Consider the following 72,089-nt stretch of genomic DNA (forward strand, 5'->3'; position numbering starts at 1 on the left):
TTACACGGCAGTTTTGAAAAACGGCCGTGTAAAAAACGCCCTGTCGGAACAGAACGCCGTATTTCCCGTAAAAAAAATAATTGTCAGATGTTTGTAGGCGTTCTGCTTCCGTTTTTTCAGGCGTAAACGCTCTGAAATACGCCTCTGAGAGCGTACCCTTAAGGGTATGTTCACACGGCCTATTTACGGACGTAATTCGGGCGTTTTTGCCCCGAATTACGTCTGAAAATAGCGCCTCAATAGCGCTGACAAACATCTGCCCATTGAAAGCAATGGGCAGACGTTTGTCTGTTCACACGAGGCGTAAATTTACGCGCCGCTGTCAAATGACGGCGCGTAAATAGACGCCCGCGTCAAAGAAGTGACCGGTCACTTCTTTGGCCGTAATTGGAGCCGTTATTCATTGACTCCAATGAATAGCAGCGATAATTACAGCCGTAATTGACGCGGCGTTCAAGCGCCTGCACATGCCGGTACGGCTGAAATTACGGGGATGTTTTCAGGCTGAAACATCCCCGTAATTTCAGCCGTAACGGACGCCCTCGTGTGAACATACCCTTACACATACAGAAATATTGTAGCCTAGGTGGGAATACTTTTGCTCACCATAAACAGATAATAAACTTATTTCTGTCTCATAATAAGAGCATTAGATGTAAACATCCATGTATAGACTGCCATCTAGTGGTCATACTGCTATATTCATAAAGAACTACACAGCCATTCTTAGGTACATAGTTGATATATTTCTTTTCCCACAAGAGGCCAGTGATTAGAGCCAGATATGAAGTTCTCTGATGATCGCTGGAGATAAGGAACAAAACCCGGCTGTCACAAGATCCCTGGCTGTATTGCCAGTCTGTGATGCTCTAGCATAGGCTTTTGTTTGTTACCTCACTACGGACACTAGCTCTTATTAACATTCACTACAAGATCTGATCCTGGTGCAGTATTAGTAGCGGAGATCACATCCTATTTGATCCCAGTTTTCTTTTGTACCAGATGGCTATTTTACCATTACAGATCAAATGGTAAAACACTGAATAACCTGGCATGGAAACAATGGATAGCAAGCTGAATATAGCAAGGATTTAAGGGAAGACCAGCTCGGTATTACAGTATGTGATGGGGCATGCCATCATTCATATGGAATCTGACAGAAAAAAACACCATATGAAATCTTCATTAGTGCCCCATAGATGTTTAAAGGCCCTTTTACACAGGCCGATAAGCAAGATCGTTGATCGGCGATCGCTTGCTCCGGTCACACGGCGCTATGGATGGGGACGAGCGGTCATTACTCTGATCGCTCTACCCCATCCATTATTAACATGTCAGCAGCGCGTCTCCCTGTTTACACATAGAGCCGCGCTGCGGACAACGATAATCTTTTACTTCTTCTAAAACGATACGACCGGCAGACGATCGAGCATTTGCTCGTTCACCTGCTGATTGTTCCCGTTTACACAGGGCAATTATCATTATATTAACGCTCGTCTGCCCGATAATCGTCCTGTGTAAAAACCCCTTAAGGGTGCGGTATTAGAGCTCCCTACAACTCTGAGGGAGCCATAACACGCTCATGTGCATGAGCCCAAATACTTAGATCACCGACCTATAATCAGCCCCAGTGTATCTCAATCTAGTCCTGAAGGAACCCCAATAGGTATTGACCATGTTCTCCTACCTGATCGGACATTGGGCACGGAGAGATGCAGGTCGCACGCTGGGCAGTACAGATGCTAAAGCAATAGCACAACACCTAAAGGATACATGCCCACATGGCAGAGTTTGATGTGGAAAATCTGCATCAAAACTGCAAGTGGTTCCGCAGGTAAAATTCACACTTATTAAAAAAAATTCTAAATGCAAATTTACATTTTCATGTGTTTTCACAAATACAATTCTGAAAAGGAATTTCAAAACAAATTGACATGTTGTGGAATTGAATATCCGGCACCGCAGATCAATTTAGGTGAGTAAAAATGTCATGTGTAGAGGAGATTTCTTGGAATCTCATTTGCTCTGCTGGTGATGTATTGTGCCGTGGCTTTGACGCAAGAAAATCTGAATGTAATACGCACAGTTTGCACGTGGCCTTAGAGTCTCGTGCACAGGTCCAGACTCAAATAATTTCCAAAACGTAGAAGAGAAATATTCCAGGCAAATATCGCACTTTCCTCCTGTACGGCCACTCATCGGAGCCTTATTCACAGCTCCAGGCAGCCCCATTGATAGCAGAAGGTCCTTTTTATGTATTTGACTAGACCTCTTTATACCGAACAGGATTTTTTTTTTTTCATGCTCCGGACCCCTCCCCCTCCCCTGCAAGTTTTGCAGCAAAAAGGAGGAGGAGCATGACACAATCACTGTCTACCAGCCCCACATAAGGACATTTTTGGATATTTTGTTACATAGTTTGGACTCCATGGAAACTTTATTATAAAATGTTTTTTTTTTTTTTTTAACCCCTTAATGACCGGGCCTGTTTGGGCCTTAACGACCAAGCCAGATTTGTTAAATCTGGTATGTGTGACTTTATCAGAGAATAACTCAGCGAAAGTTTTGAATATCCAGGTAATTCTGACATTGTTTTTTCGTCACATGTTGTACTTTATTTTAGTGGTAAAAGTAGACTGATATGATTTGCGGAAATTAATAAAAAAATTGAAAAAATGAAGAAATTTTGTAAAAATTATCATTTCTCCCTATTTTTAACGGCAATATGTCACATATGTACATATATACTGTACAATTTTTTTTATTAAATATATATATTTCCATCTCTTTACTCTATTTTGGCAGCACTTTTGAAAAAAAAAATTATTTTTTTGAGCAATTTAGAAGACTTACAAGTTTAGTAATAATTTTATACATTTTGAAGTACATTTTGTTTTCCTGCACCAAGCCAGGTTTTCAGAGGCTCATAGGTGTCAGAATGGTGGAAACCCCCACAAGTGACACCATTTTGCAAACTACACCCCTTAAGGTATTTATTAAGGGGTGTTGCAAGTATTTTGACCCCACAGTTTTTTTGTAAGAATTCATGCAAAGCAGGCGTAAAAAAATATAATCTCACTTTTTTCATAAAAGTATCACTTTGAAGACCGATTTCTTTGTAAAGCGACCATGAGAATGAAGAAACACACCCCAAAATCTATCACCCTGTTTCTCCTGTTTTCAAAAATGCCCCCATTGTGACCCTAATGCATTGCCTGGACACACGGCAGGGCCCGAAAGGAAGGGAACACCCGGAAACTTTCAGGTCTCATATTTTGCTTGAAAATGTTTTAGGCCCCACTGTACATTTGGAGAGGTTTTGAACTACCAGAACGATAGAAACTCCCCATAAACGACCCCATTTAGAAAACTAGACCCCTTAAGGTATTTATCTAGGGGTGTAGTGAGTATTTTGACCCCACAGTTTTTTGCTAAATTTAATGCATAGCAGGTGAAATAAAATAAAAAATCACTTTTTCCATAAAAATATCACTTTGAAGACCGATTTCTGTGTAAAGCGACCATAAGAATGGAGAAACACACCCCAAAATCTATCACCCTGTTTCTCCTGTTTTCAAAAATGCCCCCATTGTGACTCTAATGCATTGCCTGGACACACAGCAGGGCTTGAAAGGGAGGGAGCACCCAGAGGCTTTCAGGACTCATATTTTGCTTGAAAATGTTTTAGGCCCCACTGTACATTTGGAGAGGTTTTGAACTACCAGAACGATAGAAACTCCCCATAAACGACCCCATTTAGAAAACTAGACCCCTTAAGGTATTTATGTAGGGGTGTAGTGAGTATTTTGACCCCACAGTTTTTTGCTAAATTTAATGCATAGCAGGTGGAAAAAAAAACAAAACACTTTTTTCATAAAAGTATCACTTTGAAGACCGATTTCTGTGTAAAGCGACCATAAGAATGAAGAAACACACCCCAAAATCTATCACCCGGTTTCTCCTGTTTTCAAAAATACTCTCATTGTTGCCCCAATCTGCTTATTAGACGTGTGGCTGGGCCAAAAAGAGAGGGAGCACCCTTTGGCTTTCAGGGCACAATTGAATAAATTCTAGGCCCCATATCATGCATTTAGAGGCATTGAGCTGCCTGAACAAAAAAAAACCACGCAGAAATGACCCCATTTTAAAAACTAAACCCCTAAAGGTATTCATTTAGTGGTGTAGTGGCCATGCGGACCAAAAATTTTTTAAAGGAGGAAATAATGGGTATCATTTCAGACACTATGGGTATATAATGTTTTCTTCAAACTCTTATTACGTTTCCACATGAAATAGAAGAGACGTGGTAGAAGGTTATTTTGTTAGAAATATGCCACATTAATAAATTTGTGCGGCACAGAATAGAAGTGAAGCCGTGTATTCATAACGGATACATGTCGCTATAGACGTATTTGCCTGTACTTATGACTATGTCTTGCTGAAGAAGCAGTTGGTGCCATTATGATGTCATTGTGGACAGAATTCTGTCCTAATATAAAATCAGTCAGAGAGGAAAAAATAAACTGTACTGGAGTGACGGGCAATATCTTCAAACAAATGGAGGAAAATGTATCCAACTATGTTGCAAACTCGAGTCTGTTCACTAGATAGAAGAACACCTGCAGGGCTGTCATGACAAGGATTTTTTTTTCAGTGACTGGTTATACAACGTCTCTTTAGCTCCATCAATCCTTATGAGGGACGAATGTGCCAAGTGACGCGGTACACCATAACAGGCCCCTGCCCGGCAAGGTAGGAACCGCTATGTGCACAAAACAACCAATCACCTACAGAATATATAGAGGGGCAATGTCCAAGACCATCTATAGGAACAGTAAAGGATGACTAATCTCCAAAATTATGTCAGTATTTCCAGAAGAACCGTAACAAAGCCCATGGTGTATTGATAAGGAACAGCTCGATTATTAGAGATCCTCCAAAAAAAAATATCATGCCCGTATCACGGTACAGAATTAGGAATGTAACAGCCGTATGTGGCAGGACATAGTCATAAGAAAAAGGAAATACGTCCTCAATTTATTCTTGTAACCATTGCTAAAATGCACGACTTCCACTAATTCAGGGGCGGCACGGGCCGCAGGTGTTGGATTTATCTACTAATAAATGCAATGCCCACATTTATTTTTTATTTCAAGAACGCTTGTGGGGTCCATGTTCTGAATAGACAGATGTGGGCTCCTGCACAATAAACTGTATTCATTTGTGAGTGATCAAGCCCTGGATTTAATTGTCCAAGAATTGTATAAAAAAAATCATCAAGGAGAAATTTGGTTTTACAGTCTGAAATAAATAAACCTCCCCATGAGAATCCCTCCCTCCCTTGGAAAGCCCAGAAACTAAACAAAAAAATATGCATAAATGAAATGGACTCCCTAAAAAGAATCCCCCCCCCCACCCCACCCTTTTTGGTTTACCCTAAATTATAGATAAAATTAATAATTAGAAACGGTGTGGTAGGTCTCAAAACAGGGGTAGTTGCACAGGCCTGGATTTGAAGGGCACATGGGGCAGTAAAACCGGGAATCGCTCCTCCTTCCGTGTTTACTGCACACCCGGCATCTCTTTTGGGGGTATCTTTGGTTCACAGAGGCAGGGACGGGGTGAAGGAAGTGGCGCTCAGTGAGCCTTTTGACATCCTCTGACTGGAAGGAGTCTCTAGGTGCGGGGGAGTCAAACAGGAGGTGCTCTATAATTTTCTCCTGATACTGGAGGAAACTGAGCGTTCCCTGGGTCTTGTACAGCACATAGCTGTTGTAAGTGGCCATCTGGATAAGGTAGATCGCTACCTTTTTATACCAGGCCCTAGTTTTGCGCTTGACCAGGTACGGTTGTAGGACCTGGTCAGATAGATCGACTCCCCCCATGAACTTGTTATAGTCCACCACGCAGACCGGTTTCCTCTTATCAGAGGTAGCGCCCCTCTCTCTTACTGCCACTGTGGTGTCCTCGTGCACGGTGAGAGCATGTACACGTCCTTTTTGTCACTCCATTTGACAGCGAGCAACTGGTCACTTGCAAATGAGAGTGACGCACCCCTTACTAGTCGCCTGGACACCAGTCGTTGAGGGAAGCCGACTCTATTTTTTCGTACCGTCCCACAGGCCCCTGTATTCGCAGCATGGAGGGACTTATACAGGGGGACACTGGTGTAGTAATTGTCGGTGTACACATGGTACCCTTTCTGTAGGAATGGCACCATGAGTTCCCAGACAATTTTCCCACTAATGCCAATATCCTCTGGGCATCCTGGGGGATTAAGGTGGCGGTCCCTGCCCTCATAAATGAAAAAGCCACAGGTGTAGCCCGTTGTGCTCTCGCACACCTTATAGAGTTTCACTCCGTATCGGGCTCTTTTGGAGGGGATGTATTGTCGAAACGATAGACGGCCCTTGAAGGACATAAGGGACTCATCTACCGCTAGTTTTTGGCCTGGGGTGTATAAATTGAAAAATGAGTCACTTAGGAGGGAGATTAGGGGTCTCAGTTTGTTGAGGCGATCATAGGCTGGGTCACTTCTTGGGGGGATTTGTGTATTGTCAGAAAAATGCATGAAACGCATTGGAGTCTCATAGCGCGTTCGGGCCATAACGGCTGCAAATACAGGCGTGCTATGGATAGCGCTGGTAGCCCAATAGGAGCGGATAGAGGGTTTTTTTACTATCCCCATGTTTAGGGTAATTCCCCAAAAAAAATTTATTTCAGAAACTGTTGTGGGGATCCATCCTCTGGCATAGCAAGACCTGGGATTTTGGGTGCCAAATTGCCTGGCGTATAAATTCGTCTGCTGGACGATTAGTTCCAGGACCTGATCGCCTATAAACAAATGAAAAAAATTATAGGGACTAAAATGTGAGACACTGCGTTGATGCCTGGAGTCGCTGTAAATGGCAAAACTTGGGGGGAGAAAGTAATTGCAGGATCACAAATTGCGGAAGGGACTGCAGTACTAGGCCCGTTTCCTTACGCTTGCGTCCACCACCATAGGGCTGGGGGGTCCAGTGGCAGAAGCAGAACTTGTGTCGCTTTCTGAGCCAAGTTCTGCTTCTGACGCAATGTCCGTATCACTGCCGGAACCGCTAGAGCATAGCATGGCGTATGCCTGCTCTGCAGAGAACATTCTGCGGCTTCTGCGGTTCATGTTCACCACACTAATAATTGTTTTTTTTTTTTTTTTAGAAGACAAACAAAAAAACGGGGGTGATTACGGGTAATCTGGGGTGATTACGGGTAATCTGGGGTGATTACGGGTAATCTGGGGTGATTACGGGTAATTACGGGTAATCTGGGGTAAATTACGGGTAATCTGGGGTAAATTACGGGTAAATTACGGGTAATCTGGGGTAAATTACGGGTAATCTGGGGTAAATTACGGGTAATCTGGGGTAAATTACGGGTAATCTGGGGTAAATTACGGGTAATCTGGGGTAAATTACGGGTAATCTGGGGTAAATTACGGGTAATCTGGGGTAAATTACGGACAATATTCGGATAATATCGGAAAACACTGGCGAGTAAGTATGTGGTGTATTTTACAGTATAATACAGCACAAGATTTGTATAGTATTTCTCTCTCTCCTCTCACAGATCAACTACAGTGAGAGGAGGGAGGGAAAGAGCACAAATCTTGTGCTGTATTTTGAAAATATGGGACTATGGTCACTGTGATAGGTATATCACAGTGACCATCTGATCAGGGACCAATTATAACGGTCCCTGATCAGTTTCCATTTACAGGCAGAATAGCTGCCTTTCACTGACAGCGCATGCGTGCGCCATTTTTTATTTTTTTTCCGGCGGTTGGGGGGAGGGGGGGCACGATCGGAGGCCTAACAAATAGTTTTTTATCTCCTCTCACCAAGCATTCATGGTGCATTAATTGTAACGGCGATCGCCGGTATTCGTTGAATACCGGCGATCGCCGGTTTGGGGACTGCAAACAACGGTCCCCAGACTGTGCTCCAAGCCCTCAGCTACCTCTGGTAGCTGAGGGCAGGGAGCTATCCCTCTGCACGGCGCCGCAATCTTAATTAGATTGTGTGCGCATGCGCGGGCGCCATTTTTTTTCTCTTCCCGGCAGCTGCGGGAGGAGAAGAGAAGGGGGACACGATCGCGGGCATCGGAGGCCCTTCAGGTTAGTTTTTTATCTCCTCTCACCAAACATTCATGGTGAGAGGAGATAAAAATGTCCATTTTCCACCGCTGCACTAGTTGTAACGGCGGTCGCCGGTATTCGTTGAATACCGGCGATCGCCGGTTTGGGGACCGCAAACAACGGTCCCCAGAGTGTGCTCCAAGCCCTCAGCTACCTCCGGTAGCTGAGAGCAGGGAGCCATCTCCTTTCACGGCGCCGCAATTTTATTCTGATGCAGCGCCGTGAAAAGGCGTATGTATCAGAATAAAGCCCGTTAGTGGCCGCCGTTAAAAGGCGTATTGGCGGTCACTAACGAGTTAAACCTCACGAAAATAACAATTTGCTATGTTGGTTTTTTTTTATAATAGGAATGGCAATTTATTAAATGATTAGCAAGTTTTCCCCACAGTATAGGGTGTCCAAAACTTCAGAAAAAGCATTTCTACAAGTAACTTGTACACCATATTGGAGAGTTTTATTTGGAAACAGTGTCTGGACTGCTGACGGAATTGTATTTCTTCCAAATGAACATCCTAAGGCTACGTTCACACTTGCGTTATATAATCCGTTACTCTGATCTGTTTTTAGATCAAAATAAGGATAAAACCGATCTGTTGAAATCAAAATGGGAGTTTTCTTGTTATGTTAGTCATCCATTTTTTTGACGGAGATAGAAGTGCAGAGTACGGGACTTTTTTTCTCCGTTCAAAAAAAAACAAAAAAAACAAACAAACTGATATCTAAGGGATGGGTTATTTTTATCATTGGTGTCAATGTAAAACGGATGCGAACGGATTGTAATCCATTTGCATCCATTATTTTGATTACAACGGGATTTTAAAGGCTATGTTCACTCAGAGTTTTTTTGCAGGCGGAAATTCTGCCTCAAAATTCCATTTGGAAGTTTGAGGCAGATTTTCCTCTCCCCGCACGCCGATTTTCGCCCGCAGCCATTGAGCGCCTTGGGCATAAAATGCTGCGAATTACACTTTCCCTGCTTCCCATTGATGTCAATGGGAAGTCAGGAGAGTAAACGCCCGAAGCGAGGGCATGTCCCTTCTTTCTCCCGCGAGACAGTTTTACCGCTCGCGAGAGAAAAAAAAAAAAAAAAAAAAAAAAAAAAAAAAGACGCCTCCGCCTCCCATTGAAATCAACGGGAGGCATTTGAGCCGTTTTGCGTCGCGGTTTCCGCGTCAAAAAAAGCTGTGTGACCATAGCCTTACAGATCCGTTGTTATCCTTATTCTGCTCTAAAAAAGGATTAGAGTAACAGGTTATAAAACGCAAGTGTGAACTATCCCAATTAAAAAAAACAAAAAAGCAATAGACATTCATCACATTTATTCAGTTAACAGGCTCAGCCATTATTAAACAAAAAGGAAAAGCAAAAAAAAAACAAAAAAAAAAAAACACAAGACAAACATAATGTTGCATTGCTTTGAACAGATACATGTAACGGTCCCTTCCCTGCATCTGGGAAGACCAAGGCCTGCTCAAAATAAAAAAATAAAAACTGTGGATTTCATTGGTATTTACACAGGCGCTTCCACCTACCGGGCAAACACATTTCCGAATAAATGGTTCATTGCCAAGTGTCGATTTTTTTGTTTTTTGTAAATAAAACACTTCTTTCCTTTGGTAGGAAAATGAGGCAGGGCATTTTCAAGATGTACAGGAACATATGGATGTATATAAAAAAAATTTAATGTAGGAAAGATTGCAATAACTTAATAGCTCATTGGGGTTTTGTAGGTTTCAGGGAATGGAATAGAAATGTGCCCTGATCCTGTGACCAGGGGCAGGATGCCAGCATTTGGGACCACATTCCAGGAGAGCGTGAGCGTGATATTCCTGTTTCCCCTGGAAATAAAAAAAAGACAACATAAAATCATAAAGAGCAAAAATATCACATTACTTATACGCAGGTATTGAAAGACTACGTTATTACAGTATACAGTCTAAAAACCAGACGTCTTCCAGCCTCCTACCGGACTACATGGCTAGTATAATCTAATCTGCCTTTGAAATTGGCCAATCCATGAACAATAATTGAAATTATGTAAATGTCCGTGTTAAATAAAAATTGCACAAAACCAGCTTTAAAAAAAAAAATGAATAAAAATAAATAAATCCATAGGATATGTCATAAATGTCTGATACATTCGGGACCCAGCAGAACTGTACACATGCACAGGGAGATCCGGAGTTAAAAAGTCGCCAACTCGATGTAGAACAGTAAGGTAGTCAGTGTTAGGCTATGTTCACACGGTTAACAAAATACGGCTGAAAATACGGAGATGTTTTCAAGGGAAAACCGCTCCTGATTTTCAGCCGTTTTTTAATCAAACTAGCGTTTTTCACTGCCGTTTTGGAGCAGTTTTTCTATTGGGTCAATGAAAACCGGCTCAAGAAGTGACATCACTATTTACGGGGCGTCTTTTAACGCACCGGTTTTTTGAAAATGAGGCGTAAAAAAAACGCTCCATCGGAACAGAATGCCGTATTTCCCATTGAACTTAATCAGCAGATGTTTGCGGGCGTTCTGCTTCCGATTTTTCAGCCGTTTTTAGGGGCGTTTACGGCCCGAAAAACAACTGAAAATAGCCCGTGTGAACATACCCATACGGCCTCCTGATCGGGGCATCATAAGGTATTACATGAAAGGAGCTATGGAACCGGTTAAGGAATTTCTCCCAGATAAACAGCTATGGCCCTATTCACGTGTTTGTTTATGTCTAGCACATACGTCGGGGAAGCTCGCGAAGTGCACACTAAACTTATTAACATGACTCCATTGACAGACAGAGGCCAAAAGAGTGTTGGTCAGGCCGGTATACAGCAGTATACTGACAAATAATGTAAATACATATATAGAATAGAAAGTCCAGTAAACACACTTTTTTTTTTTTTAACATGGTAACCTATGGGTAATGGATGCCACTGAAAAGCTCATGGATAAGTCATAAACTTTTCATGATATATCTGTTAAACGGACACCATTATAGCCCATGGGTGGCGGCATTAATGAAGATGTTGGGACCTTTTCCAAGAATATACGGAAAACGCAGGCCAAAAAATGTGATGTGAACAGCCCCTAACAGGGATGCACTTCATTTCCCCAAAAAGTTCAGAAGGGCCTTTCAGCGAGTGCAGCCGGGTTCCAGGACCCATTAACAGCTCTTTGACCGGTGAAGAACAGGGGACATTCATCTAAAATAGTACAAGGTAAAAAGGGGGATTTTCCCATAGTAACCAGATTTCAACTTTTTGTTGTCCGTTGCCCTGGATTGGTAGCTATGAGCAACTTCTCCCCCTGTCTCTGCACTAGCTTTTTTTATTTTTCACTTTCCCCATGCCCTCTAAATTCACCTTGTTCATGGTTTCACCATAACTATTACTACAGTGCTCTGCCATACTGTACTGAATGCGGACTTGTTTTGTAGGGAAAATCTACACGGATATTTGGAGGTCAGGATCTATGGCCCAAGATACTCTTTCATACACAGCACCACTTTTATTCATGGGCTGCAACTGGTATTGTAGTTCAGTCCAATTCAATAGAAAGGGCTGCAATACCATACACAGCCCGTCAACAAGGGTGGCACTGTTTATGAAAAAACAAAAAACTGACTTTCTGCCACTAGCACTCCTGTAATGAGAGGAATTTCCTAACTGACCATTTCCACTCACTCTTCTGAAATTCTATTATATTGAAGGTCTGTGCCGGAGAGAAGGGCTGGATTAAAGGCTTTTTTTTTTTATTTCTTCAGTACTACGATTTCATTTCCTACAGAATAAAAAGGGAAGTACTTCATCTTCTAATCAAACCCCCATGATTCTGAAAACCAGGGACAATCTCATACATCTTTATTCCCTATAATGCGGTTCAGATTTCTGCAATATTATGGTGCTGGTCAGATCAATAAACCGCATTACAAGTCATATCAGACAATGATAATTAAAGAGCTCCGCTTTGAAGTACTACTGACATCTTGATCCTCTACAGATCCCTCCCTTCTGTCACCACAAATCAATCAGAAACCATTCTGGCGCCAAAGAGTAAACAGACATCAGCTTGGTCTGTCAGCTTTCACCTTATAAATTCTCTCTTGCGCGCACTTTTTAATAAAAACAATATATTTTTTCCAGATGCTTACTTCAGGCCGTTTCCATCGTCAAAGAAGAAATACTTTGATTTCATCTCCTTTAAAGACAATTTTGGGTTATCTCCCCGGAGGATGATCTTGTCCCATAGCACAACCTGATTCAAAGCCTAAAGTGAAATCAAAGATATTCATGGGTAATATTTCATAGATTTTACCACAAACCAAGCACAATATACACATAGGGAAGGTTTCCAAGCTCTGAAGGAAATATTATAGAGCCATAAATGGACCTGTGCAGCGCTAAAGGGGTGGGAACCCCTTATACAAGTGCTGTTCAATACTGCTCTTATCCCCTTAACCCGTTAGTGCCCGACCCATCGTGTATCTACGTCGGTCACTAACGGGCCTTATTCCGATGCCATAGACTTTTTACGTCGCAGCATCGGAATAAGTTTACAGAGCAGGGAGCTGTCAGATCTCCCTGCTCTCAGCTGCTAGAGGCAGCTGAGGGCTGGGAGCGTCCCTGCTCTGCCGTGTGAGATCGATATTAGTATCGATCTCACACGTTTAACCCCTCAGATGCGGTGCTCAATAGCGAGCACCGCATCTGAGTGGTTTTGGAGAGAGGGAGGGAGCTCCTTCTCTCCCCCACCGACACCCGGCGATACGATCGCCGAGTGTCTGTGTCTCTAATGGCAGCCGGGGGTCTAATAAAGGCCCCCAGGCTGCCTGGAGTGAATGCCTGCTAGATCATGCCGCAGGCATGACCTAGCAGATGCCTGTCCGTTTTAAACGGACAGGCAGTAATACACTGCAATACAAAAGTATTGCAGTGTATTATAAATGCGATCGGAGAATCGCATATTATAGTCCCCTAATGGGACTAATAAAAAAGTGAAAAAAAAGTTTAATAAAGTTAATTTAAAAAAAAGTGAAAAAAAAGGAAAAACCCAGCTTTTCCCCTTACAAAATGCTTTACTATTAAAAAAACAAAATAAAGTTAAAAAGTTACACATATTTGGTATCGCCGCGTCCGTAACGACCCCGACTATAAATCTATTACATTATTTAACCCGCACGGTGAACGCCGTAAAAAAAATAAAAAACTATGGAAAAATTGCTGTTTTCTGTGAATCCTGACTTTAAAAAAATGTAATAAAAAGTGATCAAAAAGTCGCATCTACTCCAAAATGGTACCAATAATAACTACAAGTCGTCCCGCAAAAAAAAAGCCCTCATACGACCGCATCGGCGAAAAAATAAAAACGTTACGGCTCTTCAAATATGGAGACAAAAACAAATCATTTAGAAAAAAAAAGCGTTTTTACTGTGTAAAAGTAGTAAAACATACAAAAACTATACAAATTTGGTATCGTTGCAATCGTAACAACCCGCTGAATAAAGTTAGTGTTATTTATACCACACGGTAAACGGCGTAGATTTAGGACGCAAAAAAGAGTGGCGAAATTTCAGATTTTTTTCTATTCCCCCCCAAAAAAAAGTTAATAAAAGTTAATCAATAAATAATATGTACCTCAAAATGGTGCTATTAAAAAATACAACTTGTCCCGCAAAAAACAAGACCTTATACAGCTATGTCGACGCAAAAATAAGAAGGTTATAGCTCTTGGAATGCGACGATTGAAAAACGTAAAAAATGGCTTGGTCATTAAGGTCCAAAACAGGCTGGTCATTAAGGGGTTAAAGGCCGTGCATTGTTTGTTTTCACACCTTAGCATTCCAGCAATCCGAAGTTTATTTTTACATCAATACAGTGGAACAAGACCATAGGATGAGTCGCAGAAGGTTCCCTTTTGGAATGCATTAGCATTTCATTTCTAATATGTTGACTATTTTTCTTTTTTTCCCCCATAGTTCACTACATTAGTTGTACGAGATGTTACAGTTATGGAGCTACCAAAAATTTAAATTATTTGCTTTCATGCAACCCAATTATATATTACATGATTTTGGACTCATTTCTTTATTGTGATTTCATTATTTTAGTCCCATTAAGGGCTTTTTATGTTATCTTTATTAGCATAGGACATACCGAAATCCAACCCTAATCGGCAGCATCACAGAAGGTCATTGGGTCTAACAAGGACTAAAAGGAGCCTATAAAACAGACGAAAGTCAGTCTAACCCACCGACCAATGTGTATGGGGGTGTCCCGACGGGACGAGGGAAACACGGATTGGGCATGTCTGATGTTAAAATGCCAGATTCATTGTTCTGACAGTGGCTTATCTCCTTTGAGGAGCCTGGCAGTAGTTTATACCCCTCTGCCCATTGAAAACACATGTCCACTTGAATGAGTAACGTGTGCATGTATAAGGGGAGTCGGGAGGAGTAGTAGTCTGCGGAACAACGGCTATCTAAAGTGTACGGGCAGTTCACTAGATTACTCTTTAGAAAATTAAAGGGGGACACAGCAATCAGCATTGAAAGTTTAATGACAGATTTCTCTGCCACAGTTGCATGTCATTGTGTTACTGCAGGTGAAGGATTTTATATGAGGATCTGCTTTATGGGGTTTTAACCCCTTAATGACCAGCCTATTTTAAACCTTAATGACCAAGCCATTTTTTACGTTTTTCCATCGTTGCATTCCAAGAGCTATAACCTTTTTATTTTTGCGTCGACATAGCTGTATAATGTCTTGTTTTTTGCGGGACAAGTTGTATTTTTTAATAGCACCATTTTGGGGGACATATTATTTATTGATTACGTTTTATTCACTTTTATTTGGGGGGGAATAGAAAAAAACCTGAAATTTCGCCACTTTTTCGCGTCTTAAATCTACGCCGTTTACCGTGTCATATAAATAACACAATAACTTTATTCAGCGGGTTGTTCCGATTGCAACGATACCAAATTTGTATAGTTTTTGTATGTTTTACTACTTTTACACAGTAAAAACGCATTTTTTCAAAATTATTTGTTTTTGTGTCTCCATATTTGAAGAGCCATAACGTTTTAATTTTTTCGCCGATGCGGTTGTATGAGGGCTTTTTTTTTTGCGGGAAGACTTGTTTTTTTATTGGTACCACTTTGGCGTAGATGCGGCTTTTTGATCACTTTTTATCACATTTTTTTTAAGTCAGGATTCACAGAAAACAGCAATTTTTCCATAGTTTTTTATTACATTTGTTACTGCGTTCACCGTGCGGGTTAAATAATGTAATAGATTTATAGTCGGGGTCGTTACGGACGCGGCGATACCAAATATGTGTAACTTTTTAACTTTATTTAGTTTTTTTAATAGTAAAGCATTTTGTAAGGGGAAAAGCTGGGTTTTTCATTTTTTTTCAAATTTTTTTAAAATTAACTTTAAACTTTTACTTTTTTACTAGTCCCACTAGGGGACTATAATATGTGATTCTGTGATCGCTATTATAATACACTGCAATACTTTTGTATTGCAGTGTATTACTGCCTGTCCGTTTAAAACGGACAGGCATCTGCTAGGTCATGCCAGAGGCATGATCTAGCAGGCATTCATGACAGGCAGACCTGGGGGCCTTTATTAGGCCCCCGGCTGCCATCGGAGACAGACACTCGGCGATCGTATCGCCGGGTGTCGGTGGGAGAGGGAGCTCCCTCCCTCTCTCCAAAACCACTCAGATGCAGTGCTCGCTATTGTGCACCGCATCGGAGGGGTTAAACGGGTGAGATCGATACTAATATCGATCTCACATGGCAGAGCAGGGATGCCCCCAGCTGCCTCTGGCAGCTGAGAGCAGGGAGATTTGACAGCTCCCTGCTGTTTACTTATTCCGATGCCGCGACGTAAAAAGTCTGGCATCGGAATAAGGCCCGTTAGTGACCGACGTAAAAAGACTATGGGCCGGTCACTAACGGGTTAAAAGAACAAAAAGAACAAAAAACTTGAATCTGTCTAATATTTCAAATTTAGGCTTCATGCACACGATTGTAAAAATCATCCGTAATTGCGGATCGTAGTTAGGGTCCCATTCACTTCTATTGACCACGGACACCTTCCCGTATATGGGTGTTCGGGTCGTAGAAATGTTCCGTCAGAACATGACCGGTCCTTTTGCTTTTTACAGTCCATGCTTTGTATGGGAGCACAACCCAAAAATGCAGGTGGCTGTCCGCGGCCGGCCCTGCCCGTAATCGTGGACCATGATTGCAGTGTGCACGAGGCCTTACAGGAGACTCACTTGGCAAAAACACATGATACTTACATTACTCTTCGTTGCGTACTCCGCTGATAAGTATATGAACAACTGCTTGACGTTCCAATCGAATATCGGCTGCAAATGTAAATTCATTAAGAAAAAAGTTGCATTATCTTTTGATAACATGGCCATTAATGACAGGAGACTTGTCTGCACGGGTTATTCACCCATGTCAACTGATCAATGTAGTAGGAACCTCAAAATAGCAAATTGTGAACTAAAATACATATTATATATACACACACATACATTCACACCGACCAGCCATAATATTAAAGCCACTGACAGGTAAAGTGAGTAACATGGAATATTTTGTTACAATGGCACCTGTTAAGTTAAGGTCCCCCGCAAAACCGCGCTGACCTGCTGTTTGGTCCGGTTGTCAATTTGCTCTTTAATGGCCGCTCGGTTCTGTGGAAAACTGCTGGTTATCTGCAATATTGTGCGCCCATTAATGATTAGACCCTTATGGCCACACGATTTTGAAGGTTTCCAGCAGTTTTCCCTGCAGCACCGTGCGGCCATTAACAAGCAATTTGACAGCCGCCCTTTGTCCGCATCAAAGACGCCCAGTGTGGCCTTACCATTAAAGGTGAGATATATTAGGCAGCAAGAGATGGGCGCCGAAGGTGTAGCGAGAGAAGTCTGGCCCATCTCATCCAATTCTAGACAACAAAAAAAAAAAGGGCTTCACCTCTAGCTGATTAACCCTTTACAAGCAGTTGGCTCCTCCTTAAAGAGGCTCTGCCACCACATTATAAGTGGCCTATATTGTACATGATGTGATCGGCGCTATAATGTAGATTACAGCAGTGTTTTTTTATTTAGAAAAACGATAACTTGACGGAGTTATGACCTATTTTAGCTTTATGCTAATGAGTTTCTCAATGGACAACTGGGTGTGTTTTACTATATGACCAAGCGCCGATCACATCATGTACAAGATAGGCCACTTATAATGGGGTGACAGCGCCTCTTTAAGCCTGGCTGTATAACACTGGGAAATCTAATCACATGGCTGATAAAATAACGATGTTCTATATGAAGTTCAGATTTCGGACTGGAAATTATGTGGATTCTTAATCCATTGGTGATTTAATTTACTAAGCTTGAGAATGATTTTTGGAGAATTTCTGAGAAAATATAAGTCTAATCCGCAAATCAACAAGCAGCCAAGCAGGCGAGTTTAAATTGCTCACCCCTACTCCGGGCCGGATCTGAGCACAAAGCTGCATTTTACCCATTATATGCTGAATTGAACAAGCCCCTCCCCCCCCTCAGTTACTACCGCTTTACTTTAGATGCTCATAGTTAATGGTTATAAATCAGCTCCTTATACACGGACTGAACACGAAGAGCTGCGCTGATCATAGCCACGTCCTCATGTGACTACAACTTCACCGTCACTTTAAACTAAAATATAATGTTCCAGTGATAACCTGTCCACAGAGCTAAATTTGGCATTGATATTAAGAGTAAACATACATTTTACAGGCACAAAATCCCAAGGTTATCAGTGGGTTTAGGTATCTCAACAGCCAGACATAGAATGAAAAAGAAACCTATAAAATCACTCCATACAGAAAGGATATCAGCATTTATATCAAATATGAGAAATCCCAGGTCACTCTTTTCTCGGGGGCCAGTAAAATCTTCAACATTCTCTCTGCAAAGACAAGGAAACAAAACATTAAAGGAGAAATACGAGGACTATAAACAAGTTTAATGCATTGAATATTTCTCGTAGTCTTAAGGTCTCCTTCAGATCACCTTCTCAACTACATCTATCGTGTACATCAGGAAAGATCCGGACGTACATCATCAACGTATCCAAAAGGCTTCATTAGCCCAATGGAGGCCAGCAGACGGTCTTTGTGGCCTCTGTTAGGCTGGTATACGTTTGAATACCTTTTCTTTTGAAGGAGAATGAAATAACGTAGTAGTCTACACTATTCCATTCTGAGGTTTCCCGCAAAAAAAAAAAAAAAGCGTAGAGTACGTTTTTCTAACATGGTAGCCTATGGGTGACGAATGCCACTATAAGGGTATGTTCACACGGCTTAGCAAAATACGGAGCGGTTTTAAAGGGAAAACAGCTTCTGATTTTCAGACGTTTTTGTAGCAACTCGCGTTTTTTGCAGCATATTTTACGGACGTTTTTGGAGCTGTTTTTCAATGGAGTCAATGAAAAACGCCTCCAAAAACATCCCAAGAAATGACCTGCACTTCCTTTTACCCGGCGTCTTTTTATGCTCCGTATTTTGAAAACGACGCATAAAATTACGCCTCATGGGAACAGAATACCGTAAATCCCATTGCAAGCAGTGGGCAGATGTTTGGAGGTGTAATGGAGCAGTTTTTTCAGGCGTAATTCGAGGCATAAACAGCCCGAATTACGTCTCAAAACACATAGTGTGAACATACCCTTAGGCATCCGTTACAAATATAAGTTAACCCTTTAATGACCGGGCCTGTTATGACTGACTTTATCAGAGAATAACTCTGTGAAAGTTTTGAATATCCAAGTAATTCTGACATTGTTTTTTCGTCACATGTTGTACTTTATTATAGTGGTAAAAGTAGACTGATACGATTTGCGGAAATTAATTAAAAAATAGAGAAATTGAAGAAATTTTGTACAAATTATCATTTTTCCCTATTTTTAACTGCAATATGTCACATATGTACATACATACTGCACAATTTTTTTAATTAAATATATATTTCCATCTCTTTACTCTATTTTGGCAGCACTTTTAAAAAAAATTTTATTTTTTTGAGCAATTTGGAAGACTTACAAATTTAGTAATAATTTTATACATTTTGAAGTACATTTTGTTTTCCTGCACCAAGCCAGGTTTTCAGAGGCTCATAGGTGTCAGAATGGTGGAAACCCCCACAAGTGACACCATTTTGAAAACTACACCCCTTAAGGTATTTATTAAGGGGTGTTGTAAGTATTTTGACCCCACAGTTTTTTTGTAAGAATTCATGCAAAGCAGGCGTAAAAAAATATAATTTCACTTTTTTCATAAAAGTATCACTTTGAAGACCGATTTCTTTGTAAAGCGACCATGAGAATGAAGAAACACACCCCAAAATCTATCACCCTGTTTCTCCTGTTTTCAAAAATGCCCCAATTGTGACCCTAATGCATTGCTTGGACACACGACAGGGCCCGAAAGGGAGGGAGCACCCGGAGGCTTTCAGGACTCATATTTTGCTTGAAAATATTTTAGGCCCCACTGTACATTTGGAGAGGTTTTGAGCTACCAGAGCGATAGAATCTCCCCATAAATGACCCCATTTAGAAAACTAGACCCCTTAAGGTATTTATCTAGGGGTGTAGTGCGTACTTTGACCCCACAGTTTTTTGCTAAATTTAATGCATAGCAGGTGAAAAAAAAAATAATTTCACTTTTTTCATAAAAGTATTTGTTTGAAGACCGATTTCTTTGTAAAGCGAACATGAAAATGAAGAAAGACACCCCAAAAATCTATCACCCTCTTTCTCCTGTTTTCAAAAATACCCACATTGTGGCCCTAATGCGTTGTTTGGAGACACGGCAGGGCCCCAAAGGAAGGGAGCACCCGGAGGCTTTCAGGACTCATATTTTGCTTGAAAATGTTTTAGGCCCCACTGTACATTTGGAGAGGCTTTGAGCTGCCAGAACGATAGAAACTCCCCATAAACTACCCCATTTCGAAAACTAGACCCCTTAAGGTATTTATCTAGGGGTATAGTTAGCATTTTGACCACACAGGTTTTTCGCTAAATATATTGGAATTAGTCTGTAAAAATTAAAATGTACTTTTTTTCTGAAACATATAAATTTTTATTATTTACAAGGAATAACGAAGAAAATGCACCCCAACATTTGTAAAGCAATGTCTCCCGATTACGACAATACCCCATATGTGGTAATAAACTGCTGTTTGGACCCACAGCAGGGCTCAGAAGGGAAGGGAAGGAGCGCCATTTGGATTTATGATTTTGATGGAATGGTTTTCGGTGCCATGTCGCATCTGCAATGCACTGGAGGGACCAAAACAGTGGAAACCCCCCAAAAGTGACCCCATTTTGGGAAAAACCTTCAAGGAATTTTTCTAGGGGTATAGTGAGCATTTACACCCCACGGGTCTTTTGCAGAGTTTATTAGAATTAGGGCGCGAAAATTAATATAAAAATTTTTTCCACTAAAATGTTGCATTTTCTCATTTTCACAAGGGATAAAGGAGGAAAAAAACAACCATTTTTTATAAAGCAATTTCTCCCGAGTACGGAAATACCCCACATGTGGTCATACGTTTTTTCATTAGAAATGAATTAACCCTTTCAGGACTGATCCAGTTTTTGCTTTCTTATTTTAGATTTTCCCTCCCCGCTTTCCAAGAGCCATAACTTTTTTATTTTTCCATCAATAGAGTGGTGTGAGGGCTTATTTCTTGCGGGAGGAGCTGCAGTTTTTATTGGTACCATTTTTTGGTACATAAAAAGTGATTCAAAAGTTGTATTACATTTTTTTTGCAAATTAAATAATGGTATATTGTAATAGTTCTGACTTTTACGGACGTAGCGATACCAATTTTGTTCATTTTTTTAAATTACTTTAGAAGAAAAATGCGAAAATGTGTTTTGTTTTTTTAACTTTAAAAAAAAAAATTCTCACTACTAAACTATAATTCTTCTACACATTTTATTAATCAATCCCCTTAGGGGACTTGATCCAGCGATCATTGGATCGCTGGTACAATACACTGCAATACTAATGTATTGCAGTATATTGTTATTCATACAGGCTTCTGTAACAGAGCGATCGCTGTTCCTGTCCGTTAGTACCGAGGGGGCCTGCTGTAATACACAGCCGACACCCGCAGCGTATGGAGCGGGCTCAGCACGTGAGCCGGCTCCATACATCAACCGCCGCATCATGACGGGCAATTAAGTCATAGTGCGCAAAGGGGTTAATGCACAGCAGATGGTTCAAAGTGAAAATTGCAATTTTCCACTGATATGCCATTTTAGTGCATAATATGTTGTGCCCAGTGTGTGCCACAGAAGACAAATACCTCATAAAACGTTAAGCGGGTTCTCTCGGGTATGGCGACGCCATATGTGTGGGCGCAAACTGCTGCTTGGGCACGCTGCAGGGCTCAGAAGGGAGGGAGTGCCATTTTGCTTTTGGAGCACAGATTTTGCTTGGTAGTTTTTCTGTTTTGGGTTTCGCTGGTGTTTCAGTTTATAATGTGGGGGTATATGTAAGCTGTGCGGAGAACATCAGGGCATAATAAGAGGGTATAATAATGGTGTAAATAAATAATCCGCAGATATGTGGCCGGTGTCGCACTGATAAATGGCGCCCGATCTTATCCACTTTTGGACACTCTGCACATTTTGCATCGCCATAATCTGAAAGCCAGAACTTCTTTATTTTTTCACCACCGGAGCTGTGTGAGGGCTTATTTGTTGCGGGACAATCTGTCGTTTTCATTGGTACCATTTTGGGGTACATGCGATTTTTTTTTTATCACTTTTTGTTCAATTTATTTGCAATCCTGAGCAAAAAACAGGAATTCTGACACCGTTTTTTAGGTTTTCTTTTTGCGGCGCTCACCGTACGCTATAAATGACATTTTTATTCTGCGGGTTGGTACGGTTACGGCGATACCAGATGTATATAGGTTTGGTCCTTTTTTTTAGCGTTTGCACAATAAAATGACTTATTTATAAACAAAAAAAATTTCTGTGTCACCATATTCTGAGAGCCATAATATTTTTATTTTTTAGTCAATAAAGCTGTGTAAGGGCTTGTTTTTTGCGGGACGGATAGACGTTTTTATCGGTATTATTTTCGGGTACATGCGACTTTTTGATCACTTTTTATTCTTTATTTAGGGAGCGGTGGTGACCAAAAAAATTGTGATTCTGTCGTCGTTTTTTATTGATTTTTTTTGGGGTGTTCATCGTGCGGGAAAAATAACATTACAGTTTTATAGTTGGGGTCGTTACGAACGCGGTGATACAAAATATGTGTACTTTTTTAACGTGTTCATTTTTTTTCTATAATAAAAGTCTTATTATAGGAGAAAGAAGCATTTTGTGTTTATAGAACTTATAACTTTTATTTTTACACTTTTTTTTAAAACATTTTTATTACTTTTTTTTACTTTTTTCACTTGTCCCACTAGGGGACACTTAGACTTGCAGCTTTGATCGCTGCTGGAATACATTACACTACACACGTAGTGTGATGTACTCTAACTGTCATTGTGACGTGACTGTCACACTGACAAGAAGCCTCGGAGGACCGGCCGGAGGCTGCTCCTCCGAGGCATCCATACATGGCAACCCGGAGGTCATTATCTGACCTCCGATTGCCGTGACAAGCATCGGTAGCCCCCACGATCACTTCGTGGGGGCTGCTGATGTGCTTCAAACCACTTAAATGCGGCAACGGCAATCCGTCGCCGCACTTAAGGGGTTAACTGCCGAAATCAGCGGCGATGGTCCGCTGTCCGGCAAGACTGATGTCTCAGCTGTCTAGGACAGCTGTCAGCGCGGGTCTGTCACTCTGTGTTTACACAGAGTGAGTTTGAAATGCGGACGAAAATGCACGTCCTGGTGCGGGAACTAGCAGCCGACCAGGACGTGCATTTTCGTCCTTGGTCGTGAAAGGGTTAAACACGTAGCAGAAAGCTTCAGTGACATAACGTTCACTGAAATACATGGACAGTTATGTCACTGGAGCTTTCTGCACAGGAAGCACTCTACTCATACATGGACAGTGACGTCATGAGCTTCCCCAGAGCCCCCAAGTGCTGGGTGGGGACTGTTCGGGCGACGTATCCCACTGTATGACATACAGTGGGATACGTAACAGCCTCCCTGAGATATGCGGCCGAGTCCTCCTGAAGTATAACTCCAATGGAAGGCAATTACCGTATTTTTCGAACTATAAGATGCACCAAGGTTTTAGACAACAGAAAAAAAAAAAATAATTTTACTTTCACAAAGAAAAACCTATTGGTTAAAAAAAATAATTTGTTCAGTTTCACCACATTCTGAGAGCCATAACTTATATTTTTCCATCGTTTGAGCGGTGTGAGGGCTTATTTTTTGCGGGACAAGCTGTGGTTTTTATTAGCACCATTTTTTTGGTACATACGATTTTTTTATCACTTTTTATTTCATTCTTTTTAGTGCTATGGTGACCAAAAGACAACGATTCTGGGGCTTTACATTTATTTTACGCCTTTCACTGTGCGAGTCAAATAATGCTATATTGTAATAGTTTCAGACTTTTACGGACGCAGCGATACCAATTTTTTTTATTATTTTGACATTGTACTTTTAAAAATTTTTTACACTCCTGAAAATCTATCTAACTTTATTTTTACACATTTTATTAGTTCCCCTAGGGGACTTGAACCAGCGATCATTAGATCGCTGGCACAGTACACTGCAATACATGGATGAGTTACATAAACAGCGTAACTCGCTAAGCTACGCTGTTTCCGTAACTCCCATAGTAGTGAATGGCAGTTACAGAAGCAGCGTAGCATGCTACACGGTTTCCGTAACTACTATTCAGTTATCAGAGTTACAGAAAATGCGTAGCTTAGCGAGTTACGCTGTTTGCGTAACTCGACCATGTAACCAGGAAGCGGCCGGAAGACAGCGGCGCCGAGTAAGATAGATGCGGGTCTCAGAGGTGGGAGCCGCATCTGACATTTATGATATATCCTGTGGATATGTCAAATGTCCTTCATGGGAAAACCACTATAAATGCTGCGGTCGCTATTGACTGCGGCATTTAACTAGTTAAACGGCCAGGAACAGTGCGATCGCTGTTCCTGGCTGTTAGAGCAGCGTGTGAGCTTCTGTCATCTGCAGTGTATGGAGCGGGCTCAGCACGTGAGCCAGCTCCAATCACCATCCGCTCCCCGCTCCATGATGTGACGGCACATCACGGGTCGAGAAGGGGTTAAGAAAGGAGCGGTCAGGGGTGCTGCCGGGTCCCTTGACTGCCGACTAGAAGATGCAGGGACTTATTTTAGCAAGATTTATTTTTGCTAAAAACCGTCTTATAGTCCGAAAAATACGGTAACGCCGCTCTGTCACCAGATTATAAATGCCCTATCTCCTACATAATCTGATCAGCGCTGTAGTGTAGATAACAGCAGTGGTTTTTATTTTGAAAAACGATCATTTTTGAGCAAGTTATGAGCAATTTTAGATTTAGGCTAATTTAGTTTCTTAATGACCAACTGGGCATTGTACAGAGAAGTGTATGACGCTGACCAATCAGCTTCATACACTTCTCATTGTTCCAGCCCAGCATGATCCACAGCACAGTGTGATTGTTACAGTGTGATTGTGCAGTGAACGAAGCTGGGCTGGAACAATAAGAAGTGTATGACACTGACTGGTCACTGATTGGTCAGCGTCATACACTTCTCTGTACAAAGCCCACTTGGTCAAAAGTAAAAACACGCCCAGTTCAAGCCCACTTGCTCAAAAATTATCGTTATTCAAAATAAAAAACTACTGTTATCTACATTACAGCGCCGATCCGATTATGTAGGAGATAGGCCACTTATAATGTGGTGACAGAGCCTCTTTAACAGTACAAATGTCAAAAATGAAATACCTCAGATTCATGGACACAATACTGTATGAGACATGTCTGTCACTTGAGCTGGCAATGTTTTTTTCCCCACAGGGGTGAGATAGTGGAGCACTTACTAAAAACAGCAGCAGCGTATGTGTGTCTCACAGTTCCCTACTCCCCTTTCCATAGATATCTATGATCTGCCACCTGATCTCTCGGTCTCATCACTGCCTTAGGGTGCCCATACACAAAGGAAAGCAGACAGAACCCACAGAATTTGGCGATCCAGTCAACTATCTAATGTGTGTGGGGATGTTCTGACCATCACATGATGGCAGGAAAAAAAAATTTCTTCCCAATGAAAACACGTGCCCACTTGGCCTTGCATGCATGCGTATGGGATAATCAGGAAGAAAAGCGGTCAACCTAACAAGCTTTCGTCCGACAGCTATTGTAGGGTATGTGCACACGGTAGCAGGCTTTTACGTCTGAAAAGACAGATTGTTTTCAGGAGAAAACAGCTGCCTCGTTTCAGACGTAATTCCTCCTCCTCCTCACATTTTGCGAGGCTTCTCTGACAGCCGTAAATTTTCAGCTGTGCTTCATTGACTTCAATGAAGTACGGCTCAAATTACGTCTGAAAGAAGTGTCCTGCACTTCTTTTGACGAGGCTGTATTTTTACGCGTCGTCGTTTGACAGCTGTCAAACGACGACGCGTAAATGACAGGTCGTCTGCACAGTACGTCGGCAAACCCATTCAAATGAATGGGCAGATGTTTGCCGACGTATTGTAGCCCTATTTTCAGACGTAAAACGAGGCATAATACGCCTCGTTTACGTCTGAAAATAGGTCGTGTGAACCCAGCCTAAGCGTATGGGCAGCTTTACTGAAGACAGATTATACCAGTGAATGGAGAGAAAATGATCAGTGCAGGAGGGAGGAAGAAGCAGCAGAAAAGTGGAGAGTGGCATGTTTGTATAGTAAGAAATATTACAAAGTTTCTTATTTAGCCTTGTACCATTAATTTATGGGGGAAAAATTAAAATGACAGGTAATCTTTAATACCAGAGCTTTCGCAACTATGTTGGGCTCCAGGACACTTCATTTTTTCATTGCTGCGTTCTAAAAGCAATAATATTTTGGCTTTTTAAAATAAACGGAGGACGTATGGGGGTTTCTTCTTTTTTTATGAGATGAATTGTATTTTTAAATGGCGCCATTGTGGGAAAATGTAAGCTAAAAAAGTAATTTTTATTTTTTAGGAGGAATAAAAAAAAAAATTAATTAAAAAAAAGAAACGACGTTCCCCATGTGGTACAAATTAAATCTTAACTTTATTTTGTGGGTCAGTACGATTACAGCGATTCCAAATGTAGATTTGTTTTATGTTTTGCAATTTATGCACATTAAAAACCCTTTTTTTTTTCTTTTAATCCTTTATTTTTGTGTAGTGTCATTCTGAGCCACAACTTTTTTACTTTTCTATAGACAGAGCTTCCTGAGGAAGGAAGAGTTGTATTAGCATTTTAGGGTACATATAACTCATTGATTAACTTTAATTCCTTATTTTTTTTTTTTAGGAAGGAGCGGATAAAATAACGAACGTGTTTTTCTGTAATTTTATAAAAAGGTAAAATTATTTTTTTTAGTTTGGATTATTTTTAGTCAAACCATTTTATATGACTTTCGTTCACTTTTATTTACTTGACTATGCGATAATGTGCTCTGATATAACACCAATACTCTGCAGGGCCTAATAGGCATACAGACATGCAGACTTAGTGGCCTCTTTTAGGCGCCTGGTTGCCATGGCAATCCATCACCCTGTAATGGCGCCAATAAGGTGACAGAGGGAGTCCCCACCGTTTGTTTAAACCACTACCATGCTGGGGTCGCTATTGATCGTGGCACCTGAGGGTACGGCTAGGAGATTATGACCTAAATCTAAATCACGATTTGCTGAACATGTAACCTTGATTATGATTAATGAATTATTTAGGCCACACACCTTTTTGCATACCACACCCCCTATTTGCATGCTACGCCATTGAATTTATATTTATCCCTGGAGCCTGCTGTATACTACTGTATATAATATACTCCCTGACACTGCACCTCACACAGTACATTGCCCCCAGTGTTCCCCACACAGTATAATGCCCCATAGCTGCCCCCCCCCATAGCTGTCCTTACACGTAAACGTACGTCCAATGGGAAAAGGGGGTTCTCTCATCAGACCTCAGTCCACATGCCCTATTAGGTCTTCATTTAAATGGTCGCCACGTAATGCTACATTTCCCTTTCAGTGGCCACTGCAGGGGAAACTAGTGGCTGCCCACGGCTTCCCCAGGCGATAACAGTTGATCACTGTCCAGACTTCTTTATGAAAAGGGGTTGTCTTCATGAGAATTTTAAACTGTAGACATTTTCCAGTCAATTAGAGCAAATGGAAACCCCATTGTTAAGGTGCAATTATCTTTGCCATGGCACCTGTGCACTGATGTTGTTCATTACATGTGGGGTGGCAAGGGTGACCAGACCATAGCAACTATTAAAGAACAGTGGCTTCGTGGTTAGCGCTGTTTTGCAGAATTGGGTCTCAGGTCTGACCAAGGACATATTCTCACAGGGTTTTATGTTCTCAGGGTTTGCGTAGGTGTACACGTTTGACTGACCATCTGTTCAAAGCGATGTGTGCCATGTTGGTGCTATAAGGCTAGGATGTCAAGTTGCAGTTTAAATGCCTTTTTTTTTTCTGCAAATCACAGCAGCATATGCATTTAAACCGCGATTTGAGATCCGAGCCTAAGCAACGGTAGCCCCATCAGGACTACCCTCATCCATATGCCCAATAACTTCATATGGACATAATCTGAGCTAGGGCGGAGAACCGATAGAAAGAGCGTCTCTGAAGGACTCTGTGCTACCAAGTAATACTACATTCAAGGAAAAATAAGTGACCGCACAAAGTGGGGCCTTCATTCTGGGAAGGGGGATGGATATCATACTTGAATATACAAGACTGTGTCCTATAAAGAAAAGAACATAAAATTCAGGAGACACCTAATAAAACATAGCATGCAGACCATAATATAGAAGACTATAACACCACAGTCTCTACAGGCCCATCATCCAGCCAACATCTGCCAAGACTGCAAAATGGGCAGAAGCCCAATATGCCCTGGTTTTGCCACAATCCTACATTGAAAACCACAACAACAACACGATTCTTTTGTAGGGCATAAAAAAAATAAAAAAAAAGTTAAAGTAAATGGATTATAGAGAAAGATTAAAGGGGTTTTCCAGCTTCTGACAACTGATGACCTATCCACTGGACAGCTCATCAGTGCATGATCTGTGGGGGACGACACCCGGGCCCCGCACAGATAAGCTGCTCCAGTTTCTCCGTACACCGGACGTACAAGCCGGAAGCAGTTGGCTCCAGCCACGGAATAGCAGCGGAGATGCAGTACTGTTCAAGTGAATAGGAGCAGTCCTGCAGTTCTGCAGCACGGCCACTATGCTATGTACGGAGCCAACTGCTTCCGGAATCCGTACATAGCATTGTGTGCCACAACATCCGATGCCCGGAGGCCACCGGTGCGGCTCATCGGTGCGGGTGTCGGACACGCACCAATTACATATTGATGACCTATCCGGTGGATAGGTCATCAGTTGTCAGAAGGTGGACAACCCCTTTAAGGACCTGTTCACATCAGCGTCACCCTCAGCTACCTTTTGCATTACTATTGATTTCAATGGTAATGCTTCCGTTGCAAATGGCTTCCATTTTGTAAGGTTTCAGGTTTTCACGTAAATAGCGCAGTCGACTACGCTATTGTTTCCGCCAAAGAACTGAAACTTTACGGAACGGAGACAAATGGAAGAGAAGCATTACCATTGAAATCAATAGTAATGCAAATGGAAGTTATGGTTTTGTGGAAAAGGTCTTGTGGAACCCATGAATGGAAGGGGGACGCTGACTTGAACACACCCTTAGGCTAGATTCACACGAGCGTTGAATAAGTAGTTGAAAACGGGACCCACACGGGGGCAGCTCGGATGTGAAAAAAACATCACGTTTTTCACATCAGAGTTCCCTCACGCTCGTGTGAATCCGACCTCAGACACAAGAGTTCCCCAAACAGACTAAATAAATCATTACAACAGGACTCAAACTTTTAAATAAAAAAAAGTCTTAAATGAGTTTACAATGCGCTTTGTGTGTCAAAGCTGTTCTCAGACAAGCAGCAGCCTTTTCAGTAGCAACCAATTGCTAACGGATGTTCAAACGTGGCGGAATTGACAAGGATTCCGATTCACAAAACATGTGCATGGGGTTTTCAAAATCCGATTCACAAGTAGAAGAAATAAACCTGCCTGAAAATCTGGGAATACTGGAAATGTTCAAATCCACATCATGTCCGTTCCATCGCATATCAAAGCCCAAACTCCTCTCTTTCAGATTAACAGCAGACAGAGGAGCAGTTAGGCTATGTTCACACTTAATAATAATAATAATAATAATAATCTTTATTTATATAGCGCCAACATATTACGCCGCACTTTACAATTTAGAGGGAACATAAACAGACATTACATAGTGATGAAGCGAATTTACAATTCAAACCTGGGGAGTGAGGACCCTGCTCGCAAGAGCTTACAATCTATGAGGAAATAAGGGAGACAATGTGTAAAAGGGTTTGTTTCTGACAATGGTCCGGCCATCTTTTATACACACGGGGTGGTACACAAAGCTGCATGAGCCAGTCACCAGCCAGTATCCGTGTATGACGGACATGAAGTGCATTCGGGTGCAAGGAGTGTGAGGGAATCTTATTCTGATGATCTTACTAATCTAAAAGGGGGGCCAAGGAAAGGATCAGATTAGGGAATGTTATAGGCCTGTCTAAAAAGATGTGTTTTTAGGGCACGTTTAAAACTGTGGATATTGGGAATTAATCTGATTGTCTGGGGTAGCACATTCCAGAGGACGGGTGCAGCACGAGAAAAATCTTGGAGACGGGAGTGGGAGGTTCGGATTATGGAGGATTTTAATCTAAGGTCGTTGGCAGAACGTAGAGCACGGGTAGGGTGGTAGACAGAGATGAGGGAGGAGATGTAAGGAGGTGCAGCACTGTGGAGAGCTTTGTGGGTGAGAGTAATAAGTTTGAGTTTAAATCTGAAGGGGATGGGCAACCAGTGCAGTGACTGGCACAGGGTAGAGGCGTTGGTGTAGCGGTTGGTCAGAAAGATGAGCCTGGCTGCTGAATTGAGGATAGATTGGAGAGGGGAGAGTTTAGTGAGGGGAAGACCGACTAACAATTACAGTAAATCAAGACTAGAGTGAATCAGAGCAACAGTAAGAGTTTTGGCTTTTTCGTCAGTAAGAAAAGGACGGATTCTGGAGATGTTTTTGAGGTGAAAGTGACAGGTGCGTGAAAGTGATTGAATGTCAGGAGTAAAGGAAAGATCGGAGTCAAAAATAACCCAGAGACAGCGGGCGTGCTGCTTAGGAGTTATGGTAGTGCCACACACTGAGATGGAGACATCAGGTTTAGGGAGGTTAGTAGATGGTGGCAACAGACAATCACTGGTGTTTTGTATTAGAGCGTGGGTGATGACACCCAATTATATGCCTCTTCCCGTGACATCAGCGTAGAGATGGTACTGGAAGCCAAATCTGCTGACGGTTTGTGCAATAGGAGCAGACCTAGGACTGATCTCTGGGGCACCCCGATAGCAAGGGGAACAGGAGAAGTGGAACCAGCAAATGACACACTGAACGAGCAGTCAGAGAGATAGGAGGAAAATCAAGAGAGAGCCGCGTCCTTGAGGCCAATAGAGTGGAGCATGTTAAGTAGGAGTTTGTGGTCCACAGTGTCAAAGGCTGCAGAGAGATCCAGAAGAATCAGGAGAGAGGATTTACCATCCAATTTAGCTGCCAAGAGATCATTTGAGACTTTAGTAAGGGCAGTCTCTGTGGAGTGTTGAGTGCGGAAACCAGATTGTAAGGGGTCTAGAATGGAGTTAGCAGAGAGATAGCGGATAAGGCGAGAGTAGACCAAGCGTTCCAGGAGTTTGGAGATGAACGGCAGATTAGAGACTGGTCGGTAGTTAGCAGCGCTGGATGGGTCAAGAGTTGTTTTTTTCAGTAATGGGTTTATAATGGCATGTTTAAAAGAGGAGGGAAAGATACCAGAGGAAAGAAAGGTTAAATATTTTAGTCCCGTGACTAGTGACAGCTGGGGAGAGGGACTGGACGAGGTGTGAGGGGATAGGATCACTAGGACAGGTAGTGGGACGAGAAGAAGAGAGGAGCCTGGAGACTTCTTCTGTTATTGGGTCAAATGTTGAAAGTAAAGAAGAGGGAGTGCGGGAGGGAAGGGGGATCGATGATACTAGGGGACTGCGAGATAATATCATGCCGGATCTTGTCAATTTTAACTTTAAAATAATTGGCCAGGTCTTCAGCACTGAGATCTGTGATTGGCGTCTGAACTTTAGGAATAAGGAGGGAGTGAAAAGTATCAGAGGTGTTTTGGATTATTAATGTGGAGATGAGGGAAGTGAAATAGACTTGTTTGGCGCGGTGAAGGGCAGAGTTGTAGGTTTTGAACATAAATTTGTAATGGAGGAAGTCTGCAGCCAAATGCGATATTCTCCACAGACGTTCGGCACATCTCAAGCACCGCTGAAGAAACCGGGATTGAGGCGTGTGCCAGGGTTGTTGTTGTTGTCTTTGACAGATGGTTCGGAGTGTAGTGGGGGCTGCTTCATCCAATGCATCTTTGAGAGTGTTATTGTAATGTTTGGCGGCCAGGTTGGGACAAGAGAGAGAAGAGATAGAGGACAATGAGGACTGTAGACTGTCTAGGAGTTTCACAGTGTTAATGGCATGTAGATTTCTGTATGTCTGATACGTAGGGATGACCTGAGGAGGCAGAGAATATTTGATAGTAAAGGAGAGAAGATTGTGGTCAGAGAGTGGGAGATTAGAGTTAATAAAGTCAGAAACTGAGCAGAGTTGGAAGAAGACCAGGTCAAGTGAATGGCCGTCTTCATGTGTAGGAGTGTTAGTAAGTTATGACAGACCTAGGGACGAGGTTAAAGATAGAAACTGGGAGGCAGATGAGGAGATTGGGTTATCAATGGGGATGTTGCAGTCACCCATGATGAGAGTGGGTGTTTCAGAGGATAGGAATTGTGGAAATCAGGCAGCAAAATGATCCAGGAATTGGCGGGGTGAGCCCAGGGGGCGGTAGACAACTGCCACTCGCAGGGAAAAAGGGTGAGAGTGAGGGCGTGGACTTCAAAAGAGGGAAATGTGAGTGAGGGTATGGGAGGGCGGAATGACCTGGAAAGTAGTATGCCTATTCCTCCACTCTGCCTGTTCTCAGGTCTAGGGGCATGAGAGAAGTGGAGACCACCATAAGATAGAGCAGCAGGAGAAGCAGTGTCAGACAGGTGTAGTCATGTTTCTGTAAGAGCCAGAAGGTTGAGAGAATTAGAAAGGAATAAGTCATGAATAAAGGTGAGTTTGTTGCCCACGGACCGAGAATTCTAGAGCGCACAGGTAAGAGACAGGAAAGTGGAGGAGATTTGCAGGGTTTCTATGCATGGCAGGTAAGTGGTTGAGCTTGGCAGAAGAAAAGGGAGGACCAGGGTTCGGAGATGTCCCCTGCAGCGAGTAGCAGGAGAATGGGGAGAGACAGCAGATGGTTCAGTGTTTTATGAGAGCGACCTTTGTGTTCAGCAGTGGGATGAGATGGGTTAAGGTGATTCAGCAAAGTGAATAGTGCATGGGAGCTGTACATGGGCGAGGGAAGGAGAAGAGAGACTTATGTGGACTAAATTTACTAAAGGGTGAAATGGGCAGTAGGCTTGTAAACCAGCAACAGCTACAATGATGAGTGAGGCAGCAAACATGTTGCGATGGTTTGGTCGTAGGAAACAGATACAAATTAATATAAAGTAATAATTATAATGTATGCCAGTTTGTTTGTTTAGTCACTTACCTGTCACTTACCCTGTCCAATGTATAACTGGCAGGACACTTTGCCAATATGACACTTAGACACTTGCACTGTATAATCCAGTACCCTGATCCGTTTTTAGATCAGAATAAAAGACAAAACCTGATCCATTAAAAATTCCATAAAACTCAATCAGATTTAAAATTGCATCCATTAGCGTCCGTTATGTTAGTCATCCGTTTTTTTGATGAAGATAAAAGTGCGGAGTACAGGACTGTTTTTGTTTGTTCAAAAAAATGGATGTCTAACGAATGGGTTATTCTTATCACCGGTGTTAATGTAAAACAGATACAAATGGATTGTAATTCATTTGCATTCGTTATTTTGATACATCCTCTAAAAAATAACAGATGATATTAAAACAGATAAGGCAATGCAAATGTGAACATAGCCTTACAGCATCTAATCACCTCCTGCACATAATCAAGACACCTGTCGGCTCCAGGACTCCGATATTTACCGGCACTGGGGCACTGCACCGGCCAACCACAGGGGCAGTGCGCCGTGCGGAGGCCAACCACAGGGGCACTGCGCCGTGCGGAGGCCAACCACAGGGGCACTGCGCCGTGCGGAGGCCAACCACAGGGGCACTGCGCCGTGCGGAGGCCAACCACAGAGGCACTGCGCCGTGCGGAGGCCAACCACAGGGGCACTGCGCCGTGCGGAGGCCAACTACAGGGGCATTATACTGTGCGGAGGCCAACTATAGGGGCATTATACTGTGCGGAGGCCAACTATAGGGGCATTATACTGTGTGGGGAGCCCTATGGGGGCATTATATTGTGTGAGGACAGTGTCAGGGAGTATATTATATACAGTAGTATACAGCAGGCTCAGGAGATAAATATTAATTCAATGGTGTATCATGCAAATAGGGGGCATGGCCTAAATAACAGTAATCGAGATTACATGTTCATGTAATTGTGATTTTCATTTATGTCATAATTGCCCAGCCCTAGTTTGGGGTATAGCACGATTTTTTTCATTTTACGATTCAGGTTGTGTTTATGTGAAAATAGTCAAGGCAGCAAAAGGGTTAAGGCTAGGGGGGATTTTCATATTTCAATTTTTGGTATGTGGTTAAAACCACGTTGGCCACCGCACTCGGGCGCTGTTTGATCTGAATGCAGTCACCCCATTGCGGGAACGTACCCTAAGGCACCCATCTATAGAAAGCTAAACAAATATGTTCATTATCCATCTGCATATCCTGAAAGGAGCCGGGGGGGGGGGGGGGGGGGCTGGACTTAAAATAAAAAGAACATCCATCCCCATATGCTTCCTGTACGACACCTGCCCCTTGCATGGCCTTCAAAGGCCGTGGCCAGTGACACCCATGATGGCCCGGCACATCTGGAGGCAGATTTTCTATAGAATGCATACGGGAAGGACAGAAATTTTAAAAGCAATTCACTAAACGTTCGGCCGCTGCATTGCCAGTGCCTGGCAGTTACAATAAAATCCATCATTGAGACATTGGTCGGGATCTATGGGCTGCGCTGCCCACTGATACTTGTACTAAAGGTTGAAATCAATGACTTTTCTGCTTGAAGATTTCCATGAGGTGTCAGCGGAGACCATAGAAGTCGCCAATGAGCAGTGAGGGGACAATATCGTGCAGCACACTTCACAAACTTACATGTCTCAATGACACATCAGCACATTCTCCTTAGTGGAGTTCCCCTTGAAGAGAACATATGGCAGGATGAGCAACAAGCCCAAACATGTGCCAGCACATAGAGCCCCAGTGATTAGGGGCAGTACTCACAGTGTCACCCTGGAGACGTGAATGTTGACAGGCACCACTCGGTCTTTGAATGCGGTGGTGATGAAACAGCCAAACGTAAGAGCGGCCATAACACTCAGTGAGAAGGCGAAGAGAGAATTAGCCCTGGAGAGTGCGGTGTTCATTGTGCGGGAGATGATACGCTGGACACTGGGGGGAGAACAGCAGGCACGGGCGTGATACCGCGGACGGACAGGTCAAAGCTCCTGTCACTGATAAAAGAGCCGCAGCAAGTTGAATTAGGAGACAGGAAGCTGGGACTAACGCTGAGCTGTCCGTCTGAGCCACACGACTCTCCATATAGCGTCACTTCCGGGTCAAGAAGGCACTACACAGGAAGAGGCCTCCGTGACTGACGTATGTAAGATACGTCAGAGGCATGTGATTTACTTGAGCGGCCATGTTTGTTACTGGCTGCCTGAAGTGGTTATATAGTTACCCTAAGGGTATGTTCACACGGCGGGGGTCCGTAACGGCTGAAATTACGGGGATGTTTCAGCCTGAAAACATCCCCGTAATTTCAGCCGTACCGGCATGTGCAGGCGCTTGAACGCCGCGTCAATTACGGCCGTAATTAGCGCGGCTATTCATTGGAGTCAATGAATAGCGGCTCCAATTACGGCCAAAGAAGTGACAGGTCACTTCTTCTACGCGGGCGTCTATTTACGCGCCGTCATTTGACAGCGGCGCGTAAATATACGCCTCGTGTGAACAGACAAACGTCTGCCCATTGCTTTCAATGGGCAGATGTTTGTCAGCGCTATTGAGGCGCTATTTTCGGGCGTAATTCGGGGCAAAAACGCCCGATTTACGTCCGTAAATAGGCCGTGTGAACATACCCTAATAGGGTGCTCTCTGCCCTCAAGCGATCAGTGTGATTATAACCTAAGATCCTCTTTACCCGTTATATATATGCGCAAAACCCCTCGCATAGGTAAACAGAAATACTTTATTAAAAATAATTAAATACATAATAATTAATACAATAGAATAATGAAATTATTCATTGTTGTAAAACCAATCAGACAGTAGGTCCAGGCATTTGTACCTATATGTAGACATTGACCTGGATCAAGATTTGGATCCACACAATGGGTTGCAGACAGAAAGTGGAGCAAATGCCCACAGCAGCGACCATCAAATCCCTTTATATTCACTTTCTAACCCACATTATAAAAAATAAACCCCTCCGCAGCCGTTTTTCATTTTCGCATTCTCCTCCCCACTTTCCAAAATCCATAACTTTTTTAATTTTTCGTCGCTAAAGCCGTATGAGGGCTTGATTTTTGCAGGACGAGTTGTAGTTTTTCACGACACCTTTCATTGCACTATATAAGGTACTGAGAAACTCAAGAAAGAATTGTTTGTGGGGTGGAATAGAAAAAAAAACCCGATTCCTCCATTGTTTTTTGGGTTTCGTTTTTATGGTGTGCACCGAACGTGTAAAAACGACATGTTAACTTTATCCCCTCAGAAGCTGAGCCCGCAGCATGGCCAGCGGGTGTCAGATGTATATTACAGCTGAAACCCTGCTGCATGGCCAGGACCAGGGTTGCCAACCTCCACTTCAGAAATTTCTGGAAAACTGAGCTAAAATTCACGGACAGACAAAAATGTTTACGGACACATTACAAAATCGTTGCTTGTGCACTGTGTAGTGTGCTAGGAGTGACTCGCCAATCACAGCTCCACTTGTAGCTTTCCCCCGCTAAATTAGGTGATGTTTTCTCTGATTAGAGTCGTTCACTTTCCCTTTTTTTCTCCATCCGGCCCAGACCACTGTGATGACTTATTCCACTCATGACTCATCTGTGCAGAATTTGACACCCAGACATGTTGGTTTCTCCCTTTTCTAGCATCCTCCACACCTGTACCCCATCCTCTAAACAAACTCGTAATCCACAGATGGTAATAATGATCCCTCAGTGCTCGCACAATAAAAGTGCCCCCTCAGTAATCAAGCCCCCTGCAGATAACACCACACACAGCCCCCCTTTGTAGTGTCGTGGAAGTCAATGGTTCAAAATATATTAGACTGAAATTTAGACGAGTGTTCCAACAGACACTCACGGCAGGAACTTTAGCCAGCATTCTAATCGGGAGATTCCATACCGATATATATCGAGAGAGGAGAAATAACACACAGACGCTGCTGATATGCTCAAAATACTCCTCTGGAGGTTTATTGCCAAACTCAATTACACTACTATCATTCAGAAGGGGTGTAGGCGTGAGGTTAACCAATCAGAGACAATGTGACAATATTTCTTTTTCAGTCAATTACAGACATACAATACATTCCAGATACATCATTATAATTCTTCACACATCAGGTTTGCAGACGCCTTATCTCTCTTGGCAAGAATATTCCTGTAAGATGAGGGAGGCATTCCCACATGCATATTTGCCGCCCTCCCATCTCACTCCCTGTCCCTTCTCTGCAAGCCTCGTATGGGAACCAAGGTCAAAGATAACTAACTAACTAAGAAACATACGAAATCAACATTAATATAGTTGTCTTAAAGGAACAATTACTTTCTTATTAACTACAAAATAACCAAGATGGGAACTCCAGACAAGATGGCCGCTGCACAAAATTAAATCATTTAAACATTATTTTAATCACTTTCACATCATGCAAAGAATACAAAATGGAGAATACATATCTTAGTAATTTGGCATCCTGCTTGATAATTCATAATGTAATTTAATACAGAAAATATAAGCAAATAAATCATCCTTCACAAACCTCCCTTTTTCTCATTAAATTACAGAAATTATATAGTATGATTATAAACCTCAAATAATATATCAATAGGGCCACAACTAATATTATAATGCCATTACCAATGTCCGGTTTGGGTATAGGGTCCCACCAGTGCATTTACAAGTCCTGTACATCGTTATCCTCTTCTATCTTCTGCTCTTCACTGACGGTCACCCTCAGGATAACCCACACAATTATGATGTCAGACTGTACGGTGGTGTCCAGTGGGGGATTTATTATTACCCCCTCCTGGTCACTTACTTATTAAAACACTTGGATGCTGCTAACAGGTTCACTTAGGTTTTTGTTCTTTGCTTTACTTTGATCATTGCTGATGTCATCAGGACATGCAGTGGCGTAGCTATAGGGGTCACAGCGGTCTCAATTGCGACCGGGCCCAGAAGCCAGGGGGGCCCGCAGCCCCCCGCAACACATCAATGAAAAGATACTATAGTAACTTGGGCCTATCTAATAAAATACACGGGCCCCTGTTACTATAGTAACTGACAGTACTTACCCTCTTCTTCCTGGAGCGCATCAGAGGTTCTGACGTCACAGCGCTATGCGCAGCGCATAACGTCACGATGCTATGCGCTGTGCACAGCATCCCGACACTTGATGGAGTGAGGACCTGTGGCCGAAGAGGAGGTAAGTTTAATTTTAGTGTCTTGCTGATGTGTTGGGTCAGACTACCGGGACCCCCGCCAATCAGCTGTTTTGAAGGGATTGCAGCCGCTCGTACGAGTGCTACTTCCCCTTCATTCTGGTCACTTTCTCACACTGAATCGCCGACACGGATTTGTCAGCGATTCACAGTGTGAGCAAGTGAGGGAAATGAAGGGGAAGCAGCACTCGTACTTACCCTCTTCTTCCTGGAGGTGCATCAGAGGTTCTGACGTCACAGCGCTATGCGCAGCGCATAACGTCACGATGCTATGCGCTGTGCACAGCATCCCGACACTTGATGGAGTGAGGACCTGTGGCCGAAGAGGAGGTAAGTTTAATTTTAGTGTCTTGCTGATGTGTTGGGTCAGACTACCGGGACCCCCGCCAATCAGCTGTTTTGAAGGGATTGCAGCCGCTCGTACGAGTGCTACTTCCCCTTCATTCTGGTCACTTTCTCACACTGAATCGCCGACACGGATTTGTCAGCGATTCACAGTGTGAGCAAGTGAGGGAAATGAAGGGGAAGCAGCACTCGTACGAGCGGCTGCAACCCCTTCAAAACAGCTGATTGGCGGGGTCCCGGGTGTCTGACCCCAACCCATCAGCTATTGATGGCCTATACTGAAGATAGGCCATCAATGTTTAGAGACTGGACAACCTTTACAGCCTACCGTGTGTTAGGATTAGATACAGGGCCCCAGCTTATACTGCATAAGAATACTGTCTGCTGCACCCTGTAACTAAGCCTACATTAGGCTTAGATACAGGCTCCAACAAACAGTATCACACATGCACATGGGCCCTGTTCACATCACTGCTGCCCTTCCGTTGATGGGTTCCGTCGGGTTAAACCCTCAACAGAAAGACAAACTGAAACCTAAGCTTCAGTTTCCCTCACCATTGATCTCAATGGTGATGGAAACTTTGCTAATGGTTTACGTTTGTCACCGTTGTGAACGGGTTCCGTTGTTTTGGCGGAATCAATAGCGCAGTCGACAATGCAAAACAACGGAACCCTGTCACAATGGTGACAAACGAAAATCTTTAGCAACGTTTCCGTCACCATTGAGATCAAGGTTTCAGTTTGTCTTTCTGTTGAGTGTTTAACCCGACGGAACCCATCAACGGAAGGGCAGCGGTGATGTGTACAGGCTCTTACTAATGTTTTTTTTTGTGTTTTTTTTACAGGTTCGGTTGTTGGACTACGTTGGATTCGAGGACTACTTAGATGACAGCTTTTTTATTCTCAATAAAATGGTTAATGAGGGTTCTGTGGGGGTGTTTTATTTCAATAAATCAATTTTTTCTATGTCTTTGTATTTTTTTTTAACTTTATCGCTGCCAACTTACTAATGGCCGCTGACAGATTGACAGCGTCCATTACTAAGGTGGGGCTTAGTGTTAGCTGGTGAAAAGGCTAACACTAACCCCCATTATTACCCCGGTACCCACCGCCACCAGTGGTGCCAGGAAGAGCCGGGTACGATCCAGTACTCGACCATCTGTAGTGATGGTCACAGGGGTGACCGCAGGCTGGTATTATTAGGCTGGGAAAGACCAAAAACAGTGGCCCATCCCACCCTGGTAATGCTAGCCTGCTGCTGCTGTGTTGTATTTGGCTGGTTATGAAAAATGGGGGGGACATAGTTACATAGTTTGTATGGTTGAAAAAAGGCACATGTCCATCAAGTTCAACCAAGGGATGGGAAAGGAGAAGTAAAAAATGTCTACACATAACAGCTAATATAACCGAAAAACACATCATGGATCTAAACAGCCCAACAAAGGTACGCTGCGGCTGTTAGCAAGCAAAAAATTAATTGATGTAATATGAGCTAGATCCTGGGGCGTGTACCCACACAAGCATCCAAAGCATAAATATATAACCTAAAAAAGAAGATGCCAGAAGACTAGAAGTATAAGAAATTGAAAAAATACTTTATTGAGAACAACATGTAGACATACTAGAATAAAAAACGAATCGATAAACCAACAGGTTAAAAGGACATACAAGCCATGCAGCTCATGAGGTAAGTAATATATAAATATAGATGCATGAAAAAATGCCTGGTAATAGACACTATCGCTGTGACAAGTAAAATCCTGCCCAACACGGTTGGAATCAACATAGAGTGAAGAAATACAAAATGAGATAATTGAATTAACAAGTATGTGTGAAAAAGGCAGAAAATACACATTGCTAATAAATGAGCACATTGCGATAGTAGAACGTACCCATAATAAATCCAGGACTGGATACACAGCAGTATGTCCACCCCAACGCGCGTTTCGGCGCTAATGCCTTCGTCTGGGGGTAGTGCTGGACAATGCGCATGCCACTTTAAAAAGGGGGAGCCAGCCAATAGTGATAGAGTATCCAAAATGAGGGGTCCCGAGAATAAAAGGTATACATGCCTCACTGTCTAAATACAGGTCGCTGCCTCGAGGTGAAGCAAGATGGCCGCGCCGCCGGAAGCACCGCCGGCGAGGGGCCGGAATCGGAAACGCGTCACCGCGTCAGCCGACACGGTCACGTGAGTCCGAGATCCGACACGTCACCAGCGATGGAACGGAGGCCCGTCACTCGTCCACCAATCAGAGGAGCGACACAGCGAGGAAGGGGTGACCCTGGATACAGCAAAAGGATGTATTGGCTGGTATGAAAGATATGAAAAAATATTTAGTGTTTTGGCCGAAATCATCTGTGCAACCTTACAAAACATATACTTGATATATTGACATGAATCAATAAACAAATATGAACAAAAATGTGTATGTGCATAGCATGAGAATAGGTTACAAGAGCACATCAACATTGCACAACAAAAAGCAATATACATGTGCGTGCCAAAGTGACATGTGAAAAACAAAGAATATGTTGGATGTGATGAAGAGGAAAAACCGTGTAGGTGACATATATGTGTATATAAAAGTGACAAACAGCGCCATCGACAGAAAAAGAAACCATCGTGTGGGGCCATATAAATGTGATAATAAAAAAATAATAAAAAATAATAAAAAGTGAGGAATGATGAACAATGAAGTTGATAAAAAGGTATGTGTGTGAATATGTGCAATGGTGGTGAGGGGTAAAAAAATAAATGAATAAATATGAGGCATTAATTGAAATGTAGGTGAAATGAATGAACTGAAGTGAAGTGAGGTGTTGGTGCATGTAAATATATAATCATAGCAAGAGTGGGTGCAAATAAAATATTGTGAAACATAGTATATTAATATTTATTGTGTTAAAAAACATCAAAAAATGGTTGCAGTAATATAATCGATGAACACAATGAAGAGGCCAGACGAATGATGATTCAAGATGAAGGACCCCAAGAAAAGTGGACAAGCAGGAAATCCGGATATAATGAGAAGAAACTCAAATTAGAAAAACTAATCTGTAGAATACAAATAAAAAATGTTAAAATCACAGAAACACAAATTCTATATATATATATATATATATATATATATATGAATTACACTAATAAAAGAATCCAACACCACTAAAATTACTGGCAGTCAGAGAAATGATGAGAACCCCGTGGTCTCATTGAGACCCTTGGGGTGCAAGGTTTGGAGCCTCCAAATCCACTTGCACTCCCTCTGTAGTAAACGTTTTTTGAGGTCACCCCCACGCATGTCAAGATTGATGTGGTCAATGCCCCTCACCTTCAACATACTAGATTTACAAGCATGGTGAAGGCGGAAGTGTCTGGGGATTGTTTTGAGTTGTTCAACGTCGTCTGCATTTTTCGCATTTTCAATATCCCTAACATGCTCTCTGACTCGCAACCGCAACTCGCGGGTGGTCATGCCAATATATATCTGCGGACACGGACAAGTTGCATAATAGATGACCCCTTTGGTGTTGCAAGATATGGGCCAACAGATTTTGAAATTATTGGTACCACTAGAGTCCACAAAAGTGTTCGACCGTTCAACATTGGGACAACTGATACAGTCACCACACGGTTTGCAGCCCCATTTGGGTCCCTTTGTGCCGAAAGCCTTGCCAGGCTTGGTGGGTGAAAGATAGCTGTGTACCATGGCATCACGCAGATTGGGAGCTCTGCGTGGCGCCATGGCAGGGTAGTGTGGAAGTACCCTCTGTAAAATAGAGTCGGTCATCAAAATGGGCCAAAATTTGTTCAAAGTGTCACGCATCTCAGCCCAGCGTGAATTAAAGGTGGTAACAAATCTCACCTTTGATTGTTTACGTTCCTTGGGGGTGACCTGAAGTAGTTGTTGTCGACTCACTACTGATGCACGATGACGGGCTTTATGTATGCAGCGTTGACTGTAGCCTCTCTGGGTGAACCTGTCTCCCAATTCATCAAAACGTGACTTGAGGTCATCTTCACTGGAACAAATCTTCTTGACGCGTAAGAATTGGCCTACTGGGATCGAATCAATAGTATGTCGAGGGTGTGAGGAGGTGGCATGCAATAGCGAATTGGTCGATGTCTCCTTACGATAAAGGTCCGTCTGCAAAAGACCATCAATGTCCTTCTTAATCAAAATGTCCAAAAAGTCAATATTTGAGTGGCTCCATTTGTAAGTAAGTTTGATATTAAGGGAATTGATATTCAAAGCATTGATAAACGAAGAGAGATCATCTGGAGTACCCTGCCAGATCATGAAAATGTCATCGATGAACCGTGCCCAAAACAGGACACGGTTCATCGATGGCCCATGATCTGACATGAAAAGGTTCCTCTCCCACAGCCCCAGGAACAAGTTGGCATACGAGGGTGCGCAAGCTGCCCCCATAGCCGTGCCCTGGAGCTGTAGGAAAAATGAACCGTTAAAGGTAAAAAAGTTGTGATTAAGAGTGAAATCAAGAAGAGACAAAATGAGTTGAGAAGTTTCCTTCTCAATGTCACTCATCAATAAGAAGTTTGCCACTGCATGAAGGCCGTCCCTGTGTTGAATGCTGGTATAAAGGGACTCAACATCGCAAGTGACCAATAAATGGTCCGGATCTAAATGGATCCCCTCAATCTTTAGCAATAGATCAGCCGAGTCACGCAGATAAGACGGTAAACACTCTACCAAGGGTTTGAGATGGAAATCAATCCATTTGCATGCCTTTTCAGTCAGACCCCCAGTACCCGAGATAATAGGCCTACCTGGCGGATTTTTAGCGTCCTTGTGGATCTTGGGTAACAGGTACATTGTTGGTATGGTAGGTTCTGGTACATAGAGAGAATCACTCAGCAGTTTCGTGATTGTGCCATTTTCCAAAGCATCTTGCAAAATCTTGTGGAACTTAAGTCTGAAAGATGACAGGGGGTTAAAAGTAAGTTTTTGATAGCAAACCGAATTGCGTAATTGACGGTTTGCCTCGTTAACATGTGACTGACGTGGCCACAATACTACGTTACCCCCCTTGTCAGCTGGTTTCACCAAAACATCATTCCATGATTTAATTTTAGCAAGACTATCCCTCTCTAGTTGGTTCAAATTATCATAACTGATTTTGCGAGATATCGTACTCCACTCATCCGAGACAAGTTTCACGAACAAATCCACTGCTGGACAAATGGCGAGAGGGGGAAATTTAGTGGATTTATTCACTATGCACTCGGGTATCTTACCTTTGGGTAAGGAATCATCCTGATTAAGTAAATCTTCCAACGCACGTAATGTTTCTTTTTCTTGTGCTGTTGTGAAGGTAATATCATCCTCTTTGAAATACCACCTCTTAAAAATCAGGGATCTCCCAAACAACTGTAAATCCTTCACTGCCAAGAAATGGTCAAAGGAAGAAGCAGGGGAGAAAGTCAAACCCCTTGCCAATAAAGACATATCGCTAGAAGTAAGTGAATGCTTAGATAGGTTAATTACCTTTAAATGTTGATGACCTAGATTAAGTTCCGGATTGAAGTTTGGATTCACTTGTCTAGGATTGTAATCAATTCCTCTGTTGGCCCTTCTTTTTGGATATACTGAATTGTTGTAATTGACTTTGCGTTTTTGTCTGGTGCTAATACGACCAGGAGCCGTATTGCGTGTGGTCGTTTCATATTGGTCGCTGAGAGATGATATGGATGAAATAGATGACGAACGACTGATGTTGGCAACAGGCGTTCTACGATTCCATCTATACATCCTTTTCTGTACGTAATCATCATGATCACGAATCAGTTTTTTGGTCTTAATAGACTCTATTTCTTTCTCCCATATGGTGCATTGTTGCTCCAGCTGTACATTAAAAATCTCTAAATTCTCCTTAGTCATCTCAGATTTGAAACGTGATTGAATTGTTTCCAGGTCCATAGTGTCTATCGACTTAGAGTTTAAGTCAATTAGAAGATCAATCATTTTTCGTGAACAGGCGTTGCAATTATTCTCTCACGAGGATGTGAAATTCACATCCTCGATGGGAAACGATGGAAACACCTGAACGCGCAGGCCCCTTGGAATAAGATTGTGCTGGAGATAGTTTTGCAAAAAAGCACGGTTCCACCATATTTTCATCCTTTTATGCATGAGGTTTTTAAAATAATTCTGGGACTCCCTAACATCTCTCTGACTGCCAGCACCTGCGGTTAAGGATCCATCTCTAAAAACATTTGAAATTTGGGAGAGCCATGATAATTCCTTGGCCCGAAAGTCCATAGTTGGATTGCTGCTGTTATCTGTAAAAAACAGAAACAAAACAAATAATATAACCGAAAAACACAGCATGGATCTAAACAGCCCAACAAAGGTACGCTGCGGCTGTTAGCAAGCAAAAAATTAATTGATGTAATATGAGCTAGATCCTGGGGCGTGTACCCACACAAGCATCCAAAGCATAAATATATAACCTAAAAAAGAAGATGCCAGAAGACTAGAAGTATAAGAAATTGAAAAAATACTTCATTTTGGATACTCTATCACTATTGGCTGGCTCCCCCTTTTTAAAGTGGCATGCGCATTGTCCAGCACTACCCCCAGACGAAGGCATTAGCGCCGAAACGCGCGTTGGGGTGGACATAATGCTGTGTATCCAGTCCTGGATTTATTATGGGTACGTTCTACTATCGCAATTTGCTCATTTATTAGCAATGTGTATTTTCTGCCTTTTTCACACATACTTGTTAATTCAATTATCTCATTTTGTATTTCTTCACTCTATGTTGATTCCAACCGTGTTGGGCAGGATTTTACTTGTCACAGCGATAGTGTCTATTACCAGGCATTTTTTCATGCATCTATATTTATATATTACTTACCTCATGAGCTGCATGGCTTGTATGTCCTTTTAACCTGTTGGTTTATGGATTCGTTTTTTATTCTAGTATGTCTACATGTTGTTCTCAATAAAGTATTTTTTCAATTTCTTATACTTCTAGTCTTCTGGCATCTTCTTTTTTAGGTTATACATAACAGCTAATATTTTTTGGTTCTAGGAAATTATCTAAGCCTTTTTTAAAACCATCTACTGTCCCTGCTGTGACCAGGTCATGCGGTAGTCTGTTCCATAAATTCACCGTTCACAGTAAAGAAGGCTTGTCACCTCTGCAGGTTGAACCTTTCTCTTTCCAGACGGAGGGAGTGTCCTTTTGTTTTTTGAGGGGGTTTTACATGGAACAGGATTTCACCATATTTTTTGTATGTGCCATTCAAATTACCCCACATAATTTTTTTTAATAAATAATTGGACAGCACGATGTGGGGTTCCCCCATTTTTATAACCAGCCAGATACAACATAGCAGCAGCAGCCTAGCATTACCAGGGTGGGAAGGGTCACAGTTTTTGGCCTTTCCCAGCCTAAAAATACCAGACTGCGGCCGCCCCAGAGTCCCTCTGTCACTACAGATGGTCGGGTACTAGATCATACCCGGCTCTTCCTGGTGGCGCTGGGTACCAGGGTAATAATGGGGATTAGTGTTAACCTCTTCATGTCTAACATTAAGTCCTCCCCCCCTTAGTAATGGGCGTTGTGAATCAGCCAGTGACAATTACTAGGGCGGTAGTTATAAAGTTTAAACAAACACAAAGACATAGATAAAATATTTTATTGAAATAAAAATTCCACACAACCCTCGTTATCCATTTTATTGAGAATAAAAAAAACGCAGTTATCGAAGTAGTCCTCGAATCTGAAGTAGTCCAACAACCGAACTTGTAAAAAAACAAACACACAAAAATAATTATTATCACGTCACTGTATCTAATCCTATAATGTGTGCTACTGGCTGCTAAACCAATGTATCTAATCTTATCCATAGCTTTAGGGTCATAGTGCTATAGATATGCTGTCTATATGCACATATTCATACACACACAGAATTTATTTTTTTGGGGGGCACATATGTTTTGGGGCTATTCCCCCTGATGTTTTAAGTCCTTATTGACACTCCTGGCTGCTAGTGCTGCATTGTTGAGTTGGATCACTTAGGAGACCCAGCGATGCAGCTGAAAGCTGCGGGCCATCGGCCCTGAGAAGTTTGGGGGTGGGCCAAGAAGAACCTTTGCATCAGGGCCCCTGAGCCTTTAGCTACTCCCCAGAGGACATGGCTTGGTCCTTCTCATCTGTCAGACACCCTGTCTCTTTTAGTATACAGGTTGTATTGTGAGCCTGGGGTGAGTTCCCATATAGACGGATTAGTGGAGTTTTATTATGACTACCACAAACCCTCCGCACCTGTCCTCTTCCTCCGGTAAGTTGCTTGTGTGCACGGCTGCTTAGAATTGTGACACTGCCGTCAGTTCAGGACAAGCGCGTTGTATTGGCTCAGGCTGCGCCTGCCACACCTGAGTGATGGAGTTCATCATGTTAAAATCTTTAAGTTCATGTTTACTAGCACTTACTGGGGACCCCCAACCCTTGTCAATTGTTAAAATAAATGCTAATCTGGTTATAACATCATCTACATAATATAAAAATTGTTCTAAGTACATACAATAGCAATGGCAGGCCCTTAAACTAAATCAAACACACACCTTTATATAAGAAAAACTTCTCTGTCCCAATGGACAGGGCACCTAGAAAATATGTAGTTACTGGGTACATTGTATTTGCATTATTTGCATTTGGTGTTACTCTTTTCAGCAGGATTTGTACCTTGTTTTGAGCTGATTACTTGGAACTAAAATGCTCCTACTCACAAAAATATACACAGATTACACATGTTTATCTGACAAGTGTCGCGAACCAATTTTTCTTACTCTAATTTGTATTGCATGGGAAGGCCTCTCAAGGTCCCTTCTCCTCGTGGGAGGTGGGTATGATAAAGTTGGCACCGGTCTGCAAGGACTGTTCTGTAGGCAAATCAAACAGCTCTAACAGAATTTAGCAGCATCAGCTGTAAAACCTGAGACATACCAATTAGATCTTACCACATCGATCCTTTCAGTCTTGGGGCATATGTGAGGTCATACCATCAATGCAAGTGCCATCAAGAGTGCCTTGGATGCTACTGGTTTACCTTCCTTTATCCATCCACATTCTGTTAGAATCTGGTTTTCACGCCTTTCGCTCCCAGCTGGACACCTTCCTGTGGAGAACAATCTTTTCATCGCATAATCATTAATTGATCTTAATCAGATAATTCAATTGAAGAAAAACATTAACAAATAACATCTTTACATTAAACATTCACATTGGGCAGTAACTAGAAGTGACATGCAAACTGATTTTTCTTCTTCTTATATATAGACTGCACAGAATTCTCTGCCCTAAAATTTTCCTTTCACAACAAAGAAATGTTTTCAAATGGGAATATTCTGCTTCTGTACCTTTTATCTGACGCATGCCTCCAATAGTTCAATGCTAAGGCACGCTGGTCGAGAACTTTACATAAAACTTAACTTCAGTATTTAATATTCTCACAGCACTTCTTGAATATTATTATTAAACGAACTAACTTTGGAATAACATCTGGAGAGCTGCTGATAGCTTATCATTGTACAAACACCAGTTCAATACTTGGGAGAACACTATTCCCCTGTCACTACATATTTTCTGCAGTGGGGAAGATACTGGCCGGGCCTCAGGCCACCCTGAGAACAGGTCTACACATACAAGCGCATTTTCATACACGCCTACCTCGGGTAGTTGTATGCTCTGCAGTCGCTGGGTAATATGGCCAGGGTGCACTTTTCATAGGTACCTTTGCTGTTTTACCTATGTCATGACGTGTGCATATCATGCAGGCTGCTACCAACCTAGGGGTGGCATTGTTGAATCCAGGGAGAAGCCAATTTACTGACACCTGGCTGCACATACTCTTGTTGTCAGGTTTGTCATCTCTTGCTCTCTCAATTGGCTTACAGGATGATCCAATAAAGTTCCTACTACCAATGGGCCCATAATTGTGGGTGATGCCAAAAGTGTACCTAGAGTCAGTGTAAATGTCGGCCGTCTTGCCTTATGCCAGGTTACAAGCCTCAGCGAGCACCTCCAGCTCCCCTCCTTGAGATGAACAAGAAGGTGAGAGTGGTTTCTGGATGATTTACCTGGTGCCTCGTATCCTGTCTTGTACATGCTGTATATGATGAAGTATCTCTACATTACAAATTTACATTGGAAACCCATGTCACATATAGATAGACTATTTCGAAAGGGTGGAGTTTTATTTTTCCACATTCATCTGATATTCCAGAACACTTGTAAATCCTACCCCACCAGCTCCTGTAAATACATGATTAATAAAAAAAAAAACAAATTATTTTACTAAAATCTGGCATAAAATGTTCAGACAATTTTATTTAATTTTTTTTAATGTTTTTTTGTCTCCTTCCATTCTAAATCTGTAAAGACTCATCTGTGGGTGACGTCACCTCGACCCCCTGTGCAGATTTGCTTGAGGGGGATGGCCCTTACACAATACCTCATATGGGGTGGAGACTACAGCACATCATACCCAGTGCCACATTTACCATTCTGGAAGGATCTGGAACCATCTACACAAAAAAAACCTCAAAATTTTGGTTACTGTCATACACATTTAATCTGGATAACTCATTGGGGTCTCATACACATTTTGTAGACCTCCTAGGACCAAATTCATTAATACAAAACAAAAAACAAAATTGTACATGATCAGTCCCCTCACTACTCCCTTCTATTTGGACTCTGTGAAAGTAATGTAGCAGGGTTCAAAACTACATATCTCAACATAATAAGCTGGGGCACTCTGTCTGGGGGGCACTCGTTTGGCCCGCTGTAATTCACCAGAGCCTGAAACAAAAATGACTTTCTCCTGACAAAAATACATTTTATAGTGAGAAATTACATTTTATCTTTTAAATAACTCACAACCATTTACCTGTAAAACATCACACATTTTCAAAAATGACATTTAGGCAGTACTATAGCACTTGCCTGCATGTGTGAAAACAAAACAATTGTAATTATTTATCCAATAAAACACAAAATTATATTTCTGGTAATATTAATTACTGCAAACCAATAAACTATATGTGAGAATAGGGAACAGTGGTGGTACATACATCTTCAAGACCCCATGTCACAATATCTCTATTTTAATTCATTTGAATTAACATCAAAACATTCCGACATCAAATCTTATCACATCATAACACATAAATATGCAACGTAACGTTTATCTTTTTGCAGACAAATTCAGCCGGCTGTGATATTTTTCTCACTTGATGTAGTTATGGACAACAGCGCATGCGCAGAGATAAGAAACATTCCTTTACACAGAGGAGAGGAACTGATTTTAACCCCATACACAAAACACAAAAAAAATATTCTGCTATATTGTGGCCACTAGTTTCAAACTTCACACATGTTACACACATGTATCACACATCACACAGATATCACATCACACCCGTTCACATTACACTCCCGCCGTTCTGACCCATATTAGTCACTGCAATGTACCTGGCTGCTCCCTTTTCTTCACTCTTCCTATCAAAATTTACACCGGTATTCAAATTGTTCTTTCTCACATCAACTTACTTGTAACCACCTGTAATCACTTACTTTGTCCTTTTAACTTATGCCTAGTTAACATAGTTTAACTCCCTTTTTCAACTTTCCACAAACCATTTTATTTATCACATGCAACCAACCATCTTACCGCTGACAGCCTCTTTAACAATTCTTTTACAGCGTGTTATATTGCCTTCACATTCTTCCAGCATCACAAGATCTAACTCTCATCACTCTTTAACATTCTTTACAATTAAAGCCCCAGCTCCTTTGGCTCATTCTAGTGTAATGATGGCCGGGACCCATGCCCCAAGGCTGTCCCGCATTTTTGTTTCACTTTCTCCTAATCCCATGGTCGGAGAGCAGTAGGGTGATCTCCGGTAAATCCCCCACCTCCGGACAAACGGGCCACGTTTGCTGACAGATATCTCAGACCAGTCTATTTCCTAGACTGTCTTACCAATACGATATCAAAAGTCGTTCCTCCAAACATTCTAGCAGTAGGGTATCCTTTCCTCTGATCCCTCACTGTATTGAACATCAAGAACAGACAAAATGCTGCCAATCAACACTTGCAAGAGCAAATTCTTCAACATAATCGACATTCATGAACCTCCATTAACTCAAACAGGTGTTGGTTCCATTCATTTCAAACATATACAAACCCTCACTGCCGGGGTATAGCTTTTGGTTCATACAGCCTGTGATGTATTTTGGTGATAGTTTCTTTAGGGGTCCTTGGTGTGAGCTAATACCAATGTCTTTCACTGTAATTTGTGTAGGTAGTTATATTACTATGACACAGATGGCAATTGGGGTAAGTGTCAGGGTCATTCACTGAATACAGGATGTTATTTTACAATGGTATTCAACCCAGCGGTCTGATGTTATATTAATACAGACCGACTGACTTTGGATGTTATACTACATCAAAAGTCCATGCCGGATTATCAGATGCGTGCTAGAAATCTGTCTGTACTGATTCCCACCTTATGCCAGTCTGACAATGCATAGAACTGATGTTTTATTTTTAAGGACCCTTACACACAGTATTAACAGCTGGCAGTGTACTAAAAGTGTATCAATGATTATTCCAAACAACATTCAAAGTTTTCCCTGTTGCACTGGATTCTCCATTATCAGGACTTAACCATTGAAGCCCTTGTGGTACTACAGGATATTACTCACAAATATCCAACTTTTCTGTCACCTACAAACAGTCAGTACCTCCCAACTATAATCTCAGAGCAAACGGGTAACAGAATAACTATTAATCCTCAACGATTTTACACAACAACTAAATAACAAATAACACACTACAATGGAGAAGCACAAGTTTTGTTTCCTCACTGTCCAGACTACAATCTTTTCATTTCAAAAACTTCACATGTGAGTTACAACTTCTCTCCACTATGCGCTACGTCACCGCATTCCAAAGGGGGGATGTCTTACACTTCTCACAAATTTTTCTGGTTAACAATGTAATTGCCGACAAACAAAATTCTCTCATGTCTTTTATATCAACAGTTCAAGATCAAGTACGCACCTGCAATCTTTCATCACACAAAAAGTTTCAACGTACCTTTTTGGATCCATCATTTCATTATATTACTGGATAATGTGCCCTGTCCAGAAGATGTGACGTCATGACAGCTAAATTCCGAGGCTTACGCAATATATGTGTGAAAGAATAAGCTCTTTACCTTCTGTGGTTTTTTGGTAATTCACTGATGTAAAGCCACACCTCTCTAGCGACAGCTTATCAGACGAGCAATCTCCCGGGTTTTTTCTGCACCATTACTGTCGTGGAAGTCAATGGCTCAAAATATATTAGACTGAAATTTAGACGAGTGTTCCAACAGACACTCACGCCAGGCACTTTATCTAGCAACCTAATCAGGAGATTTTCATACCGATATATATTGAGGGAGGAGAAATAACACACAGACGCTGCTGATATGCTCAAAATACTCCTCTTGGGGTTTATTGCCAAACTCAATTACAATACTATCATTCAGAAGGGGTGTAGGATTGAGGTTAACCAATCAGAGAAAATGTGACAATATTTCTTATTCAGCCAATTACAGACATACGATACATTCCAGATACATCATTATAATTCTTTACACATCAGGTTTACAGGTGCCTTATCTCACTTGGCAAGAATATTCCTGTAAGATGGGGGAGGCATTCCCACATGCACATTTGCCACCCTCCTATCTCACTCCCTGTCCCTTCTCTGCAAGCCTCGTATGGGAACCAAGTTCAAAGATAACTAAGAAACATAATAAATAAAAATTAACCCGTTAGTGACCGCCCCATAGTGTTTTTACGGCGGCCACTAACGGGCTTTATTCCGATGCAATAGCCTTTTTACGGCGCTGCATCGAAATAAGTAAACAGAGCAGGGAGCTGTCAAATCTCCCTGTTCTCAGCTGCCAGAGGTAGGGAATCCCTTCCCGATCGGGTGAGATCGATATTAGTATCGATCTCACCCGTTTAACCCTTCAGATGAGGTGCTGAAGAGCGAGCGCCGCATCTGAGTTGTTTTGGAGAGAGGGAGGGAGCTCCCTCTCATCCCACCGACACCCGGCGATAAAATCGCCGAGTGTCTGTGTCTCCGATGACAGCCGGGGCCTAATAAAGGCCCCCAGGTCTGCCTGTAGTGAATGCCTGCTAGGTCATGCCACTGGCATGACCTAGCAGATGCCTGTCCGTTTTATACGGACAGGCATAATACACTGCAATACAGAAGTATTGTAGTGTATTATAAATGCGATCGGATGATCGCATCTTGAAGTCACCTAGTGGGACTAGTAAAAAAGTAAAAAAAAAGTTTAATAAAAAGTGAAAAAAAAGTGAAAAAAACACTTTTCCCCCTTACAAACTGCTTTATTATTAAAAAACAAAATAAAGTAAAAAAGTTAGACATATTTGGTATCGCCGCGTCCGTAACAACCCCGACTATAAACTTATTACATAATTTAACCTGCACGGTGAACGTCATAAAAAATAAAATAAAAAAACTTGCAAAAATTGCTGCATTCTGTGAATCCTGCCTTAAAAAAAATGTGATAAAAAGTGATCAAAAAGTCGCATCTACTCCAAAATATTACCGATAAAAATAACAAGTCGTCCCGCAAAAAAAGAAGCCCTCATACAAATGCATCGGCGAAAAAATAAAAAAGTTATGGCTCTTCAGATATGAAGACACAAAAACAAATCGCAACAACCCACTGAATAGAGTTATTGTGTTATACCACACGGTAAACGGCGTAAATTTAGGATGCAAAAAAGTGTGGCAAAATTGCAGGTTTTTTTCTATTCCCCCAAAAAAAAGGTAATAAAAGTTAAACAATAAATTCTATGTACCCCAAAATGGTGCTATTAAAAATTACCTTTTGTCCCGCAAAAAACAAGACCTTATACAGCTGTCGACGCAAAAATAAAAAAGTTATAGCTCTTGTAATGCGACGATGGAAAAACGTAAAAAATGGCTTGGTCATTAAAGAGGCTCTGTCACCAGATTTTGCAACCCCTATCTGCTATTGCAGCAGATAGGCGCTGCAATGTAGATTACAGTAACGTTTTTATTTTTAAAAAACGAGCATTTTTGGCCAAGTTATGACCATTTTTGTAGTTATGCAAATGAGGCTTGCAAAAGTCCAAGTGGGCGTGTATTATGTGCGTACATCGGGGCGTTTTTAATACTTTTACTAGCTGGGCATTCTGATGAGAAGTATCATCCACTTCTCTTCAGAACGCCCAGCTTCTGCCAGATCACGCTGTGACGTCACTCACAGGTCCTGCATCGTGTCAGACGAGCGAGGACACATCGGCACCAGAGGCTACAGTTGATTCTGCAGCAGCATCAGAGTTTGCAGGTAAGTAGCTACATCGACTTACCTGCTAACGCCGATGCTGCTGCAGAATCAACTGAAGCCTCTGGTGCCGATGTGTCCTCGCTCGTCTGACACGATGCAGGACCTGTGAGTGACGTCACAGCGTGATCTGGCAGAAGCTGGGCGTTCTGAAGAGAAGTGGATGATACTTCTCGTCAGAGCGCCCAGCTAGTAAAAGTATTAAAAACGCCCCGATGTACGCACATAATACACGCCCACTTGGACTTTTGCAAGCCTCATTTGCATAACTACAAAAATGGTCATAACTTGGCCAAAAATGCTCGTTTTTTAAAAATAAAAACGTTACTGTAATCTACATTGCAGCGCCTATCTGCTGCAATAGCAGATAGGGGTTGCAAAATCTGGTGACAGAGCCTCTTTAAGGTCTAAAATAGGCTGGTTATTAAGGAGTTAATATACTTGTCTTAAAGGGACAATGACTTTCTTATTCACTACAAAAGAACCAAGATGGGAACTCCAGACAAGATGGCCGCTGCCCAAAATTAAATCATTTAAACATTATTTTAATCACTTTCACATCATGCAAAGAATACAAAATGGAGAATACATATCTTAGTAATTTGGCATCCTGCTTGATAATTCATAATGTAATTGAATACAGAGAATATAAGCAAATAAACCATCCTTCACAGTAGATAGCCCCACAGCTCTCCCTTTTAGATAGAACCACACCGCTCCCCCTTTTAGGTAGAGCGACAGATATCCCCCTTGTATATAGCCACACAGCTCCCCCTTGGAGATAGCCACACAGCTCCCCATTGTAGATAGCCACAAAGCCCCCCCTTGTAGATAGCGCCACACAGCCCCCTCTTATATATAGCGCCACACAGCCCCCCTGTATATAGTGCAACACAGACCCCCTTGTAGATAGCCACACAGTCCACCCTTGCAGATAGCCACACACAGCCCCCTTGTAGATACCCACACACAACCCCCCTTGTAGATAGCCACACAGCTCTACCTTTGTAGATAGCCACACACAGCTCCCCCTTGTAGATAGCCACACACAGCCCCCTTGTAGATAGCCACACACAGCCCCCCTTGTAGATAGCCACACACAGCCCCCCTTGTAGATAGCCACACACAACCCCCTTGTAGATAGCCACACACAGCCCCCCTAGTAGATAGCCACACAGGCCCACCTTGTAGATAGCCACCCACAGCCCCACCGTTGTAGATAGCCACACTGCTCCCCCCTTGTAGATAGCCACACACAGCCCCCTTGTAGATAGCCACACACAGACCCCCTTGTAGATAGCCACACACAGCCTCCCCTTGTAGATAGCCACACACAGCCTCCCCCTTGTAGATAGCCACAACAGACCCCCTTGTAGATAGCCACACACAGACCCCCTTGTAGATAGCCACACACAGCCTCCCCCTTGTAGATAGCCACATACAGCCTTCCCTTGTAGATAGCTACACACAGCCTCCCCCTTGTAGATAGCCACACACAACTCCCCCTTGTAGATAGCCACACACAGCTCCTCCCTTGTAGATAGCCACACACAGCCCCCTTTTAGATAGCCACGCACAGACCCACTTGTAGATAGCCACACACAGACCCCCTTGTAGATAGCCACACACAGTCTCCCCCTTGTAGATAGCCACACACAGCCTCCCCTTGTAGATAGCTACACACAGCCTCCCCCTTGTAGATAGCCACACATAACTCCCCCTTGTAGATAGCCACACACAGCATCCCCTTGTAGATAGCCACACACAGCCCCCTTGTAGATAGCCACACACAGACCCACTTGTAGAAAGCCACACACAGACCCCCTTGTAGATAGCCACACACAGCCTCCCCTTGTAGATAGCCACACACAGCCTCCCCATTGTAGACAGCCACACACAGCCTCCCCCTTGTAGATAGCCACTCACAGCTCCCCCTTGTAGATAGCCACACAGAGCTCCCTCTTGTAGATAGTCACACAGCCCCTCCTTGCAGATAGCCGCACACAACCTTCCCTTGTAGATAGCCACACACAGCCCCCCTTGTACATAGTGCCACACAGCCCACCCTTGTAGATAACCACACAACCCCCTTGTAGATATCCACACACAGCCTCCCCCTTGTAGATAGCCACAAACAGCCTCCCCCTTGTAGATAGCCACACACAGCCTCCCCCTTGTAGATAGCCACACACAACTACCCCTTGTAGATAGCCACACACAGCTCCCCCCTTGTAGATAGCCAGACAAAGCCCCCCTGTAGATAGCCACACACAGACCCCCTTGTAGATAGCCACACACAGACCCCCTTGTAGATAGCCACACACAGCCTCCCCCTTGTAGATAGCCACACACAGCCCCCTTGTAGATAGCCACACACAGCCTCCCCCTTGTAGATAGCCACACACAACTACCCCTTGTAGATAGCCACACACAGCTCCCCCCTTGTAGATAGCCAGACAAAGCCCCCCTGTAGATAGCCACACACAGACCCCCTTGTAGATAGCCACACACAGACCCCCTTGTAGATAGCCACACACAGCCTCCCCTTGTAGATAGCCACACACAGCCTCCCCCTTGTAGATAGCCACAACAGACCCCCTTGTAGATAGCCACACACAGACCCCCTTGTAGATAGCCACACACAGCCTCCCCCTTGTAGATAGCCACACACAGCCTTCCCTTGTAGATAGCTACACACAGCCTCCCCCTTGTAGATAGCCACACACAACTCCCCCTTGTAGATAGCCACACACAGCTCCTCCCTTGTAGATAGCCACACACAGCCCCCTTTTAGATAGCCACGCACAGACCCACTTGTAGATAGCCACACACAGACCCCCTTGTAGATAGCCACACACAGTCTCCCCCTTGAAGATAGCCACACACAGCCTCCCCTTGTAGATAGCTACACACAGCCTCCCCCTTGTAGATAGCCACTCACAGCTCCCCCTTGTAGATAGCCACACAGAGCTCCCTCTTGTAGATAGTCACACATCCCCTCCTTGCAGATAGCCGCACACAACCTTCCCTTGTAGATAGCCACACACAGCCCCCCTTGTACATAGTGCCACACAGCCCACCCTTGTAGATAGCCACACAACCCCCTTGTAGATATCCACACACAGCCTCCCCCTTGTAGATAGCCACAAACAGCCTCCCCCTTGTAGATAGCCACACACAGCCTCCCCCTTGTAGATAGCCACACACAACTACCCCTTGTAGATAGCCACACACAGCTCCCCCCTTGTAGATAGCCAGACAAAGCCCCCCTGTAGATAGCCACACACAGACCCCCTTGTAGATAGCCACACACAGACCCCCTTGTAGATAGCCACACACAGCCTCCCCCTTGTAGATAGCCACACACAGTCCCCCTTGTAGATAGCCACACACAGCCCCCCTGTATATAGCGCCACACAGCCCCCCTTGTAGATAGCCACACAGCCCCCCCCTTGTAGATAGCCATGCAGCTCCCCCCTTGTAGATAGCCACACACAGCCCCCCTTGTAGATAGCCACACACAGACCCCCTTGTAGATATCCACACACAGCCTCCCCTTGTAGATAGCCACAAACAGCCTCCCCCTTGTAGATAGCCACACACAGCCTCTCCCTTGTAGATAGCCACACACAACTACCCCTTGTAGATAGCCACACACAGCTCCCCCCTTGTAGATAGCCAGACACGCCCCCCCTGTAGATAGCCACACACAGACCCCCTTGTAGATAGCCACACACAGCCTCCCCCTTGTAGATAGCCACACACAGCTCCCCCTTGTAGATAGCCACACACAGCCCCCTTGTAGATAGCCACACAAAATACATAAATCTTTTATTATAGGAAAAGAATGAAAACGTTAAAAAAAGTAAACATATTTGGCATCGCCGCGTCCGTAAACTATAAAACTACAATGTTATTTTTCCCGCACGGTGAACACCGCAAAAAAAGAAATAAAAAACGATGCCAGAATGGCTCTCTTTTTATCACCACCCCTCCCAAAACATGGAATAAAAAGTCGCACAAAGTCGCATGTACATTTGGTATCACCGTAATCGCATCGACCAGCAGAAAAAATTGTTATTTATAGCCCACGATAAACACTGTAAAAAAAAAAAAAGAATAGAAACATTGTCAGAATTGCTGGTTTTTGGTCACCTTGCTTGCCAAAAAATTGAATAAAAAGTGATCAAAAAATTGTGTGTACCCCAAAAAAGTACACAGCTTATATACGGTCCCACATTATAAAATGAAATGCCAGTAAAAGCCCAAACAGAATAACTGCCAAGATAAATCTGCGCTCCAAAAGCTAAATGCCGCTCCCTCCCTTCTGAACACTACAGCGTTCCCAAACAGCAGTTACGTCCACATATATGGCATCGCCATACCCGGGAGAACCCGCTTAACATTTTATCAGGTATTTGTCTTCGGTGGCACAAACTGGGAGCAACATATTGTGCACTAAAATGGCATATCAGCGGAAAAATTGCAATTTTCACTTTGCACCATCCGCTGCGCATTAATTTCTAATAAAAGAAATACCTGTGTGGTCAAAATGCTCACTACACCCCTTAAAATGCCTTAAGGGGTGTAGTTTCCAAAATAGGGGTCACTACTTGGGATTTGTGTTACTATTTGACCTCAGATCCCTGCAATTGTGGGCCAATGCTGTGAAAATCACCGAAATAGATGCAAAATGCGAATGGTACTTTTCACTTCTGAGCCATGTCATATGTCCAGGCAAATAATAAATGCATTGAGGGGTGTAGTTTCTAAAATGGGGTCACTTCTTGGGGGCTTCCACTGTACTCTGGTACCTCAGGGTTTTGCATATGCGACATGGCGCCCAAAATCCAATACAGAAAAATCTGCATGTCAAATATTGCTCCTGCCTTTCTGAGTCCTGCCGTGTGTCCAAACAGCAGTTTGCTTTTCAAATGTTGCGATACTTTTGCTCCTTTTATTCCTTGTAAAAATTTTAAATTTCCACGTTTTGTCAGAAAAAATTTAATTTTCATTTTCACAGCATAATTTCACTGAATTCAGCAAAAAGCCTGTGGGGTCAAAATGCTCACTATACCCCTTGATAAATTCCTTCAGGGTGTATTTTCCCAAATGGGGTAACTTTTGGGGGGTTTTCACTGATTTGGTCCGGCAGGGGTTTTGCAAATGTGACATGGCACCGAAAAGCAATCCCAGCAAAATCTGCATGCCAAGTATTGCTCCTGCATTTCTGAGCCCTGCCGTTTATCCAAACAGCAGTTTATGACCACATGTGGGATATTCCCGTACTCTGGAGAGATTTCTTTACAAATGTTGTGGTGCTTTTTCTCCTTAACCCTTGTAGAAATGAAAAATGTCAACATTTTAGTGGAAAAAATGTTGATATTCATTTTCAATTCCGCTAAATTCCACAAAAAAACAGTGGGGTCTAAATGCTCACTCTACCCCTCGATAAATTCCTTGAGGGCTTTAGTTTCCAAAATGGGGTCCCTTTTGGGGGGTTTACACTGTTTTGGTCCCTCAGGGGCTATGCAAATGCGACATGACACCCAAAAACCATTCCAGCAAAACTTGAGCTCCGAAAGCCAAATGCTGCTTCTTCCATTCTGAGCCCTGCCGTATGTCCAAACAACAGTTTATTACCACATGTGGGGTATTGCTGTAATCGGGAGAAATAGCTTTTCAAATGTAGGAAAGTTTTGGGTTTTTTTTATTGTAAAAATGTAACATTTTCACGTTTTATCAGAAAATATAGCATAATTTCACTAAATTCAGCAAAAAAAACTGTGCAGTCAAAATGCTCGCGATACTCCTTGATAAATTCTTTCAGGGTTGTAATTTCCCAAATGGGGTCACTTTTTGGTGGTGTGCATTGTTTTGGCCCCTCAGGGGCTTTGCAAATTTGACATGGCGCCGCAAACCATTCCGGCAAAATTTGAGCTTCAAAAGCAAAATGGAGCTCTTTTCATTCTAAGCCCTGGCCTGGGTCTTAACAGCAGTTTATCACCACATATGGGGTATTGTTGTGCTCAGAAGAGTTCACGTTATAAATGTTGGGGTGCTTTTTTTCTACTTATCTATTGTGAAAATTGAAAAATCTGAGCTAAAACTACATTTTATTAGAAAAAACGTAGATTTTCATTTACACGGCCTAATTCCACTAAATTCAGCAAAAAAACCTGTGGGTGCAAAATGCTAACTATACCCCTAGAAAAATTACTTTAGGGGTGTAGTTTCTGAAATGGGGTCACTTTGTGAAACCTTCCACTGATTTAGTCCTGCAGGAGCTTTGCAAATGTGACATGGCACCCGAAAACCATTTCAGCAAAACATGAGCTCAAAAAGCCAAAATGGTGCTTCTTCCCTTCTACGCTCTGCCGTTGGTCCAAACAGCAGTTTATTACCACATATCGGGTATTGCCGTAATCAGTAGAAATTTCCTTTTCAAATGATGGGGTGTTTTTTCTATTTTATGCCTTGTAAATATTGAATATTTCTACATTTTATTGAAAAAAATTTAGATTTTCATTTCTACATCCTAATTCCACTAAATTCAGCAGAAAAACTGTGGGGAAAAATGCTCACTATACCCCTTGATAAATTCCTTGAGGGGTATAGATTGCCAAATGGTATTTTTTTGGGGGTTTCCACTGTTTTGCCACAACAAAAACCTCCAAACTTGACATGGTGCCTAAAATATATTCTAATAAAATGGAGGCCCCAAAATCCACTAGGTGCTCGTTTGCTTCTGAGGCCTGTGTTTCAGTATATTACCACACTAGAGCCACATGCGGGATATTTCGAGAAACTGCAGAATCTGGGTAATAAATATGAATTTGCTTTTCTCTGGTAAAACCTTCCGTGTTACAGAAAAAAAAATTAATTTTAACATATTTTCTGCAAAAAAAATTTAATTTGTAAATTTCAGCTCCACTTTGGTTTCATTCCTGTGATACATTAAAAGGGCTAAGAATCTTTCTAAATGCTGTTCCGAATACTTTGAGGGGTGCAAGTTTTAAAATGAGATGATTTATGGGGGCTTTCTAATATATAAGGCCTTTAACCGGTTAAGGACCAGGCTGTTTTACAGCTAAATGACCAGAGCAAATTTCACAATTTTGCTATGCGCTTCTTTAGATGATTATAACTCAGCAGGTGAATAAAGTTCATCTTTGAATTTTACACTCTTTTTAAAGGACAGATAGGGCTTTGTTTTAGTGGCATTTGTCAGTATATATCATTTTTTTTTTTTTCTCTAAAGTGGGCAAAATTGGAAAAAAATGCAAGAATTTAACAATTGCGTCGGTTTATGCTAGCATTTTTCACACACGGTATGAACCACGGCCAAAATTAATCTCCTTTCACATTCTTCCACTTCTCCCGTGCATGGGGATACCAAATATGTGAGCCTTATTCACTGTGCGGGCATGTGCCAGGGCTTGGCATAAAAGGAGGCTTTTTGGCCTTTTCGGTCCAGGAATTTTGCATTTGATTTTATAGCCGTATACTGTTTTCTGGGGGGCCTAATGCTGCTGAAACATTAGAAACACCCCATAAATGACTTCATTCACACAAGTAGACCCCACAAGGTTTCCTTCAAGGGGTTTATCATATTTTTAGCAAGTCCAGTTTTCTTCTGAAAGTTTCTTGAATAAGATGGAACAAAATAAAATCAGCACTTTTTTAGCAAATGCGTCAGTTTAGGCTAGTATTTTTCACACACGGTATAGACCACGGCCAAAATTCATCTCCTTTCACGTTCTTCCACTTCTCCCGTGCATGGGGATACCAAATATGTGTGCCTTATTCGCTGTGCGGGCATGTGCCAGGGCTTGGCATAAAAGGAGGCTTTTTGGCCTTTTCGGTCCAGGAATTTTGCATTTGATTTTATAGCAGCGTACTGTTTTCTGGGGGGCCTAATGCTGCTGAAACATTAGAAACACCCCATAAATGACTTCATTCACACAAGTAGACCCCACAAGGTTTCCTTCAAGGGGTTTATCATATTTTTAGCAAGTCCAGTTTTCTTCTGAAAGTTTCTTGAATAAGATGGAACAAAATAAAATCAGCACTATTTTAGCAAATGCGTCAGTTTAGGCTAGTATTTTTCACACACGGTATAGACCACGGCCAAAATTCATCTCCTTTCACGTTCTTCCACTTCTCCCGTGCATGGGGATACCAAATATGTGTGCCTTATTCACTGTGCGGGCATGTGCCAGGGCTTGGCATAAAAGGAGTCTTTTTGGTCCAGGAATTCTGCATTTGATTTTATAGCAGCATACTGTTTTCTGGGGGGCCTAATGCTGCTGAAACATTAGAAACACCCCATAAATGACTTCATTCACACAAGTAGACCCCACAAGGTTTCCTTCAAGGGGTTTATCATATTTTTAGACAGTCCAGTTTTCTTCTGAAAGTTTCTTGAATAAGATGGATCAAAATAAAATTAGCAATTTTTTAGCAAATGCGTCAGTTTATACCAGCATTTTTCACACACAGCATAGACCACGGTCAAAATTAATCTCCGTTCACATTCTGCCACTTCTCCCGTGCATGGGGATACCAAATATGTGTGTCTTATTTATCACATAGAGATGTAGGAGGGCGGAGGATAGAAGAAGATTATTTCACAAATCGCTTTTTTTCAAAGCTGGTTTTACAAAACTCAACAGAGTTTCTATAACACTTCCAAAATATCTGCTCTTGAAGCAGAAATCCCAAAATATTCATCTAGGGGTATAATGGGAATTTATTTTTTGGGGTTTTCTAAAATAAGAAATTGCAGGTTAATGCAAATGGAGCTCTCCAGCAGATGAACTTTAGAAAACATCAAACATGACATCCACCCCCCACCCACCCATTCCCTCCCTCACCCTTGGAGTAAAATCAGGGGAAAAATAAAAACGTAATGTAGGGCAAATATATTTTCAACAAATTAACTAAAATCTAATAATTCAGAACGGTGTGGTATTTTTTAAAACATGGCTCAATGCACAGGCCTGGTTGCGAGGGACATGAGGGACAGAAATATCGGGAATCTTTGCGGTGCCCGTCTTTTCTGCAGACGCGGCACTTTTTCTGGGGGTTGCTTCTGGTTGCTGTTGGGGGAATCCGACTGATGAAGTGTCTTTCAGTCAGTCGCGTGACATCCTCAGACTGGGGGCATTCTCGGGTGTCCTGAACATCAAAAATGAGGCCTTCAATAATTTTTTCCTGGAAATCCAGGTATGTGTCTCTGCCTCTGTTTTTTTTATAGAGCACAAATGAGTTGTGGATGGCCACCTGTAACAAATAAATGGCCACCTTTTTGTACCAGGTTTTAGTTTTGCGTTTTACTAAATAGGGCTGTAAAACCTGGTCGCTTAAATCCACCCCCCCCATGTACTTGTTATATTCGGACACGCTCACTGGTTTGTGCTTGTCCGATGTTGCCCCTCTTTCCCTCACTGCCACTGTTCCTGCGGTATGAATCGTGCTTAGCACATACACATCTTTGCGATCCCTGAACTTGACCGCCAGCAATTCTTCAGATGCATAAGCACAGGAGTCCCCCTTTACCATGCGCTTCCCCACTAATTGCTGTGGAAAACCAATTCGGTTTTTGCGCATGGTACCACATGCCCCAGTCCTTGCAGCATGCAAATGCCTAAACAGGGGCACACTCGAATAAAAATTATCACAGTACAGGTGGTACCCCTTGTGAAGCAGAGGCTGCATTATCTCCCACACAATCTTACTGCTGGTGGAAAGATCAGGGGGGCATCCAGGAACATTTATTGTCGGTCCCGCCCTTCATAAATCCTGAAGGCGGTGGTATATCCTGACCCGCTTTCACACAATTTGTAGAGCTTAACGCCATATCTTGCCCTTTTGGAAGGTAGATATTGGCGAAAGCTAAGTCTGCCATGAAAGTTGAGGAGGGATTCGTCCACACTTACATTCTGCTCAGGGGTGTAGAGTTGCAGAAATAAATTATTCAGGGAATTTATTAGCGGTCTTATTTTGAACAACCGATCCCGGTTTGCATCGGTACTTGGGGGGGCCTGTGCGTTGTCATTGAAGTGGAGGAACCTCATTATTGTCTCATAACGAGACCTGGGCATTACTGCAGAATATACTGGGGTGGCTTGGGCGGGTCTTGTTGACCAGTAAGACCTAATGGAGGGCTTTTTGACAATACCCATATTTAGGGTGAGCCCCAAAAATTTTTTTAATTCCTGCAAATTGGTGGGCGTCCAATCTCTGGCATGGGTGGATGAAGGTTTCTGCCTTATATATTGCGTGGCATATAAATTTGTTTCGTGGACAATCTGATTTAGGATGTCGTCCGTTATAAATAAATGGAAGTAATCCATTTGGACAAAATTTGTATTGTCCACGGTTATGCCAGGAGTGGCCGTAAATCCGTGGAGTCTAGGCCCAAAAGATGGGGCAGGTGCCCATAAAAGAGCCTGGACTGGAGGGACCAGGCTGTCCCGTGCTACAGCGCTACTTGGCCCTGCGCTTTCATGTTCTGCAGTTTCGACTGCATCAGGGACAACGTCCCCTGAAGATGAACCTGAAGTGACGCTGTCATCGTCACTACCTAAAACAGGTTCCATCTCGGACGCCATCTCTGATGCGGTCTCCGACTCAGACCACAGCATGGCGTATGCCTCCTCGGCGCTAAACAACTTCCTCGCCATAACGTAACTAACACTAACACTAACTAAACAAATTTTTATTTTTTTATTTTTTTTATAAAACACACAAACTAACTGCTATATATATCTACACTACCGCTAACAAAAAAATAAACCGCTATTGCTATATATATTATATATATGTGGATATATATATAATTATATACTCCCTACCTGCCTATTCTAATAGAATAAAAGAAAGAAAGGTAGATAGATAGAAAAAAAGATAGATGGATAGATAGATTGTATAGATAGATAGAAATCTATCTATACAGAGAATGTTTTAGAGTGTAACTGTATTTTTTTGTAACTGTAACTGTAATCTTCTGGCAGCAATTCTCCCGAGTCTCTTCTTCTCCTCAAACTGAAACAATGTTTGAGGAGAAGAAAAGAGGCAGGAGATTTACTGCCAGAAAAGTCAAAATAAAACAAATGTGGTCGCTGTGATAGGTTTTCACAGCGACCACATGATCAGGGACCATCAGATTGGTTCCTGATACTCTGCCCAGTGCCCAGAGCTGTTGGTAACAGCGTGGGTACAGGGCTGTGTGCACGCGATCGCGTGCACACTGTTTTATAAGCAGGAATGCATGTGATCGCTGTGATTGGTTGTCACAGCGACCACATGTTCAGGGACCATCAGATTGGTCCCTGATACTCTGCCCAGTGCCCAGAGCTGTTGGTAACAGCGAGGGCACAGGGCTGTGTGCACGCGATCGCGTGCACACTGTTTTCTATGCAGAAATGCATGTGATCGCTGTGATTGGTTGTCACAGCGATCACATGTTCAGGGGCCAAAAGATTGACCCCTGACATTCTGCCCAGTGCCCATGGCTGTTAGCAACAGCCAGGGCATAGAGCTGTGTGCACGCGATCGCGCGTGCACAGTCTCTGAAGTGCGGCCGTATATATACTATACGCCGGACTTTAGAGACCCTGACCGCTGGCCGTATATTTACGGCCAGCGGTCGGGAACCTGTTAAAGCCACTTCACAACTGAACTGGTCCCTGAAAAAATAGCCGATTGAAATTTTCTTGAAAATGTGAGAAATTACTTCTAAAGTTCTAAGTGTGGCTTAACAAATGTCTGAAAATCAGAAGCTGTTTTCCCTTGAAAAGAGCTCTGTATCTTCAGGCGTTTTTGATTTTGTGTGTGCACATACCCTAACACAGAAGTGGGCACAAAAGAAAGGAGATGCATCAGTCTTTTCTGTATACCTTTCCTTCCTTTTTGATCCACTACTGACTTTGGCTAAATAGAAGGAGCCAGGGCTGGCCTTAGAGGCAAAGTTGTGGACGGGGATTTCGCTTCAGGAGTTTCCCCTGATGTCAGTAAGAAAAAACACAAAAAAAGGACACACAACGCTGTCAGTTCCTGAAGGAATTTTGAGGCATATTTTTTTTTTGCCTTCCAATAACGCTGTGTGCACATACCCTACGAGTGTAGTGCTTGTTTTTAGCCGTTTTCTGTCTTTCTAGAAACAATTTTTGGTAGGGGTGCCCTGAGGAAATGTTATTTTTCCAGTGCTGCCTCGAGTCCGAAAAGGTTGGGAAACCCTGTACTAGGCTACAGGATCCCTTCGTGGAACAGCTCAGTTCGTTGTGGGAACGGGGCCTAGGTGAGTACCATTTTTGTTTTTGTTTGGTGGCACTGTCTACAAGGGGGTGGTGGGGGCTGTATGGCACTGTCTAGAAGGGGGTGATGGAGGGGCTGTATGGCACTGTCTACAAAGGAGAGGTGAGGGGGCTGTATGGCACTGTCTACAAAGGGGAAGTGTGGGGGGACTGTATTGCACTGCCTACAAGGGGGAGGTGGGGGAGCTGTATGGCACGATCTACAAGGAGGAGTAGGGGATTATGGCACTGTCTACAGGGAGGCTATATGGCAAAATCTACAGGGGGAACACTATACTGTGTGGGGTCCACTAAGCGGACAGTATACTGTGTCGGGGTACTACAGGTGGCATAATACTGTGGGCACAATTAGAGGACAAAATACTGTGTCCTTCAAGGGGTTGTAATATATTATATTATTAAATATTATTATTATACTGTATGGGGGCACTATAATTTTTTTATGGGCATTTTTTTTAATGATGGGGTGGGGCACCGAAAGTTAATTTCACACGGGGCGCCATCTATCCTAAGGTCGGCCCTGGAAGGAGCCAAAAACTGCATCAAAACTGTATGTATGATCCAGGCCTTAAATCTTCTTGTAGTCACAAGTGCAAATCTTCCTCATATTTCTAGTCCATAAACTATTGGCAAGTACACCGCATTCCAAATTATTATGCAAATGTTATTTTTCGCTGATTTTCCTAAATAGTCGATGCAAATGACAGTCAGTATAATCTTCAAGCCATCAACCATTGGCGTATAATGCAAATTTTAGTGAACAAATCTCCTAATGATAACAGATTTTTTTTTAGAAGTAAAAAACTCAAAATGCACTGTTTCAAATTATTATGCACAACAGAGATCAAAACATTTTAAAGGTTGTAAAGAGAACTAAAATGGTAATTTGTTGAATTTGCAGCATCAGGAGGTCATATTTACAGAAATCAAAAGCTCTTTCAATCAAAAAAAACTTAACAGGCCAAGTTACATGTTAACATAGGACCCCTTCTTTGATATCACCTTCACAATTCTTGCATTCATTGAATTTGTGAGTATTTGGACCGTTTCTGCTTGAATATCTTTGCAGGATGTCAGAATAGCCTCCCAGAGCTTCTGTTTTGATGTGAACTGCCTCCCACCTTCATAGATATTTTGCTTGAGGATGCTCCAAAGGTTCTCAATAGGGTTGAGGTCAGGGGATCATGGGGGCCACACCATGAGTTTCTCTCCTTTTATGCCAATAGGAGCCAATGATACAGAGGTATTCTTTGCAGCATGAGATGGTGCATTGTCATGCATGAAGATAATTTAGCTACGGAAGGCACGGTTCTTCTTTTTGTACCACGGAAGAAAGTGGTCAGTCATAAACTCTACGTACTTTGCAGAGGTCATTTTCACACCGTCAGGGACCCTAAAGGGGCCTACCAGCTCTCTCCCCATGATTCCAGCCCAAAACATGACTCCGCCACCTCCTTGCTGACGTCGCAGCCTTGTTGGGACATGGTGGCCATTCACCAAACATCCACTACTCCATCCATCTGGACCATCCAGGGTTGCACGGCACTCATCAGTAAACAACACGGTTTGAAAATTAGTCTTCATGTATTTCTGAGCCCACTGCAATCGTTTCTGCTTGTGAGCATTGTTTAGGGGTGGCCGAATAATAGCTTTATGCACACTTGCAAACCTCTGGAGGATCCTACACCTTGAGGTTCGCCGGACTCCAGAGGCACCAGCGGCTTCAAATACCTGTTTGCTGCTTTGCAATGGCATTTTAGCAGCTGCTCTCCTAATCCTATTAATTTGTCTGGCAGAAACCTTCCTCATTATGCCTTTATCTGAACGAACCCGTCTGTGCTCTGAATCAGCCACAAATCTTTTCACAGTACGATGATCACGCTTAAGTTTTCTTGAAATATCCAATGTTTTCATACCTTGTCCAAGGTATTGCACTATTTCACGCTTTTCGGCAGCAGAGAGATCCTTTTTCTTTCCCATATTGCTTGAAACCTGTGGCCTGCTTAATAATGTGGAACGTCCTTCTTGAGTAGTTTTCCTTTGATTGGGCACACCTGGCAAAGTAATTATCACATGTGTCTGAGATTGATTACAATGATCCAAAGTGTCCTAAGACACAATACCATCCATGAGTTTAATTGAAAAACTAATAATTAAATGTTTATGACACTTAAATCCAATGTGCATAATAAATTGGAACAAGGTGTAGTTCAAGAGTACAAAAAGTAATTTCCCAATAATATGTTATTCTTGGAATCACTAACTTTACAGTTATTGATCCAATAACGACCTGTATGGCTGCAGTTATGTCAAATTCCCATCTGCCTGACAGAAAAAGTTTATTTTATAGTAATTTGCAGTTCATTGCTGTATTACAGCTAAAGGCTGCTGTCCGGTCTGCAAGGAAATCACAGGGAATTTTAAACTGTCAATATCCCTGCAGGTTATTATTACCATTATTTTTTTCCCCAAGGAAAAGGAGCTTCTAAGGGTATGTTCACACAACCTTTTTTCAGCCGTTTTTCGGGCCGTAAATGTCCCGAAAAACTGCTGAAAAATCTGAAGCAGAACGCCTACAAACATCTGACCATTGATTTCAATAGGAAATACGGCGTTCTGTTCCGACGGGGCTTTTTTTACGCCTCATTTTAGAAAAACGGCGTGTAAAAAGACGCCCCGTAAAAAGAAGTGCTTGTCACTTCTTAAAGGCATGGTGTTGCCAGAAAAACATGTTTTTTTTTTTTTAATTAAACATTTAGTGTGTGGGTGATTAAACATGGTTCAAATTTTTTTTATTTTTTTCACGAGTCAGGAAATATTATAAATTATTTCTAATTTATAATACTACCCATTTTTGGTCACTAGATGGAGCTATTTCCCAAAATTGCAGCATTGCAACATTGGGTTAAAAGCCCTCGCTCTAGTGAGCTCTCAGCATCCCCCCCTCCTTTATCCTGGCTGGTGCCGGGATAAACGAGGGGTTTGAACGGTGTAACCTCCTACACTGTGTGTCGCCATTTTTTGAGCTAACACACAGCGTAGTAGGTTTACATACAGTAGTAAACACACACAAACACGAACATACATTGAAATCTCTTACCTGCTCCTGCCGCCGCGGCTCCCTCTGGCCCGTCCGCTCCGTTTGCTGCCGCTGGTCCAAGTGCACAAGTCCGGAAGCCGCGACCGGAAGTAGTAATATTACTGTCCGGCCGCGACTTCCGGTCCACAGGAAAATGGCGCCGGACGGCGCCAATTTCGAATTGGACTGTGTGGGAGCGGCGCATGCGCAGTTCCCACACAGACGCCGTACACTGAAGTCAATGGGACGGGAACCGTTCACAGTCCCTATGGGACTGTGGCTGCCGTATTCCATGTCTGTATGTGTCGTTAATCGACACAGACAGAAATGGAACAAAAAATGGCAGCCCCCATAGGGAAGAAAAAGTGTAAAAATAAGAAAAAGTAAAACACAAACACACAAATGAATATAAACGTTTTTAATAAAGCACTAACATCTTTAACATATAAAAAAATAATTTGTGATGACACTGTTCCTTTAAGCCGTTTCTGGAGACGTTTTTCAATGACTCTATAGAAAAACGCTAGTATGATTAAAAAAACTGGCTGAAAAGCAGGAGCTGTTTTCGCTTGAAAACAGCTCTGTATTTTCAGTCGTTTTTTGTTAAGCGTGTGAAGATACCCTAACAGTGGGTTCTAAGAAACCACAAGGTTCAGTCAAAGGTTCTTTGGAGTTCCATGAGATGAAAAATGGTGGACAAAACATCTTTTCTTGCAGTCAATGAAAAAAACTTTATCAACAGTGGGTGCCGATTCATAGAAAATAATGGCGTAAATATAACTTTTAACCCCTTGACGCACCATGACGTACAAGCCCGTCATGGTGCAGGGGGACAAGTATGGAGCGCGTTCACAGGCTGAGCACGCTCCATACGCTGCGGGTGTCGGCTGTGTTTTACAGCTGAAACCCGGGAGTAACAGGCAGGAATAGTGATTGTGCTGTTCCTGGCCGTTTAACCCCTTAAGGACGCAGCCTAGTTTGGGCCTTAAGGCTCAGAGCCCATTTTTCAAATCTGACATATTTCACTTTATGTGGTAATAACGTCGGAATGCTTAAACCTACCCAAGCGATTCTGAGATTGTTTTCTCGTGACACATTGGGCTTCATGTTCGTGGTAAAATGTGGTCGATATATTCAGTGTTTATTGGTGAAAAATTGCAAAATGTAGAGAAAATTTTGAAAAAATTGCATTTTTCATAATTTAAATGGATCTGCTTGTAAAACAGACGGTTATACCACCCAAAATAGTTACTAGTTCACATTTCCCATATGTCTACTTTAGATTGGCATCGTTTTTTGAACATTCTTTTATTTTTCTTGGACGTTACAAGGCTTAGAACATAAACAGCAATTTCTCATATTTTTAAGAAAATTTCAAAAGCCTTTTTTTTAAGGTACCTCTTGAGTTCTGAAGTGGCTTTGTGGGGCCTATGTATTAGAAACCCTGATAAAACACCCCATTTTAAAAACTAGACCCCTCAAAGTATTCAAAACAGCAGTTATAAAGTTTTTTAACCCTTCAGGCATTTCACAGGAATTAAAGCAAAGTGGAGGTGAAATTTGCAAATTTCATTTTTCTTGCTGAATTTCAATTTTATTCATTTTTTTTTCTGTAACACAGAAGGTTTTACCAGAGAAACACTACTAAATATGTATTGTCCAGATTCTGCAGTTTTTAGAAATGTCCCACATGTGGCCCTACTGCGTTCGTGGACTAAAACACAAACCCTAGAAGCAAAGAAGCACCTAGTGCATTTTGAGTCCTCTTTTTTATTAGAATATATTTTAGGCAGCATGCCAGGTTTGAAGAGGTGTTGAGGTGCCAAAACAGTAGGAATCCCCCAATAGTGACCCCATTTTGGAAACTACACCCCTCAAGGAATTCATTTAGGGTTGTTGTTACCATTTTGACCGCACAGTTTTTTCACAGCACGTATTTGAATTGGGCTCTGAAATGAAAAAAATGTCATTTTTTCCAATAAAATGTCATTTGTGATCAAAATTTCTTATTTTCACAGGGAACAAAATACCCAATTTTGTTGCCCAATTTGTCCTTAGTGTGGCAATACCCCATTTGTGGTGATAAACTGCCGTTTGGGCCCATGGGAGGGCTCAGAAGGAAAGGAGCGCTATATGTTTGTTGGAGTCCAGATTTTGTTGGATTGGTTTTCGGGTGCCATGTCGCATTTGCAGAGCCTCAGCGGTATCAAAGCAATGGAAACCCACCAAAAGTGACCCCATTTTGGAAACTACACCCCTCAAGGAATTCATTTATGGTTGTTGTTAGCATTTTGACCACACAGTTTTTTCACAGCACCTATTTCAATTGGGCTGTGACATTAAAAAAAATGACATTTTTTCCAATAAGATGTAATTTTTTACCAAAATTTCTTATTTTCACAGGGAACAAAATACTCAATTTTGTTGCCCAATTTGTCCTGAGTGCATCAATACCCCATTTGTGGCAATAAACTGCCGTTTGGGCCCATGGGAGGCCTCAGAAGGGAAGGAGCGCTGTGTGTTCTTTGGAGTACAGATTTTGCTGGTTTGGTTTTCGGGTGCCATGTCGCATTTG

The 72,089-nt window shown here is 42.5% G+C and overlaps 1 protein-coding gene across 1 annotated transcript; it reads right to left on the reverse strand.

Annotated features, from left to right (window-relative positions):
• Nucleotides 1-9,477: 9,477 nt before the first annotated feature.
• Nucleotides 9,478-35,219, reverse strand: SPCS3 (signal peptidase complex subunit 3). The gene is made up of 5 exons (XM_075849653.1): nucleotides 34,881-35,219; nucleotides 18,055-18,128; nucleotides 16,469-16,545; nucleotides 12,309-12,424; nucleotides 9,478-10,011 (listed from the first exon to the last, which is right to left on the reverse strand). The coding sequence occupies exons 1-5, from the start codon at nucleotides 35,021-35,023 to the stop codon at nucleotides 9,879-9,881; spliced, it is 543 nt and encodes a 180-aa protein (XP_075705768.1). The 5' UTR covers nucleotides 35,024-35,219; the 3' UTR covers nucleotides 9,478-9,878.
• Between the last annotated feature and the right edge of the window lie 36,870 nt (nucleotides 35,220-72,089).

The sequence above is a fragment of the Rhinoderma darwinii genome, chromosome 1, assembly GCF_050947455.1.
Source record: "Rhinoderma darwinii isolate aRhiDar2 chromosome 1, aRhiDar2.hap1, whole genome shotgun sequence".
In the NCBI taxonomy this organism is placed as follows: domain Eukaryota; kingdom Metazoa; phylum Chordata; class Amphibia; order Anura; family Rhinodermatidae; genus Rhinoderma; species Rhinoderma darwinii.

What these genes read in the sequence shown, in the direction of transcription:
- SPCS3 (XM_075849653.1), bottom strand. Translation starts at nt 35,023, where the DNA reads ATGAACACCGCACTCTCCAGGGCTAATTCTCTCTTCGCCTTCTCACTG. An exon ending in AGTACGCAACGAAGAGTAAT is followed by an intron (nt 12,425 to 16,468) that starts GTAAGTATCATG and finishes ATTTCACTTTAG; the next exon opens with GCTTTGAATCAGGTTGTGCT. An exon ending in GACGATGGAAACGGCCTGAA is followed by an intron (nt 10,012 to 12,308) that starts GTAAGCATCTGG and finishes TTTTATTTCCAG; the next exon opens with GGGAAACAGGAATATCACGC.